This window comes from Homalodisca vitripennis, chromosome 2, assembly GCF_021130785.1.
Source record: "Homalodisca vitripennis isolate AUS2020 chromosome 2, UT_GWSS_2.1, whole genome shotgun sequence".
NCBI lineage: Eukaryota > Metazoa > Arthropoda > Insecta > Hemiptera > Cicadellidae > Homalodisca > Homalodisca vitripennis.
Genome location: NC_060208.1, coordinates 114063456 through 114135544, shown reverse-complemented (window position 1 = coordinate 114135544; position 72089 = coordinate 114063456). Strand labels below are relative to the sequence as shown.

General features: G+C 31.0%; 1 protein-coding gene across 2 annotated transcripts; it reads left to right on the top strand.

Moving 5' to 3' along the window:
• Positions 1 to 19018: 19018 nt before the first annotated feature.
• On the top strand, positions 19019 to 69933 carry LOC124354619 (neuroligin-4, Y-linked-like). 2 transcript variants are annotated; one of them, XM_046805221.1, is made up of 9 exons: positions 19019 to 19125; positions 23507 to 23577; positions 45411 to 46168; positions 53849 to 53998; positions 54571 to 54771; positions 63851 to 64560; positions 65891 to 66042; positions 66913 to 67031; positions 69116 to 69933. In XM_046805221.1, the coding sequence occupies exons 3-9, from the start codon at positions 45709 to 45711 to the stop codon at positions 69829 to 69831; spliced, it is 2508 nt and encodes an 835-aa protein (XP_046661177.1). In that variant the 5' UTR covers positions 19019 to 19125; positions 23507 to 23577; positions 45411 to 45708; the 3' UTR covers positions 69832 to 69933. The 2 variants fall into 2 exon arrangements, with proteins under 2 accessions (XP_046661177.1, XP_046661178.1); XM_046805222.1 differs by lacking the exon at positions 23507 to 23577.
• Positions 69934 to 72089: the final 2156 nt, after the last annotated feature.

The window sequence follows — 72089 nt, the reverse complement described above, 5'->3', positions numbered from 1 at the left end:
CTGAATAATTTATGTATTTTTCATCGGTGTTTGCGATCAAATCAACATTACCATACTGTTTTGCCAATTCTTTTATGTACAAATGAGCATCGTAATTTGACATATTGTGGCAGAAAACGGGAATATTTTGAGGAAATTTGAGATTCAAGTTACAAGATAAATGAGCAGCACCTCTAAATTTACCTGTTAAATGACAATGATCTCGTACTTTTTTTCTTGTTTGATTATCAAAACCCTCACATTCACAAATATGACAAAGACTGGAATTTTGGTACGCTAATTCTTCTTCTTCGGTCAATTTCATAGGTATTTTATTCTTAGAATTATACTTTTTTAGCTATGTATTTCGATAATTTATTAAGTTCTTCAAACAATTTTGCAGGAACATTTGGCAAATCTTCTTCATTTTTTGCTCTATAACATATAGGTTTGTACATGCGATTTGTCACATTTGACACTAAATATAGAGTAAAACCATAAGGAATGTGCTTCTGAATCTTGGTTGTAATCGATCTTTGTGGATTGTTCTTGCATGTCGGAATTTTTTCTAATATGCTTTCAAAATCCATATAAATAACGTAAGGATGAGAAAATTTCTTTTGATAATTAGTAAATGATGTTGTTTGACCTGGAAACGGCATAATTGGCTTACAAACTTCGTGTTGCTTGCAAATTTCTAAATGATCTGTTAAATCTCCAGATTTGTAGAAATGGCTTAAACATCTTCTGCATAGAAATTTTTTATTTTTACACTTAGATAACTGAGAAAATACAAGTTTGTTTAAATCTGTTATCAAAACATAATGAGATTTTTCATCTTGTTTAACATACAATAAATCGATTTCTAACTCGGCATCATAAATTTCTGAAATTTGTAACGGAACAATATTGAGTTTTTCATCAAAACTATAGACATTTACAGACATTTTCGGATAATTATACTTTGCTTTACTGCTTCGTTTTTCAAATAATTGTATATCTTTTAAGGACATTGGATACTCGAAACCTGAAAATATCTCGTCATTTACAAATTTCTCGTATTGCTTTGCTCTGTCAGCATTCTTTTCAGGTTTTTCAATAGCGCATCGGATAGAAATAAACAAAACAGAAATCATCTTTATTTTTGATATTTACACAAGCTTTCTTATCTTTGATTTTCTTTGGCAAATCGATATATGATCCTGCGTTCATTATTTCGTGTTTATTAAGGCTCAAAACTAGTTGTTTGCAGTTTTTAAATGTCCATCCAGAACCCTTATTTGGATGATTTGTCTGTTCTCGATGTGTTAATTTATTAAATTGCTTAGTAATTAAAGTCGTTTACATCAAAGATCTCGTCTGCTTTTTATAGTAAAGTACATTGGACAAGTTTGTGTTTCACCGTTCACTAAAGTTCGTTCGTATTCGCATTCTAAAGAGAGATATCCTTTACTATTTTTCACAGTTTCTTGAAATTTTTCGATTAAACTTTTAATTTCTGGGCGCAAAATAGAAAGATATTTGTAAATTGACATGAAATTGTCGTTCAAATTTGTTAAAAATGTATTGCTTAAAATAGACCATGTATTGAGGATAAAACTTCTACATCAATGATATTTTCAGGTTTCTCCATTAAGAGTTTTGTCAATTTCTTCGATCATTTCAGACTTAGTTTTATCGTTTGTTTCAATGGACAATTTCTCAGCGATTGATTGAATTTTTTCATCTTTAAATAGATTGAGATCTTTTTTTACTTTCCTTAAAATTTTTCTTTAGTTCACGCAATTTTTCTATATTGTACATCTTCTCGTGACCATCGATTTGATTCTCTTTAGCCCAAGTCCTCAAATAATTTAGTTCTTTATTATAAATTTCTTTGTTCTTCAAATGATTTTTCGACTTATAATGTCGGGTAAAATGATGTTCGAAAACATCTTTTTTGCAGTACGGGCAGGATACTTTTTCCTCTCCATTTAAATAGGGAAAATTTGAATCTGCCAAGTTTTACTTTTTAGTAAAATATCTTTTTATTAAGCTGAAAAATAGCAATAATTCAGTAGATTTCTAAGGATTTTTATCAAAATTTGATAAAAATCAGCACAATTTATGGTTGAACAGCCTTTGATTCTTCTATTTAAAGAAGAAAAATTTGTTTAAACTAACACTTTGAAAAGTACAGATTTTTACTAAAATTTGATACAAATCAGCACAATTTATGGTTAAACAGCCTTTGATTCTTCTATTTATATAGAAAATTTTTATTTAGAGATTTTTTAAATTTCAATTTTGTAGTGATTTTTCGAGAAATATCGTTCACATTATCAACTTTAAAGCTAAAAATTCGCAATAATTAGAGAAATTCAGTAGATTTTCAGGATTTTTCAAAAAAACTCTAGTATATATGCACCTTAAGAGCTGTGGTTTTGACCCTAAAAACACGTTTTTAGGGTCAAAACCCCGGTTTTTTGTGTATTTTGGAAGTATAGTGTTGATTTTTCACCTTAAAAGTGTAGAAGTATTAATTTTTTTCTATGTAAATGGCACTGTTACAAGAGTTGAATAAGGTTGGTGATTTAACATTCAAAGAATACAAGAAATTAATAGAATTAGAAGAAAATAAGAAATACAAAATTGTGAATTTGGAGAAAATGAAAGATAAATTCGGGTTTACAATAATTGCCGAGTTGGAAGATTGTAAAGTACACTTGCCAAACAGATTTTTTGACTGTTTTGGATGAAAAAAAGATTAAAGAATTGAACAAAAATGAAAAATTACACTTGGTTGTTACTGGAAAGAAGACTATTAAAGATAAAGACTGTGTTACAATTAACTTCGTGGAATAAAGATTTCGAAGATTTCTGGATTTTTTCATTAAAACAGCTTAAGAAATTAGAAGCCTACAATGAACAGTAAAACAGCTATAGATTCGGTTAATTTTTCATTCGTGAGTTACAGATTAGTTTATTGTCCTTTAAACAGTATTTTACGTTGATTTTCTGACTGTCCCAAAAGTGAGCTAGAACCCTCACATTCATATCTACTTATATATATATAAATATAATAATTATATATTATGTTATACTTTTCATCCAAATAGTGTTTACAGCCTTGTCTGCTCATTCATAATTACTTTTATCATTTGAAACAATTAAATGTTTTTACGATATGGATGATACATACTTTATTACCAATAATATTAAAATTGAAACATGGTAGAGGTAAATATATTAATGTTTAAGAAAGCTATGGAGAATATATATGTTCATAGAAGTATTGTAATATATAAATACGTATGAAGAGTATAAATTCATCAGTTTGTTTTAATAAGCATACATTCTAACAAATCACAGTACATATTTGTTATTAGTTTTAATTAAAATGTGCCAGTTTGTGGGAATAATACTGTACGTGTTTACAGTTCCTTCTTATATTATCCGGACATAATGTTCAGGATGGGTAAGGATAGAGGATTGGAGCCCTCCTTCGAGATCCCGTGGTACAGCCATCAAGAAGGGGGATAGTAATAATAATCTCAGCCCTTTCGCTTTGCATAAACAGAGACAGTCAACTATTCAAAACTGTATAGTTGTCTCTTTACCTAAATTAAGTCCAAATCGACGATCAGTGTTAATCCAGAGGCTATTGGGAGGTATAAACTAGACAGAAATGAATCTCCTTATGTATGTGATGTTCTATTTGGTATTCAGATTTTGTAGACAATAGAATAAGTTGTATTATATTAACCAGTACCATACAATAACATACTTTAAAATAATTTCTAATCTTAGTCATATTAGTCGTTTGACTATAACAAAAACTTGTCCTACAGAAGGAAATAATTTGAAGTGCAAATTTTCTTTCAACGGTTTGTGGAACTATCCATTATAATAAAAAATAATCCGACATATAAAAGCAAAATATTTCAAATAACATTCCCATTTAAATTTGTATTGTTAAGTTTCATAATTATTTGAATTGTCCTGACAAAAAGGCAGAAAAATTAATAAGGGCAGAAACTTTAGGGACACCTGGTATGAATAGTCATGATTAACAACTTATTAAGTCTAATGAGGTTTTTCTTTTTGTTATTATAAATCAAAATACGAGTAAAAATAGTGAAAAAGAAGTAGAAGTAATCGTAATTAAAATCAATTGTGAATCTAATATATATGTTAGTGTTTTAATAATTAGTTAATAAAGTGTTTATAAAAATGTTTATGAATGTAAAACTTTCATGAATAACAATAGTCTAGTCAATAATATCCACGATATAAACATACATACTAAAAATGTTTATTAACTTAAAAGAATAATGTAAAATATCATGTTTTATATATAGGTATTAAAAGCTAAATGTTATCTTACAAACAAAGTGTCACATTGATCTAATACAAAGTTTAATACAATTTGATGAAATATACTTTAATTTCATTTCCATAATATGTTCAGCGAACCGTTGACAAAGACGAATTACGAACCTTCACCGATCCAACTTCTCTGGAATTTTCACCTACGCATTTTCACAACTGTATGGTTGCTCTGGCAATCATCAACTGAGTTCCCAATGTGCGTATATTAATTTTATTATTTATTTGTAAAAAATAAAAAAAACATAAAATGTATATATAATTAAATGAAATTCATTTATCAACGTATCTGTTGGTGTTACAAAAACAAAAACAGGATTTACTTATAAAATAATAAAGTGGAATGAATGTGCCTATAGCATAAAAATCAATCTTATGACGTTTAACACTTATTTATTTAAATAGTAAAAAGCTTATTTCTGGATCGAAGATTAGCGCATTAAGTTCGAACGCTCTATTTTGATAAACGCTCTTCTTTGAATACGTACAATTTAGGGGAAGATATTTTAAAGTAACAAAGTATTTCTGGATATGTATTCTATTGAACTTTTATTGTAAAATAGTTCTTGTGTGAGTATAGTATGTTCTGAAAAAATCTTTTAACCCAATTGTAAACTTCCATTCTACAGTAGGCATTTCAGAAATGATTAAACCGTTTGTCTGATTATAATGGCGATTATATCAGTGACTATATATTCCCTTTCAACATGAAAAAAATTAAAATATTTCACCTTCTGAAAAATACCAAAATGTTTCATTATATTTTCATGAAAATCCCCATCTGCGTTGGCATGTATTTTTATGAAACAGTTAATGATGAGTTATGTAACGCTGAAAACACCGTTTCATAGAAATTGCATTAAACCTAGCACTAAACACAATAGGGCATAATAGAACATTATACGTATTATGGAAGCGTGACACTAATGCATATACAATATCGCACTTAGCGTTTAATGGGCAGGGAATTTTACTATGCAATACACACAGCCTCAATACGTCTGATGTTTACATCATCAGACCTTGGGGTAATGTGCTGTACCCTTTAGTACTTCTGGTGCCTCGTGACTAATAATAGGGCAATGTTGTGCACATTTTGTACTGATAAATATCACACTGAATAGATATTTGCTACGAATTACAAAAATCCATTACATTTGTTTTACATTTATTTATAGCTGGCTAAGAGAACCTATTTCTTATAATACCTGATTGAAAGTATTTTGTCTCCATCTTGTCTGAGTACGAGCTCTTTGACTTTTCAATAAAAAATTATGCAAATTCCGTTATTGAGAATTGTTATCTTGGTTCAATTTTTAAAAATTTAAAATTCAAAATATATATAATATTTATATTTGAGTTTTTTTTTCTTGCTAGAAACTTTGGAAAAAGGACGTCCCTATCTCAAGACACAAGTGGGCGATAGAGGCAATACCATTGCCATTCATCTTCACGATACATTTTACCTTCTAGTTCATAGTATTTACTATAATTACAGCATAATACATTTACGGTATTGGAAGTTTAGTTCTCATTCTTTAAATCAACCGAAGTTTTGTTATTCTGAGGGATATTAAAACTGGTATATTGTTGATAAGACTTACACAGTACGAAGTTAACTCTCTTCATCCAGTTCTTACATATATTGAATTCTAATTAAAAATGTTTAATAAACGAAGAACAATCAGAATTTATAGTTGGTCGAAAAGGAATAACAGGTCTTTGGATTTTTGTAAGGTTTGCGTGGATATAATGAGTAGAATTTTTTCTCACAAATGCTTCGATCGGTTTGAGGTTTATATAGTATATTATGTTTTTCAGAGTTCAAGTTTTTTTTAGTCTTCCCTTAATACATCATGTATTCAGTAAAAGAGTAAAGTTTCTTTTGTTGGAGGGTCAGATTTTGACTGTTTCATATAATTTATAAGAATTGGTACAGCCCTGAGTTTTCTTTTGTATGATTGGATATCGTGGAAAGAAATTTATTTAGTACGAGTCTGGTTTCATAGAGAAAGTTTTGTCTCAGATCACTGGAAACAGGAGAATTTAAGTTTTTTCTTAAACAAATGCCAACTTTAATTTAACATAGACAGACATATAAACTAGAGTAATAACAAAACTATCGTTTTCTTTTACATATTAAGAATATTATAATATTACAATAAAAGTTCATCCTCTTAATATACTAATTCTGTCTGTATATTAAAGACTTATAATCCCTACTTCCCTTGAGGGGTAAGGGAGTCTTGTAAATTCAACACTTATCTAAAACTGCCGTGGTTCCTATCGAATTATAGGAAAGTTGGTCGCATATTTAAATCAGAAGAAATTTACATAACGTAGATATTGGTATGGTAAGAAAAAATTCAAAACGTGTTATAAGTGCTAGGATAAGTCTATGATTCATATTTCCGTGCTTTGTTTGTTTGAATAATAAATAACACCAATCCCTATCGGTATAGTATTTCTATAGAATTATTTATATAAAAAAGTTTGAACGACAGTATATAAGCTTTTAAATTATGTATAAAAATCTTAAGAACAAAAAGATATAATTAAGTATAAATGAAGCTTTTATTATTTTTCAAGCAGCAGGCTCTACACAGGTTTTTCATTGAAAGGAATAAAACTCGTTAATACTCGTAACATTGATTAAACATTTAATATAATTTAGTATTAGGACATAATTCTACTTTTAATAGAACGTTCTATAAATTGAAAAATATCAGACAGAGAAATGGTAGGACAATTGTTTAAGGTAAAACGTACATCACGCAAGTTAACAAAAGCTATCAGAACACAAGAGTACAACAGTGACCTACTTATAGTGGCTGCCAACTATGTTTAGCGGTTGAAAACCAGACATTTTATAAAATCTCATACATATGGCCCTTCGTAGTTGTAACATGTTGGTGTCATGTCGGTGTTTTTTAACTCTCGAAAACATCCAGAAACTGTAACTTTAAATTATTCATGGTTTATACAATAATTTGATAAGTTTTATTAATCTTGAAATACTACAGAAAAGGGAATATACCTTAGTGTGTCCACTAGAGTTATTACAGAAATGGAAAATATTATTAAATGAATATGACTATAATACTTCTTATATACTTCGAAAATACGGCTAACCCTTGGCTCGTTGCTAGTTAATCTGTATGTTTAGGAACTGTTGTTGAGTGTTATCAAATAATTGCTAACTTTGGCTATTCTAGAGACAGAATTTCTCCTTTTTCATGTTAATTCCTTTATCTGTATTATAAAATTACATAATTACTATCAACTCATTTATATCAAGCATGTCTAAATAACTTTTGTCAAAGGAATGACGAACAATTAATTCACACTTCCGTTTAAACGAACTCGTTTACATCAGGTATTACTAAAAATATCTCAACAAAAAATTATTCTCAAATACACTATTTCAGGACTATATTATTTAAATCTAGAATGTATATATATATATATATATATAACAATATAATAAAATAATTTATATATTATATATATATATATTTCTGTTACACAGATATGAAACCTAAGTTTAGGTAATTACAAATAGTCATATACATATTTTAACTTGCAGTTTTATCAGTTATTCAAGTTTTGGACGAACATGATAGTGTTAAATATAAATATTTCACTAACCTAAATGAAATGCCCAAAAACTGACATCATACTATTTTTAATTTTGCAACACAAATTTAACGCATTTAGAACGTTTCATCGTGTTTTGGGTTGATTGGTTATACATTATACTTAACTTCAATGGGACTTTAGATTTAATTATTAAAAAAGTACTGAAATGTGGCCTAACAGAAAATGGTATTTATATGATCGTGTTGCGTTGTTTATTACGCGTACATTGAATTATGGAATCGTAATTAGCATGTAAACATTCCTCAGTTACACTTTTCATGGGTGTTATTTCTATAACCAAAGAATGACTGGGATAGAATAAAATTTGCAGGAAGTAATTAGTTTATTTTAAACTAAAGTTAAATCATTAGATCTGCTGGAAAGAACATCTCGTACATATTCTCAGAGATTAGAGTGAGGCACCTCTCTCTCCAAACATTTAATTTTACAATTTGTACAAAATGTCTATATAGTTAACATAAATTAGTTTGAGCAAGTAAATTTGTTCATAATACTAAAACTGGAATAAAATATATGCTATAATATATATAGCAAAATATAACTGAATAAATAAAAAAATAAATTTAATCCAACATATAATAATTCGATAGTTTCATGACGAGTACATTGTGTAAATATGTTTTAAACTCGCATGTTTGTTGTGATTCCTAAATCATGCGTGTCACAACGCTTTAGTCTATTATTTTATAATAAGGTAGACTTATGTTACATTATCTTATTTGCTTCAGTTTCTAAAAGTGAACAATTATATTTAAAATGTAATACATATAAAACCTTAAACTAAAACGTTAAATTACATCTCATATGAGACAAATGACGACAAACTTTGTCGCAGAACTTGTAACTGACTGTCCTACATGTTTTTGTTTAAACTAATACTTGATAGAAATCGGTAAGTTGTCCAAGAAAACGTAATAACATATTAGTAAGATATAGCTCTTAACGTATTACAGCAATTTTAAGCAGTTATTGAAATAATATGCAAAATACTACATTTTCAATTCACTTTTATGTTTACAAAAACCTATTAGAACTATTAGCTTATATTCAATATTAGTTGTTTGTCAGTTAAACCAATACTAATCTGTATATATATGAGTAATAATATGAGTAATGGTCGAGCATAATATTTCCAAACGCCATTTAAAAGTGAGATAGTAAATATACATATATTCCTGACAGACTTATAAACTATCGCAATATAACAGTGGTGGACAAGAACTTGGAGGTAAATAAACAGCAATGTTTTCAACAGCAAGATAAATATTTTCCTGAGGTATATTTGCAGTAAATATTTTCAAATGGTCAAGGCAATGATGGCAATAAGAGCGATCACTTTAGAGTTCCACAGGTGGTCTGACTTTATACCTTTTATATTGTAAAAAGCCAGGTTCATGATGATTTTGAATATTTTATCTCTCCAAGCACTCTCTAAATCACCCTTACCACCACTTTTTACTAATTCTTTACAATTAAAATAGTACGGGTTTATTATAATTTTACAGTGTTTAAAACTGTGTATTGGTATGTTTACAGTTGATATTGTGACTAAAATACTGATAACAAAATTCTTATTACTTCAAGGACAACACCTCTGTATCAGTACATTAGGAGGGGTTTCACCTCTGCCCGTTTTTAATCAATCTTAAATACATTATAAATTTATATATATATATATATATATATATATATATATATATATATATAGAATGAGTTACTTGGAGAGGTTCCCCCTTTATTGATAAATTCCTAATCTTGTATATAATGTTTTCCTGGCATTGCCTTATACCTAAAATAAATAGAAGATTTCTGTGTGGAATTTGAGGTACTTTTGAGTAAATCGACATTAATTATCACTCTGCAGCCTTCTTTTAAAAATTTTACTATACAGTCACCATCAGGATATTTGTAGATGTCACAAAAACATGTTACGGAATCAGTCCGGCCATGTTGCGATCATAATTAGGGCTCACAATACTAATAGATTGGAAACTACAATATGACAAAAAAATAAGGAAAATATTGTTTCTTCTTTGAATTCATTTCATTACTTTTTAATTAAAAAAAAGATCACGAGATACAATAGCATAAAATTACTTTTACTAACAATAATATAATTATACCAATTTAGGCCTTTGTAAAAATGCAATGCTTATAAAAGAAATGATTTTTATAACCCGCTAGTAATATGATAATACGTGGAATGATAGGTGAAATTAAGAACAAAACAGTTGGTATAGTAGACTGTTCCAAATTCGTCCTATTAGTGTACTACTAGTCCTTTTATTTTTTAGTGTGTTGTTACAATACAGTGTTTGTGTGAGGTTAATATACTACGATAGCTCCGTAAAAACATGTAACGTGTGTATTAAACACTGAGTTATGGCGGATATTGTTATTTACGCACATTATGCATTGATTGTATTATCCCGCTATAGACGATGGTGCTATGAGAGGTTAGTCTTTCAAAAAATAATTACTGCATATGTTAATATCGTTAGTTTGTGTTTCAAGATTGTAAAACAAATTTTATTGATCAGTTTATTTGTATTTCGTACATTTATGAACACTATTATGTTATGGAGAATCCATAGAGATGATGAAAGTGAACAAAATTATTAAAATGACTAAATACTTGATATTATTGTTATTATTTAACACTTTATTAGTGTTTAACAATTTAAAACTACATTATCCTCATATTGGTATCCTTATTCTTTTGTTGCAATATATATATATATATAATGGTAGTTCTACAAATAAATAACATGTTACCCAACAGTTTCTGAGATATGCCACATCGAACAAAACGGGGATGGAATCTCAGAATATTTGCGGCTGTTCACAAACGCTATTTCAAAACCTCCCGAAATATCCTCAGTGACTGTATATCAAAGGGTATATGCTGGAAAAGTAATTATGATTGTTACTAAATAAATAGTACATTCGAGTAAGAATGTACAAAGCATTAAAAGACTTTAAATTCTTGATATATATTACACTATGAGAATTATATATATATATTTAAAAAAATAATATCCATCCTAATAAAGAATAAGAAAAAGAGCATTCGATGTTTTAGACAAAGCGTTTGAAATTTGTATGGTTGTGATAATATACGTGATAACCTCTGTTTCTAAAAGAAACTTACTAGGCAATGAAGAAGTACGTATGTGCGGTGTCACTGACTATTTATGAGTCATATTTCCCATGATTATTCAATAACAAAATTTAAACCATCACAATTAGGTTAAAGTTCACCTTAATGCTTTTGTCAAACAGATGCAATCATTTTAGCTTTGAAATAGAGACAGATTAAGTATGTATACTACTGAATTTGACGTTCTGACTTTTGATATCCTCTTTACGATTATTGTGAAGTATTCTCACTACATATACCAACTATGAGCTGGGCATATGAACTTTCTGTAAATTTTCTTATAATTTAATTATGATATTACTTCATTATGTTTACTAAGTCCTAAGTATGTAAAAATCTGTAAAAAATTTATATTTTCAGATGAAAAAATGTTCATAAATTTAGATCAAGAAAAACACATGTACTGAAAAATTTCTCTCGAATATGATAAAGAAAGACTAGAATGTTAATATCTTCGAAAATGTTAAATTAATAATTCTAAACTAATATAAACTGTCCTTTCATTTTAAGAATTTTTAAACACGTAAATTTAAAAATGTAAAATGTAAAGTTTTTGACCTAGGAAAGCATATATGGTAAGTATACTTTTAATGGAATAAATATACTAAAAAATTTAAAGACTGGAGGATGGGAAAATATATTTTTAGTTACGTTAAATTTTTGAAACTTTTATATAGTTGTTTAAAATTTAAAAATAACATTAAATAAAAATATTTGTATCATAAAGAAGCTTGTGTAAAAAACAACCGTATTAAACGATTCAGAAATATTTTTGGAACAACAACAAAGGAATATACTTTTGAGTATTAAGTTTCCTGAGGAAAAGAATATCTGTGGTTGGTAGCGGGATTGTTAAAACGGACGATTCCTGTTCTAAGCGGATCTGTTGTCATACCAATGTTCTAACGAATCAGGAGAAAGTAAAAAGTATATGACAAATACGATTGAAAGGTATGGAAATTATGTAATATATGATTTCAAAGTGAATCTTTCTACACTCGCTTGAAAACATATATTTTCATTCTTTACAGATACTGAATTACTGCTTTGAATGTAATATCTTTTTACATTCTCTTTACATTACAAATAAAATATGTAAATCCCTATCTCATTACGAGTTGAGTTGTCTCGGACTAGACCGATTGAAACTTATTATCGTACCATATTTGACCTTAATTGATACCAAGCAAGAAGAAAGAAGAATAATTATATTTTCCTTTACTCTACAGTAGTACTAGAGATGGACATAATTAGCCATCACATATCAATTTGACTGTTAACGTTTTAGTCTCTCCTTCCTGCTATTTCGCTGATCATACGTGTTAGTATCAGTAAAATACAGTATGTTACACTTTCCACTACATTAACAAAAAACTTGGAACATTTCATGAAAAGTTACCTTGTCACAGGCTGAGTCAGTTTGGATCTCCCTTTCTTACATTTCGCTAATATCATTTTTTTTTTAAACAAAATGTGTAATTTTTTACGTGATAATAAAGTAAAACACAATGTAGTACGTCAAATGTCTATATGCCTCGGCACTGTTTGGAACTGTTTATATCTTTTTTCATGATATTTCACTGACTCTATGATCTATATCAAACTACAAGAAAAATTGTTATTTTAACTTTACACCACAATTACAAAAAAGTTGGTATAACACATATCAAGGTGACGTTTCACTCAAAGGACATTTTTGAGCCCCCCATCGTTACGTGTTACTAACCCTACGTTTTTTATATGAAACAAAATGATAAGTTATATTTATATTACAGTATTACAGAATGTGCTGAGTAATCCTTACAGCTTAAATCTTCTAACCTTATTTTTCACTGACCGTATATTTTTAGAGTAATTCTGGAACTTGTAGGGATATTTGTACAAAGAGAGTTCATGTGCAATCTGACAATGTATAAAAGTTATAGCATAGTGTCAATTATTGACTGAACTATATTGATATAATTGTAATTTTATAATTACTCATCTCATGTAACCACCCCTGACCTGGGTAGTACTAGGTGTAAGGGCAGGTATGTTGTTATATAAGAGTATTTAAGAATGTAATAACATAGTGGTGTTTACAGATTTTTAAACACGTTTTTATACTGTTGAATTATATTTTTGTAATAATATGTAAGTTTAGCTCATTAATTATACGTGATATAACTAAAGGATATAAGAAGTTTGTAGAAGAAAGTCTTATTTCAGTTTAGCATTTCTTTCTTTATATTTTGAGACAGTTTTATTGTTAATTATTCCATTGATAGATATAGAGGATCTTTATTGTAGCAGAGAGCTAAGACTGCGGCTGTCACGGAAGTCATAGAGAGGTCTATATAAATTTGATAATTGGTTTACTCTTAAAATGTTTAGTATAATTAAATAGAATTATATTGAAGTAGAACTAATCCCTCGAATAGAAAATTCCAGCATAAACATCGTATAGGAAGAATAATATTCCTATATTTTGTAACTTTATACAATAGGTACTTCTTCATAATCATGAGATCGTCTAATTATAAATATATTTACTAAACAGATATGTGTATTCTAGACATAATTTCGCTTAATATATTTAACTCACGTTAAATGCAAAATTTAAAGTCTATTAATTCTCGAAATGACCTGCAGATGGAAAGTAATTTTCACAGCCCTCAAGCAGACAGGAGAGAAATATTGCCATATTATTAAGTGATAGCCTTCAACGATGCTCAATAAAATCCTAATGATATACATGCACTATTATTTAACTCTTTCTTGCCACGTCAAAAATATTCGTGGTAAATTTATAGTCTGCAGATGAAATTGTTCTCAAGATATAATGCGGATAATTAGGCTATGTAAATGCTATCTAATAGAGTAATTTATCATGCAAAAATATCATAAGAATGTACTTAAAAAACATTGGTTTATTCTGCGATCTCTGTAGTTACCCTTAAGACGTATGTAAATATATTATTCACTGTCGTTTAGCTAAAACTCATAGAGTAACATGCACCATCTTCAAACTCGACGTTGCCTATATAAAAATGAAGCTTAATTCAAATTTTCAAGTTTATATGCCAGTTAGAATTCAAGACAGCATGCGGTAGACAGACAGAAATGATTTATTCAAGTTCCTCGAGAGGTAACCTTTGGGTAACACTCAGTGAAGAACTGCATTATTACAAAAAGAAATATTAGTAGCATTTTACTTAGTTAATTCGGGTTTTAAAAGGGACTAAACAAATATTGCAAACTATGAAAAAAACATTAAAGTTAACAATTGCTATATTGGTGACCATCTTTATATCATTCTAATAAGAGCAATGATTAATACTTAAGCACATTTTTTCGGACCTTAATTAGTTAGTCTAATACGCGGGGAATTTTCATTTTAAGATCATGTAACTAATAAGCATCCAAACGCATTTTGGTTTTTTCTACCCCTTTATTAGTTTAGAAAAACATGTAATCTTTTGTGTACTCAATAATTAAAGAAACGTATACTGGCTAAATGAATAAATAAAATATGTACGTTTGTACATCCTTGTTGAAGAGGAATGAAGTAATTTAACTACAATATGACCGGACAGTGATAAATATGGTTTTCTTTAGTAAATGTTGCTAACATTTTGATTAGTTTGACTGATTACTTAGCGTGGAGTGACTTATGTAACATTGATGTCATTTAAAATTCCTAGAAACGATAAGATTCATGTCTGGAAGTTCTTATAGGATATTTGAATGGAGTTTTATCTGCTTGAATGGTTGCAATCACTTGTCAGACATAAAACCGAGTCACTGCTCAACCACTTCATATCTTCTTGTATTCTCTTAAGATTTCAGCTAAAGTTCAATCTTTCTGAATTATAAAAAAACAACAACATAGGTTTACTGAAAACCTCAACGTCGTTTTATGTATTTAAACTGTTTATCTATATTTGGACATATTAGTATACATATTATATTAGAAACATTTATAATTATTATTGATATTTAAATAAAATTATCTACTGATGTATTCTATACCCTATCTTTTTTCCTGGCCCCAGAAAGAGTTTCATGTAATTGTACGAGTGTTTAACTTGACTTATTACCTCTCATTACTGCATTAATCATAAGCATTAGTGATTAAGGTGAGCAAACCCTGTGATAGCGTATGATAGCCGTATGATTGCAATAATCAGGGTTGATCGACGGGATCGTCAAAATGGAACATGAATTATATTATATGACACGCTCTCTCTCGTATATTAAAAACACTCGTATTTATAAACATGATTCATTATGGCGACAAGCTAAAGGAATTTGTAGACTTATAATACTAAATCAAAATAATCAGTTTCCCAGTAAAAAACTAAGGGAGATGGATTTTTGTGCAATTTTGAGTTAAGATCATTTCCATTTTAGCTATATCCATTTTAGTTTATTTCGAAGTACAACCGTCAACTGAGTCATTTACGAAAATGTTTTTCTACTATTTAGGGAAACGTCTTGACCTTTAAATGCATAAAGTTTAACATAATACTCTACATTGCTACAATTATTATTTATTTCATTCGTGGATTTGACTTGCCTCATCCAGTGGTCTAGTAACGACTTAATGAGGCATTTTATTTCCTCCTTGTTGTCATCATACCCATCGGCCAAAACTGCGGACAGACGTGATCTAGATCCGTTGCCTACTAAAGGAATAAGGAACTACGCTGTTCTACGCCGACTTTACTGGTGGGTGGGGGGGGGGGGGGGGGGGGGGGGGGGTTGGTGGGGGGGGGGGGGGGTGGGGGGGGGGGGGGGTGGGGGGGGGGGGGGGTGGGGGGGGGGGGGGGAAAAAATACAAAACAACAGCTGTAAATTTCTTTATAAAATGATACGAGTTATATTTATAACTATATGCTTTATTCCCTCTTTTTGAAAAGTTATTTTTTTTCATGGTGGTTTTTTTTTAAATTGCTCTTATTATCGTACTAGCCCATTGCTCGACATATCACACGTGATTGTCTTCCAAATAATTAGGTTATAGGCATATAATCTTCATGACGGTCTAGAGATAAAGTAATGCAGACTAAAAAAAATATTCCAATCTTTATACCCACAAAACAACTAAGTTTGTAGATCAGTGAGTTGGGGCTCTGAATTGTCAGAGTTAAATAAATTGTATAAATATCCACATACCAAAGACTAAAATTGAATTTCTCTGCACTCCAACGACTTCAGTAATACTTGATCAATTTTGAAAAAATGTAAAGGAACATTAGAATCCAAATTTGTAGTTTTATTGGTGAATCCATTTATAATGTAATACAATGGAGTCCTATGACATTGAAGTAAGTATTAGTCAAATTTGTTTACAACACGTTACCATTTGTTAAATATAATGATAATGTCCGAAATCCTGTTATTAGTATAATTAAAAAAATACGTTTTTCACGTTGAAGCAATGATCGGATTGATTTTTAGTTCATCACATCGTTTTAGAAGAAAAGTGTTTTAAGATTACCGTGAGCTATTTCAAACCAGTGATTAGTTATTCTTAATCTTAAAAGTGTGATTGCCTTTTCTACATAATTATGGGAACTATTAACTTTGGAATAATTTACGTGTTACTTCACGTAATATTCTTATTAAACGGCCAAATACAAAATAATTGTATCGTAAATAGTAAGGGTTCTGTGGTGTAGTGGTACCGCAGTTACCCGCAAAGTGAGAGATCCGGGGTCGAATCCCGGTGGAGCAATAACTTTTTGTGATTCAGCGTTTTGTTCAAATTATATATATACACACTTTGGACTGATAAGCCTACTGCAGTCAATCATCTACTTCCACACTTCCATTATACAACGTGTTTTAAAGGAGAATAAAAAATCATAACTTCGGGTGTCTCACAATTTAATACACCTATATGTGTGTGTGTATATATATATAAACTTATATATATATATATATATAATATATATAATTATAACTTTATTATAACTATATATATATATATATATATTATAAATTTATATATATATATATATATATATATATATATATATATAACTATAAACATTATATATGTATATAATGTTTTTAGACAAACATACATACCCTACTCAACTGTTTTGATATTCAAGGTTTAGTAATAATATTTATGATTACTTCATTTCCCTAAATGTAAATATATCTCTATTTTGCAATATAAACACTCTACTCGCTGTCTTTTTTTTATACCCTCCGCAATCGTTTATCGAAGATATGAATATTTGTAAAAATTGTACAGTACATCACATGATCTCGCTTCCCAATTCCTGTTTGCTATATAATCCTGATTTCTTGGTTTGGTCTAGGCAATATATCTCTATTTATACATATTATGAGTATCGTATGGCTTATAAATTAGAAACGGTTGCGATGGACGGATAAAAGAATTTCCTTCTTAAACAGTAGCATTTAGTATTAGGTATATTGCTATGTGATTTCATTTGCTACGGTCACGGATGTGCCCGTTAGTTTAATAAATTGTACTCTCAGAGAGATTGGTTTATTGAAATATGTTGTGACAACCTCATTCCCTCCCGCGTTTTCTTTGGTGTTAATTGAATTGTAGATTGAAACCAGTCTCTAGAGCCTCATTCCCAATTTTTTACAATTATAAAAGTCCTAAATGTATTAATTGCTTTAAATTCATCAAATATCCCATATATTTGATAATAGATATATAATACTATCTGAAATAATAATAAGTGTCACAACATTTCATCTTATATTTCTTGTCAAATTAGTGCACTATTGATAAACACAGAGTTCAGTTTTTTACTTTCAAACCACACGCAAAATTATATAAGAGACAACATTAAAATTATAAATATTAAGTAATCTACAAACATTCAAGTAAATTGTTTTGAGCAATAGCATATTAACTGTATCATACAATTATAATTTCACTAAACTTACAGATAAAACGACAATGTTAAGTTCTTCCCAAAAATGGGCTATATTACATAATTTTATCCTACCAATTAAATCGTTCTCTTAAATCGTATTTAGATGAAATTTGTTAAATTGACTCCTGCTTTTTGGACCTTATGTAACCCCTAAAACCTTTCAAGGGCACAACATATAGTGTGTTTAGCTTACATCCACAATTATCCTCATTCTCAAAGCTTTATTTAATGACAAAATTAGGAATAACTACAGGAGACATAACGTTAATACTCTTTGTAAATTGAAAACACTTACTGAGAGATAATTTTTAATTTTATTTATAATTATTATGAAATAGCTTTAAAACTAAACTTATGAAAGAGTTAACGCAATATAACAGAGATTAAACTTCAATTGCTGCTTTACAATGATGTTTTTCTCACCAAGAACTTCTAAACGAATTTAGCATAAACATTCTAATAAATAAAGTAAATTGTATATAACTGTTGTGTTAAATTAATCATAATCAGTTATGGATTGATTTAAATGAAAGATACATATCTATTTAAGAATTGTTTTCATGACGTGAAAGATGACTTCCATACAAGGTGTTGCAATAATAATAGGAGAAAAGTTGTTTGCCATGTATTAAAAAGAACAAAAGTTTCACATATAAATTTGTATAGAAAAACACCAAAATGTTTCTTTTGCTGCTCGCAACGAGCTCAGAACGCTGGAGTACAAATAATTGATTAACTTTAAATTGACAATGAACTATCCCAGAAGTAAACTATAAAACACGGCTGTAGAGAAGTTTCTCAGGACACTAGTCAGAGTGTAGCAGGAGCCTGCACGTGGAGTTATGTTGATTAATTCTAAATTACATTCTGTTTGTGGACAAGGGGAGGTGGTGCCATGCGCGAGAAGTACCGGGTGAGGGAGCCGTCAGTGTAGCGCGAGCTACCGCGGCGACGACAGCTGGGTTCTGCGGTGTGTAGTGAGAGGCAAGTAGCTCGCCACCCTGTGCTGAGTTCTGGATAGTATCCGGCCCACTACTAGTGTATCCTGTAAGTACGACATAGTCTAGAGTACGTTATCGATGGCATTAGCAGAGTGAGAAGGGTCAATAACGCGTCGAGCTCCGCAATTCCGGCCGACACCCCGCTGTGTTGAGATTGATGGTTTCTCTTATTCGATAGCCGCTTTATTATAATAAATACTGCAGTTTCAAACATTGCTATGCCATATTTTGCAAGACTACTGGTAATAATAACGTATATTACTCGAAGTTTAATGGAAATTTAATTTGTGTTAGATTTAAACACAATGTTTTATTACACAAAATGTTCATGTTGTTTTATTAATTTATACTAATTGTTAACGTCATTTACTCGTATATTATAATAACGTACTTTATCCATAAAAATAAAATAAAACTACGCATTAGTGCAAAATTACTGTTACTTTATTTATAAAAGAGAAACTATTGAGTATTGAATATACTTAAATATAATTAAAGCAAACAGTTTTCAAAGCTATACTTTACACATAGATTTTTAATTAATTAAAAATTATATTGTTTAATACTTGTCTATTTGGTCTTAAATAAATTAATTAAATAGGCTATAATGGAAAGCAACGTTTAAATAAAATAAATGTGTTTTCTGCTTTTATTCTTGTAATATATTCCATATAAAATTGCTGAAAAAAACCTTTCTTAAGTTTCAATTCTAATTGTTACTTAATATCAAAGAAAATTATTTAAGTATCATATATCTATTTCTAGAATATAACAAAGCTATTTCTGTTTGTGTCATTTTATTTAATACTGAAATATGTTTTCTGGTACATGACCTGGTTCAATGAAGTCATGTATGACAGAAAATATCTGAATTCAAAATATATGTAAGATCTGTATCATGGTGTAATATCAGAATGCAAGCATAACAAAAATTTGGGTTGTAATCTGGGAAAAGCATGAGTTTTAGGTAGTGAATATTGAAGTAAAGAGCTTAATGTTACATTTGATAAAACCCAACAAATGGAATCTATGATAAAATGTATTAAATGTACCACAAAAGTTATTAAACTGTAAAATGTATACATTGTTTAGTGACTACTTTTAAAGAATATGCGTAATCTAAACAATTAATATCTTCCATTGTGTAAACAACATGAACTATTTTTATTTATAACGATAGCAACTTATTGTAGCTTAAAAGTAAGAAAACAACTGTATAGTAGAACAGTACCTTTTAGCATAACACAGTGTCAAATGTGTATTATCTTTTATAGTAAATTATTTATAGATCATATCGGTATATTATCTAACCGGTGTTAGATATTGAAACGTGTTTCATGTGGTGTGTAGAACAAAGCCGAACATTCTTAATAACGGAGAGAGTATTAAGCTTTAGCATTGAAAGTCAAATCCTTTACCCTCGGTACCAACACTAAAAGTGAGTTCCCTTGTTCCTCCCTCACTCTTCATCTCTCTCTGCCCCTCTTGATCTCTCTCGTTCTATCTCTTTCTTTTACGTCCCTCATTTATAATGTATTTTTGTTTACTAGTTTATGGGTAACAGCAAAAGAAAGTTAGATGTCCACACTTAGAATTATGTTATTACGTATAAATATTTTCGTTCAATAAAATATAAAATGTTAAATTTAATGGGGCAAAAATTACATATTATTTGTAATGTAGGTAATTATATGGTACAAAAGTGAATATCATTAATTGTATGATTTATAAAGAATGATAATAGAATTTGCAAAGTTAAGAACAGCTTCCTGGACTTGTAAGTGATGAGTGTCTTATAACGGGAAAGATATATTGTTTAATAAGGAAACAATATTTTTCTTCTGCAACGAAAATAATTTCACCTATTTCAATAATATTAGAAATAAAAATTGTTACAAAACAGTATTTATTTTTTATTTCAATAATAAATTATTTAGTTTACTTTATTGTACTAATTTAATTACTTTTTTAGATTACACATAGTTGTAACAAAATAAATAAACTGACATTTGTAAATTTTGTTACAGGATTCTAACAGAAATTTTAATAGTATTTGCTAAAATACTGATAAATCTGCAAGAATTCTGAATTCAGAACAATAGAACGAATTCTCAAATATCTATTGACACTTTAAAAGTAGGAATCCTCTCCCTTCCTTGAGGTTAAATACAGACTTTTTGCAGTTTTTAGTAAGGTTTTTGCCCTAATAAACTAAACACTAAATTCCATCCTGATCTACTCACTATTTAAAATTTGTATTGTGGATTAGTTTTTAAACAACAACTCTATAGACGAAAAATACTGCTCAAATTCACATAAAATATAAATCCATGCTAAATCTAAAAACACAAGAGGAAAAAACATACAGGTTTTTATAGATAACTCTAAAAACGTAGATTCTTCTTAATGGTGACCTTGATATCTGTGAATGTCACTATATGGCTGACCTTGATATCAGTGATTGTCACTATAAGCCATCTTTATTTCATCAACCATTCACGCTCCCCAGCAACAATACTCATCAGGCCTTAGATTGGGTGACTTATTAGAACGACCGTATCTTTCACGAATTGATAACCCTTAATATTTTGATAATATTTTCGTTGACATCTTTCAGTCTCAAAACAAATTCTGAAACATAAGGTTGTTGTGGAACTTCGCCTTAGTCTTGAAACTTCTTACGAAACGATGATCATTGCTTAAGAGTATTAAATGTCATTTTGCAGATACAAGATTCCGTTTCATTTATGATACTTGATGCTTGTAATTATGTTAAATTTTCATCCTGAAATTCCTAGGTTTATCCTAACATTAGGACCATAGATATGTAGGTTCTGAAAATTAAATTTATATTGGCGTGGCACTCATCAAGAACATTTGATTACTAAAAGTAAATCGTGTAGCACATGAAAACATATTTAAGGAATATTTCTGCCACTTAACAACAAAAATTTAAACAATGATCCATCCTTTATTGATCAAAGCAGGCTATTTTGTATTAAAAAGTGAGAATTTAAATTTTTAGTTTGAATAACTATAATAGGGGAATGGAGTGATATTAGAGGCACTGAGGTTCGAATTGTTCTACTTACATGGGGATGAATCCAGTAATCCATGTGTTTAAGAAACTTCCAAATCGTACCGAACCTGTAATATTTTCTAAACTTGTATCTTTGCCTGAAATTTTAAACCTGATATACTATCTTCCTAGACAAGCATAATATCCTGAAACAAGAAAGAAACAGAATTTGTTTTTGTAATACCATTGTTAATGTTTCGTATTGATTAACAATACTATACCTATATTTATAGTAATTTATAACAATATTTGAGGACTGTGCTATTTATATTACCATATGTGTTCATTAGTATGGCTAAATAGTTTAAGAATGTTTTGACGAAATTTATAAATGAAATTAAACCACATTGGCCCACGACAATGACGACAATACACCATATAAATAATGAAAAAACTCCAACATATAAAAGAAATTAAATGAATATTCGAAAACAAATAATACGTTATTGTACATTTAAAATTATGAAAAATATTAAAAGCATTCTAAAAAGTTATTTGGTGCAAGAACTATTGCTAGGGACAAGCGATTGCACCATAAACAATCGAGGGTGTAAGCGAAGCAGACGCTATCCTTGTATCGTTATTGTCAGGGCGTTTCAAACATTCATTCTCTGACACTCCGATTGTTAAAAGAGTGGAGGTTTGTTTGCAAGAACACAATTACACTGACTTCACTCAGTAATTGTACTTTGGACAAATGATGGTCCGTAAAACATCAAGGGTGTAAGGGAAGTAGACTCTCTCCTCGTACAGCGTGACCTGTGCTCTATTGTCAGGGCGTGTCAGACTCCCATTAGTTGTCACCTGATATTTTAAGAGTAGAATTTTGTTTCCCGGAGCACAATTCCACTTACTACCCTAGTCAGCTGGTACAGATTTATACTTATTGACTTATTTGGAAAAATAATCTTTTACCAGTTTATAAATGCTTTTATGATACTTGGAGTTTGGTATATATTATATTATGGTACACGTTAACTAGATATGTAGCTATGTTTTCCTTAAAAATTGTAATCCTATTTAAGTTAACATGTATATATACATGTCTTTTATTGTAAATATAATAAGTATTATTTTAAATAATCGATTAATAAATGTTGGTCTAAGAATGTCTACGCATTTTATAGAGAATTAAACACTTTATAGTAATATTTCTAATTCAAATCACCGAAATTAGATTACTATCTCAGTGACTGTATCAGGGCTGTTGAAAGAGAAAATGTCGCTGAAAACATTACTTTTACATGCCACTTAATTACAGTAATTAAGCTGACTATGTAACTTACTAAGCCTGTTTGACTTTCATTCCATTGCCATTACCACTCTAATTTCAACCTTTTATTTACAGGAATGAATAGAATGATAGTAATTGTTATTGAATATGGGGCATTAGCACTAGATTTTCCACACATTGACAAGGTAAGAAGTTTTTTATACTATTGTGAACATAACTATCATGAAATACAAAAGATAATATTAGAATGTAAGTTAGTTGGAATGTGCCATTAGCGGATTAATGAACCTCCAAATTAGCACCAGTAAAAATATAATAATGTCTCTCTCTCTCTCTCTCTCTCTCTCTCTCTCTCTCTCTCTCTCTCTCTCTCTCTCTCTCTCTCTCTTTTTCTCTCTCTCAATATAAGTTAAAATAAAATGTTAATATGATATTGGTAATAACATTTCTTAAAGAAATTAACGTAAATGAATAATCCATATCAAATCGTATCGCATGAGTGTACCTACAGACTGAGAATTTATCCACAGTGAAGCTGTTGAATAATAATAATAATTTTACCCACAGTTGTAGAAGACAAACTAAATCTAAATTGTTTTTCGATATCACTAATAAAATATGGTTGCCAGTAAATGTGACCCTTTTATACATTGACCATTTTGCTACTACGACGTACAAAGTTGCAAGTTTATATTCTACTAGAGTGTTGCCTGAATTTTTAAATATTATGCCGTATGTAACTTCGCTTTCAATTTATTGCTTCAGATATAACTTAGTGTCAAGTGTGTAATGTAAAATTTGAATAATAATGAGTAGCTCTGTAAAGTTTGTATTGTGTAATAAATATATTTCATAAAGTGAAGCAAAGTGCATATAAGTAGTAAAATACAATTGCATGTGGTAACCGTTACGGCTGACAAACAGGTCGTCTGTGGGATGGTCACATGGTATTTTACTAGCTGATATTTTGCATGTTATATTATTGATAGCATTTGTTCTGTAAAACAAAATATATTTTACTTTTTGTAGTATACGAGTATAATCAAGATTGTTATGGAAACTTTTTAACATTTGAAAGGGTTTATATTACTTAAAGAAGATTCTTCATACAGGTGCTAAAGGTACTGAAGAGCCTGTACTGATGTCAGGGCTACTAATGAGGCCATGCTAATGCAAACTGGTTTTTATTGAATACTGGTGGGTCCAAAACCATGACCTTGAGTGCGATAAACTATACTGATCGTATACTTCAAAGTAATGTATGTCTCAAACGAACCTCAAAATTATTTAAAACTGGGGCCATGATTGTTAATTGTTTACCTTATAGTGTACTTATTTATATAAATTACATTAACTGTTAAAGCATTTTATACCATATTTTTACAAGTCATTCAAAGGACCTGATCTACACGAAAAAATAATTTAATGTAGCTCCCAATAAATATTCACCAGGATGAGAATCCTGAAGAACATTAGTCGACTTACTGCAAAGATATAGGTACACGTATTCAAAAATTTTAATGTTCTCATATCATATCCATGAAAGGTTAAAGTTCTTTATGTAGTATACGTGTTATTTCCAGCTACGAGATACTTAGCGTCATACGATAATCAGCCTGAAGATTTTGATAAAAGGAGCTTCAAAGAAAACCACGGAATTGTAGTGAGCGAGAATTAATTTCAAGCCCGGAAACAGGGACCTGATCTCTCAAAATCTCGCCACTATGGTCAACATTATGATTATCTAATATTCATAAAGCAGTTATTATCACGTTTCCTAACTGTTTTCACTTTAACGCTAAACATACATTTTGCGGGTCCCAAATATTACTAATATTAAAACACATTAAAAAAACGTTTAATTTGGATAATAAATTACTTCTTTCTGGTTATCTATTCCTCATATTATAGTAGCAATAACATTGTGTGTATATAAATGCCGTTTTTATATACTCTTTACACTAATCTGAGCCCAAAAGTTTAATGGTCTGGAAGTATCTTAGTTTAATGGTAATGAAAACATAATTAAGGAGACTAGGAAATTAAGACAGTGAAATGTGCAGGAGATTTAGGATAATAGCTATGTTTGGATGTTATAGTTTGTCAAAAGCGACCTAATTTACATTTGTATAAAACGCTTAGTTTTCTTTCAACGTGTGAATATTAACTTGCTTCAAACTACTATGACTGGTTAGATTTATTTTAGTGTTAATTTCTTTTATCAATCATTATTAGTAACATAACGTTTCTTGTTACATAGAAACAAATATTACTTCAACAGAACATTTTGTAATAAACAAATAAAACAATGAAGAAAATAACCAATTAATTATGTGGTAAAATAAATATAAAAAATTTGAATAATTAAGGAATAGTGAATAATTAAAATGATGGCTCCTTAATAAGTTTGAAATTTTTCGTAAACGGTGCCAATGCATTATTTTTGTTTATTGCTTTTGATTAAAGTAAATAAAAAAAGCTAAGGAGCCTAGGATAATTTAATTACCTCTAAATAGTGTTTAACCAAATGTAATTCTATATAACCGAAACAAACTAATTACTGAAAAAGCTAAGAGTGTTTTACTGCCCTCCCTATCGATAAAATTTAAACTAAGGATATCATTTCAGGCATTTTTAAATATCTCCGTAGTTGATAGAGTGATATAACCAGGATATGCAAGGCAACTGATATTCTAATATGGTATGGACCGTATTAACGCAAAGTTAGAAAACCTTAATAGCTTTCCCGTATTATATAATTAAAATTCATTACAATGTAAAAATGGTTTATTTTAAAATTTAACTATATAGTTATAACTATGTATAAATACTACGTAAAATATACATTATCTACCGTAAATACGTGTATTAATTAAAATAATTAAACTTTATGTCGATTTGGATCTTATATTATTCAACAGTTAACTAATTGTCTGAGTTTCAGAATAATTACAGAATAAGAATCAGAATCCATTTATTAAGGAACCAAAATGTGATATGAAATAAGTCGCATACTGAAATAAACAATAACAATAAAATCAGGTCGCTTAATATCAATTTCATTTTCGTATGATTTGACAGGAATTCCTGTACAGTACATGGACATTATTCCAGTAAAATGTGTTAAACTTTTTGTAGAAAATGGGTAAAACTGGATAGGTTTTTCAGGTGCTAAGGCTGTGCGTTTTAGAGTCGAAGACATGCTCTTTTTAACAATTGTCAACCTATGAACCGGGTAGACCATGTTACACTTGTGGGTATTTTACTGATGGTTAAAGTTATTTTCCGCCAAAAATGGAGATAATTTTTGAACAAAAATAAAACTTCAAATATGAAGGAACATGGAAGAGTAAGAAGATCGAGTAGCTGGACAAAGATGTACAGTGAGCACGATAACCAGATCCTGACATAATTCAACGAATCCTCTTTTGGAGTCTAAATCCTCTTTAAATTTCACTAGCTGAATACAATAGCATATTTTAACCTACTGTACAAAATTGTAGTACATTTAAAGGATAGTTTCTTTAACAACTACAGGTATTAACATTCGAAAGGCAAAAATAATTTTAAGACAGTTGTGTATAGGGTATCAATATGTTTAGACCGTTTGAGTTTATCATCCAAAATAACACCAAGGAAAGGAGCAGATATTGATGGGCTGACGCCATTTACGCTGAGTCTCTCTAAATCACGGAAATATTATGATAAAATCATTATCTCAGTTTTATCGTCATTTAATTATAGAACATTGGTCTTGAACCATCTATTGTGAAATTACCGACAAGAAGACATAGCAACTGAGTTATATGCATAGCAAAAAAAATTTTAATTTATGTTGGAATGAAGGTTATTTATATAGAAGCAGATAAAAAACAAACACTTACACTTTTCATTAAGCGTGGTATCATATAAAAGAAGGTGATCTGGAATATATTGAAGAAATGAATGATAAAGTGTGCACGTATCCTTAATCCTAGACCCTGTATGATCCACCAAACACACAAATGTGACAACTTATCGCAATGCTATTTCAGCAGATCTGGCAAATATTTTAGTATACTAACTGAATTTTACATGCATAGTTAATTATTCCCGTAGATTACTGAGACGTTTTTGAACCTTCATACTCAAGAGTCACGACATTCCTAGCCAAATGATACTTCAGTACAAAGGATCATACAGTGGCTTTGACATGTTTAATTAGTGGAAATTTAACTGAAGGGTTTTAATCCTTATGCTGGATGTTTTATGCAGTATACAAGTAGTTTTAGTTGTTTTATAGAGGCTTGACGCTAAATAGACGCCAAGATCTTTCTTTAAGGGTTAAGTTGACGTAAGGAAGGTAAAATATTTGGTGACACACAAAGACCATATTTTATGCAAAAGCTGAAGTTAGAGTTTGCTAATTGAATGACATTGCTGAATGCGAATTAGGAGTCTGGAGAAAGGAAGCTGCAGCGCTAAAGGACGGATTGAAACTGATGTTGCTGTTTGTCGCGTTGTGACTTTTGCTAGATGTGCTAGTAAATATGTAGTTAGTCTGTAACCATTATTAGTATTTTGTTATGATCATCTTAGCACCATTACTCGTTTTTAGATATCCCCCTAGATCTCATTACCATACTTAAATGAAGCCAAGGCCTCCTTATTTGCACGTAGGCCGAGCATTGTTGAACAGACTTTTACTCCGATTCATCGCAATCACATTCTTATTCCGCTTACTATTATTCTGATTATCCTTGGCTATCCATTCTGTAACTATTTTTGGTCAGTTCAGTTATATACTTACAATTGCGTCTCCTGTGTTTTACATGTGCATTAGTCTTGTGCATATAGGAATCAATGATTATCCTAAATTAAAATGTTTCTCTTTAAGTTATAACTAAAAACTCACCATTATGATTAAAAACGTTCTAATTTGTACTAAATTTTCAAGCTTTATGTTAGTTAGCTATATAACGCTAAGGTTAACCAGCTTATAAACCAGCTGCAGCATAAAAAATTACATCTTACAAAAGTACCTCTAAAACGTAACTCACTGACCTTATAAAAAAATTCTAGTTCCATCCTAAAAAGCTTTTTCTTCTTTAAAATAGCCACAGCATTTATATTTGTAACTATGGTCACTTGATCTTCAACTCAGTAACTATAGCAAATACATCCTAATGCATCCTAGTGGGTACTGCATACATCCTTATGAATTGAACTATGGTGATAAATAATTACCGAATTCGTATATAAATTTTATGAATACCTCATACTTATCACAATTCGACACTACAACCCACGCTCTGATGCTCAGTTATAATACATGTTATATACTATATTTTTTATGGATTTATTACTATCTAAACAATATGTATGAACTGCTAGTGTAGAACAGCACAATCAGTAGTCGATAAATGCACATCCTTTATGTCACATACTTCATATGTGATTTCCAAGTCTTCAGTATTGTTCACATGATTGTTACATATAAAAAAGCTCAGAACCCGGCATTAAAATGTGACCTTCTTTTTCTAATGGATACCTTTAGTGGGATACATTTAATGTAATCACTAAAAAAGAGAATACAGTTTCATGTCGATTTAAAATCTAAATGGAACAAAAATGCGCTAATCTAATTTTCTAAGAGTTCACCTCCAAATATTTAATATGTAACTCCATGAATTTGTGTATAATTTATTAGCAACACATCTAAAAATCTGTTCTATTAAATACAAAATTGTTCTGTTTAAATAAATAGTCGCGGATTATATTATAACAGAATGTTACAAGGTATAAAACTCATAGTAACGAAGACTATGAGTGTACTCATTTAGATGTACACTGAAACAGCGGTAACAGATTATTATAAAACAGTTTGCCTCCATAAGCTGTATTCACAGCTATGCATAACGGAATAAAAATAATAATTCAACTATAATATTATCATGAAAAGGAGCATTTAGAAACATATATTGTATAATACGACTTTGAGAATCATCTATAAAGGTATCAATGTAAAGATATATTTAAAAAATGTATATAATGATAAACTAACATATGGTGATAATGTTTGTATTCGTAACAATATTACTAACGTATAATAACGAATACTTTAAATAAATGGAGTGAGAGAACTATCATATTTAAGTAATGAATGTGATACTGTTACGATAGATGCTGGATCGGCTGTAATTTTATAATTAGTAATCTGAAATGGCCAGTCACCAGACAACGACAAATATTGTTCCTTCAATACAATTATCTGTACAAATTAATTAAGTTTTTTAATCTATGAAGAGATATGCAATACTTTTAAATGATCACTATGGTATTGTTTGCCGACAGGAACAAGGCAGGATGATTACACAACCCAGTTCTATGATTACCTATCTGTTAGATACTGGTTAGTATTGTTGACATAATACTACTTCAAACATATGAGGCATGTATAGTATGGTGTAACACACGGGCTAAGAGTATGAGATCAATGTAAAACTGTTTGCCAAAAGGAGCTGGAAAGATTGTAAATGTATATCCCTCTCCGATGACTGGCCCCTTGCCAAACACCAGCCAGTATTGCTGTTCCAACTTTACTACGTTACCAGCAAATAATATTAGAAGACGTTTCCAATAATTATAAATTTAATGTTTAACTGTTGATAAATGTGAAAATGTTTTCAACGAGAACTGGATGGGCTTTAATAATCCACAATCTGAAACAAATTTCCATGTTACAAGATCGTTAACTTATGTTAAAGAAATAAATGGAGGAAAGTTTCATAAAGAATAAATTGATCATTAGCCATGCTAGTTCTGGTGGTAGTTAAATTAGTGGGTATCAAAATGTTTACTAACATGAAAAGATATTTCATGTGAAAGATAATAATTTTCCTAGTTCAAAAAATTTAAATCCAACTGTAATACACGTAAATAAATGTTTAATTAGAGTTAGAAAACTCTACACATAAATTGAAATAGCAAAATTCAGTCTCTTTGTCAAGTTGTCTAAATTTAACTTAACTATTATTTATATGTCAGAGGGGCAGTTTTAAGTGTTTCTAATTATAAAACATCTTATCTGGAGGGAAAAATTATTGTTTCATATTTATTCAATCTTTTTATTTATTTCCATTTTTACCTCTAAAAAAATACCGAGGATGATGATACGTTAATTTTTTAGGAAAAACTCCTCATTGGTTAAATTAAACTGGTTTCATGTTTATTCAATTAAAATTCAGCTCCTGGAGTATTACAGTGTAACCACGTATGATATTAGTCACCAGTATCAGCGATCCAATAACATTGCAGACTTACAGTAATGTACCCGTACTGATATATTCTGAACGGCCAGATATACAAATCAGCTAAATCTATATAATGACATTCACCATAATATTAATCGATGTTGGCATAGAGAAATGAAACGTCATGCAAAATGACATGGTCAACTCGTTCTTGATATCATGCAGACAGAAATGAGAGAGGGACAAAAATGAATCACTATAAAAACAAAATACAACTTATAACTCAGATAACTATTCTATGTGTAACAATTAAATAAGTCACTATATGTTTATGTAAACCTCCATCAGATGATTAATTTTAAAATACTTTCTTGCAATAGATGTTCGAACAGTGACTGTACATAGCTGACAACACTTAGTCGTATAACACTGGTTACGTGTCTGACACTGGACAACTTTTTTAATCAGAAACCCATTTCTAAAAGGCAGCTACGGTCATCTTACAGTTTATTCCGAACTGGACCGCTACAAAGCGAAACATGTACAACTATAAGCTGAAAGGATTCTTTTGTGCTGTAACTGTCCACCACAGGGAAAGTCTTCATGAAAAACAAAGTTAATAATATAGCTAACGGATATGACAGTAATCATTGATATTTTGTGTAAGTATGACTACCAGGAATTGATTAATAAAAATGTATGCTTACAAACAATAGCCTGTGCTCTTAGTAGTATGTTCCATTCGAATCACTACTGCTACTTGCCAGGAATTGATAAACGACAGTGTTTAAATACCATTAAAAACAAAGAATATTACAGATGTCTATAATATGTTCTAAACGACACAGCCAAAAATTAAATATTGTAAAATTTTTACTAAAGAACGCGGGTGTGAGGTATGTTCTATTCCAGTGAGTGCGTGCTTACCAGTTTTTGGATAACGGTAGAGTATCAATGTCGATATGGATACATACAAATAAAGTCGTATATAATGTGTTGTAAACGGAACCACCAAGAATTAATAAATGTCAAGATGTTTGCTAAGAAACGTTTGAGTGTGAGTGTATGTTCCGTTCCAATGACTGGCTGTCTGCCAGGACTGCCTAGCCAATGGGCCATCGTTAGTTTCACAACACTAATACTGACATAGACAAAGTATAAAGACGTATATAATTTGTTTTAAGCGAGAACATTAGGCACTGATTAATATAACAATGTTTGAGAGCAAACGCCATTCCGATGACTGGTTGTTTGCTGGGTATTGTCCTTCATCAGTGTAACAGCACCAATAACGACATAGACAAAATATGTTGACAAATATATGTTTTAAACTGACCCATTAGGAGTTGAGTTATATAATATAACACTGTTTTCTAACAAACGCCATTCTGAATACTAGCTGCTTGCCAAGCATTATCCATCGTTAGTGTACCAACTTCAATAACGACATAGACCAAATATGTTGACAAATATATGTTTTAAACTGACCCATTATGAGTTGAGTTATATAATATAACACTGTTTTCTAACAAACGCCATTCTGAATACTAGCTGCTTGCCAAGCATTATCCATCATTAGTGTACCAACTTCAATAACGACATAGACCAAATATGTTGACAAATATATGTTTTAAACTTACCCATTAGGAGTTGAGATATACTGTATAATATAAAACTGTTTTCTAACAAACGCCATTCTGAATACTAGCTGCTTGCCAAGCATTATCCATCGTTAGTGTACCAACTTCAATAACGACATAGACAAAATATGTTGACGAATATATGTTTTAAACTGACCCATTAGAAGTTGAGTTATATAATATAACACTGTTTTCTAACAAACGCCATTCTGAATACTAGCTGCTTGCCTAGCATTATCCATCGTTAGTGTACCAACTTCAATAACGACATAGACAAAATATGTTGACGAATATATGTTTTAAACTTATCCATTAGGAGTTGAGATATATAATATAAAACTGTTTTCTAACAAACGCCATTCTGAATACTAGCTGCTTGCCAAGCATTATCCATCGTTAGTGTACCAACTTCAATAATGACATAGACAAATTTTAAAGATATATATAATCGGTTATAAACTGGACCATTAGAAAGTTATGAATATCGTGTTGCTTAAACATTGTCTATATAATTGGTTCAGAATATAGAATACTTTGTAAAATGCATTGCTCCAATATCGTTAAATCGTAACATAAATGAAGCATCAAATGCTTGGTTTAAACTGGGCCACCACAAGTGATCAATATGGAACTGTTTGCAGACAGGAGATGCACAAGCTTTGACTATGTTACACGATTCTGTGACTGTTAGATACCGATTGCCATTGCGTTTTTCTTACACGATTTCAAATAAATACTTTACCGTTGATTTTCTTACTATAATTATGGACGAAGTTAGTATAATCTTTAATATTACACTGTTTAAAAACCGCCGTAGATTGTTAATTCTTTATTAGTTAGGAACATATACTAACTGTTTATTATTAAATGTTTTTTCCCTTATCATAAGGTTTTTTGCATTAGGGTTATTCCAAATCAACCAATACAAAAAATTATTTTTGAACTTAATCTAAACCTATGGGTTTACCAAATTACCGAATGGGACGTAAATGTGTGCTTTTTAAACAAATATTTTGCTAATGGAATATACATCCGTTTGGTGTGAGCAGCCATTGCTGTTTACATTAAGTAATGTACAACATTCCTTAATCTGTTAGGTGTGAAGTTACATCTCTTACTCATTCAATGTAGTTGGTTAAGACTTTTAAATCTACACATGGAAACATATTTATGTATCTTAATAATAAATGCTTTAAGACATTATCAACGCCTTTCTATAATGTAAAAGAATAGATTTAACTGAAAAATCCTTTACATAAAATAAAGAGTATTTCAAGACACCTCTAATATATCTCTTGGTATAGAACTTTAGCGGGTAAAATCTAGATAAGTAAATGCTAGAGACGTTAAAATTTTCCCTATAATGTGCATTAAACAATGAAGGGATGTAGGGTAGCTTCGCTAGTTGTCCAGTGAAAGGACTGTCTCATCTTCTATTGTAAAGGAATAATTCTGGGCTAAATTTCAATTAATTTCTTCTGGCCTTCAGTAAAAAGTTTCTTTATTTCATTTTAGTTTTTTAGCTAAAAAAAAGAAAAGAAAATTACACACGTAAATGTATGTATTTTAAAACCTCCAATGAGTTTTGAAAACATCCTCAATAATCACTTGTGCTTTTACTACAGATTACAATGAACACCCATCTACAAGAATCCAAGATTAGTAAGTAACTTTATCAAATAATTTTACTATTACATTTTTTAAGCAATATGTCGTAATTTATTACAACTTAGGCTTTATTTACAAACATCTAAATAACAGTGCTGAGAAGGTGGACAGTACATTACCTTGGCCAGTCAAGAATGATAAGATTGTTAAACATGTTTTATCATCTTAGACAAAATATTATATTTTTGCTCCATCTATCATTAATGTTATGTAGTGCAATGCGCACAAACAAACACTTTGTGATCTAATTATTCGACCAATGAGTTCTTGGGCGTAAGCTCAAAAATCCATTGAAAAATTAATTTGGAAAATTTTTAAAAGCAGGTGATGGTTTCCCTTTAAATTAGCTAAAACTAATCTCTTTTGTACCAGTACCTTTTTATATTTATTTATAATAGTTGGTACGATCTTTTTGACTTGATAGAATTTTACTAATGTCATCAGAATTGTAAAAATCATTCACCAAATTCGACACTTTCTCATTTAAAGTTCTTCAAGTCACTTTCTACTTTTCAGAATCCAGTGCCTGTGCAATTGAATATACTTATTTCATGAATTACAAAAGGAAATGTTGAAAACATTAACCTAAAATGCTTTATTAAAACATAAACTGGATAAATAGTTTAAAATATATTAACAACGGTTTTATCTATAAATCAATCTAAAAGTTTTAAATATTTTAATACAAATGGTTAAACGTATTCATATGTAAATTGACAAGGATTGAGCAAATTAAAGGTAAAACATTTAAGGGTTAAAGGAAATAATCTGAGAACATATTGCGGAACAAATTACCTTACTTAACTAAAAAAGCAATGGCTTCTCACACCAAAACAGTGTGTACTCCGGTACCGAAATGTGTTTTAAATAAGAACCCATTTAGTCCTATTCTGAATTTTTTCACATATAGATAGTAAATTATTGTGTAGTTAATATTCTTTTTCAAAATGATTTAAAGAGATTCACTTTGGAATTTTTCAAAACTATTTTTGGGAGGATTGAAAATGAATTCAAAATATACAAAGCATAGTGGATGGATCAAATTCATAGGGAAATGAATGCCTATAATTCGCCCTTTGGCTTTAAAATTTTTTACATATATTATTGAGAAAATATTCAAACATAACCTAAAATTGCCTTTTTGTGTATGAACACCCTGTCACTTAAAGACTAAAATGCAGGATAATGAAAAATGTTACATTTTAACTAGTGTTGGTATTTAAAACTTACATACAAAAAAATCTTTAAATCTGATACTTAAAGGTCCGGACCATTAGTTAATTCGACACCGAAGTCCCATATGCATTTAAACAAACCCTTTTTAATAACTTTGGTCATTTTTATATTAAGTAATATGATTTGTATTAAAGGTGCTTTAATACTATATTATATTTTTATCCTCACATTCAGTGCATTATTACACTAAAAAACCATCTAATTTTCAATCATCAATATCTACGAGCAAGGCATAACCAAACCTGTTAGTAAAGGAAAAGTAAAAAACATATAAAAACTTAATATTTAGCCAATTTTATCTGTTGTAAACAAGGGTATATCGTGTAAAATATCAGCCTCTTGGATTTGTTTGAGGGACGGCATCGAGTGCGTCATATCTAAATAATAATTACGATTTCCATGTAAATTTCTTAGGCTATTGTCAAAACCTGCACTGACGCTAATATTATTAAAGGGGAAGGGTGCTTCAATCTGTCACATTTTCATGGATGAAATCGGGATGCTGCTCCCATTGTGTAAACTATTAAGATAGTAATTGTTCTGGAAAATGAATACTATTTTAGATTACTTTATTGTTTAACGGTAGAATATAAGTGTCCAGTAATGTCATTATTGAAAATAGGTATGTGATATCGTGTCAGCATTTCTTATATTATGTTCATATCTCTAGTGATAAAGAACTGACTGGATTCCCATACATGACATCTACTGTAAATTTAATAACTTAATGTAAAGTTCTTATGACAAACAAAGGCAATATTTTATACGATATATTTTACTATTTTTAAAATTCTGCGATGTTATGAATTAATTAAAATAGTTTTTAAACGTGCCTTAATAGACTAGTGTTGTTAAAATTGACTATTGGAATGAACGTAACTAAGTAATTACAATAACATTTATAGGTTCTAAAGACTAATGAAAGACCACAGCCGTAATTAGAGACTACAGAAACGTTTACTAGGGTCCGATGTCTTAGGTCCTTTAATTATACAAGCAATGTTTAGTATTTAGAGTAGGAAATAAACCACGTAAACCTTTCTGAACAGTTTAGAACTAAATTGAATGTCTCGCTTTCTATTGAAGTAATCAATAATCGTAGAACCCTCACAAGTTCATTTATATCTGAAAACCTATTTTAAAAAGTGTCCCTAACTGTAAAACAATTTTATTTCATAGACTTTTATAAGGTTTTGTAGGTTCAACACATGGGCTTTATAGAAGTGATTATAATTTATTTGTTGAAATAATTTTCTTCCACAGCCTTTCTATTACTTTGTTATTATTTAAGACTGATTAGCTTTTCCTTTCGCAGTTTACCTAGTAATAAAAATGTAAATATGCGTAGGATTTATTGCTGTGGTTGTAGTACCCCATATATACTATTTATAAAAAAGAACAAATTAAAGTATCTCAGTTAATAATTATTTTATATTTAAATATGTTGTAATTAAAATAAGAGCTCCGTTTATCCATTTGTATGAATACGGAATGATAGGTAAATATATAATCGTTTTTGGAGGGCAAAGATGTTTATTGGAATTACTTGCTCAACTCTTGGTAACTTTCCACAGCAGATTGCTGTCCTGCGGGTAAACGATCTGAAAAGTATTTAATGAGTTTCTGGTTTCCCCACTTACCGGAGACAGGGCCGCCAACCTGACAGCGTTAACGAGCAAAAACCTGTCGCAAGTAGAGTGGTATCCCTACTCACAGATCACATCCCCCCACTTGCGAAATTTTGATTCACATACCATTTTATATTACAGGAAAGTCAACAACTTTTTCATGAGAAACACTTCTCTCTTGAGTGATCATTAGCAAGTACTCGGTTCAAGCAGAAAATATAAAATATCTGTAGTTTGTTCACATTATACGGATGGGAAAAAGTTTATCTTATTAATAGTATAAAAAATAGTTTTTGGTTGAGCTTTAATCTTGGATTTATATTTACATATGACATTTAAGGAAAGTTCCTAAAAGTATTCAGTTGGATATTTTACATGCACTTCATATACGGATACTTCAAACTATCGAAGCGCCCAAAATTACTAAAGAAAAGAATTATTGCAGAATCGAAAGGACTGCCCTTTTATCTTTTGAACAAAATGTACAAACTCCCTCTCTGGACAAATAAGAGGTGAATTAATTGTCAAGTTTTACGTCTCTAAGTTACTATCAAGAATTATAGCGTACAAACGGTCAAACGGGTGGTATACCCTTTGGTCTCTTAACTCATAATCAGTATAGATCTTGTTTAGACCAAGGATAGCCTCTGAGCAAAGTTTCAAGTCTCCTGGACAGACGGCCAGACAGACAGATGAATCTCCGTCGTCTTTTAACCAATGGCCTGAGAATCAATATGGATTTCATTTGAACCAAGATGAAAAAACTGTGTCAAATCCTACGTATACGATAGACAGACAGATCGATTGATTGCCCTTTGAATAATAGGCCCCGAAATCAAAAGACTTCTTCGTTTGATCAAAAAGTACCGGTTTTCAAGCCTCAGACATTTGTATCAATTATTATTGAACAGACGTTCGGACTGACAATTAATTTGTAGGAAATTTGAAAATTTTTCTAATACTAAAATAGATAACAAAGAGGGATCTCCACACATGTTACTGTTGAGAGGTATAAGTTTTTTGTTGCTTTTGGCTTGACCAAGCTTATCTTTAAAGTGGCCGTGCTAGCGTATGAATTGACAATTCTCGTTGGAAAAAAGTAGCGTTTTAATTATAATAAAATTGTCTAAATATTTGTTATCTTTTAACTTTTTATAATTGATTTGATACAGCTGATGCTTATCAAAACACAATTTTTTTGTTCCTATCGGATTGAGCAAGCCTACTTTTAAAGTGGTCGTACTTTATTATATGACATATCGTTGAAACAAGTACCATTGATATAGTAATGAATTTTTTTAAGTAGTAGGTATCCATGACACAAAAAAGATTTAAATAAAAAAAATATTATATTTATTTTTTAAATTTTCGACAGGCCCCATTATGTTAACGACTTACAGTAGACCGCTCGGCCATCGGCACTCCCAAAAGTATATGTATATATATATATATATATTATATATATATAATATTTATTATTACAGGATATTATGTAATAATAATTCGCAAGTTGATTATTATTGATACGTGAAGTATATATATATATATATATATATATATATATATATATATATATATATATATACATACATAAAATTCACCAATACAACACACTCCCAAAGGAACACGCACATTATTAATCGATGCGTTGATAACACGACGCCAATATTACGATAACACCAACTGAATATTTTATCCCGTAAATCCGCGGGTGATTTACTGTCGCATCCGCTGTGATCATTAATATGCTGTGTCAAAACTTACAGCTTCATATTGTTTGTGGATTTCTAATACCTAATTCCTGATAAAAGCATTAGAACTGCTTAATAACGGCAGCAATAGTTCATATGTTTCCTTATTTAAAATATTTTATTTACATAAGTAACTTATTTTTTCCTGTTTGTAATATGTATCTGATATTAAAAGGTTTGTACTTTTTGTTGAGTGAGAAAAGCTTTAAGAGAGAAAGAGGATGTCTTAGCAAATAATATTGGAGTGTTGCTTAAAAATATAAAGAAAGGTCCATACAGATCCTTAATCATTGTGTATATGTAAAATATTCAGTACCAATAACGTAAGCACTCTTTTCTACATAAAACAATTACAAAAGGTCAAAGAATTATTAATGTGGAATTATTAGTGTAGTTTCTATATCCTATAGCATTGAATTGAATTACCAGTATAAATTCTACCGTTATTAATACATGCATATCACGTACTGTGCTGACCCACAACACACACTGGTTTCCAATAAAACTTGCTCATTTTGTCATAACGCTTGAGGCATATTCAATATTGCAAATAACACCAAGTGCTCATATACTAGTTACTACCTAAGATTTTTATAATGTTTTAATTATACATTTTGTTTATAATTATTCATTTTGTTCAAGTTTTTCATAATGACTGTAACGAACTCCGTAGTTAGATTCAGATCTGAAGAAAATTTTCCGAACTCCAGCAACCTCCATTCCCCCACTAGTCCCGGAATAATTGGCTATACAAATCAAATCAAATCAAATCAAAATCAAATCAAATCAAATATAAGTTTATTTTCCAAAATTCAACAATAAGTTTGTACACATATAAGTATGAAAATAGACAGCACATAGAACGTGTCTGTGCGTGCTGCCCAGCCCAATCTAGACGTGTACAAAAAAAAAAATGATAAAAAAAAACAAATACTGTATATAAAATGAAATAATAAAAGCATCTTGACATTACAGACACATACATATATACACACACATATATACACACATATACACAAATATATATACATACATACACATACATATTTGCATATACAAATATTAAAATTTAAAAAAAGGAAAAAAAAAAAAAGAGTAAAGAATAGAATTAAAGTACGACTTATGTTTGTACAAGAAAAATAAACTACTATATTAACCATAAATTGAATAAAACACTTATCAATAAATATAGCAAGCGTTTTAAATAAAACATCTTAATTTTTTTAAAACATAATTAATAAATTATAAAGTTTCGAGAAACAGGTGTAGCGTAGACGTTTGTTATGATTGGAAGTAGTTAACTATAGTTGTAGTGTTTAGAAGCGGTAATGATTAGTAACGGTAAGTGGGTGAGGAGAAATTCAGCATTATCTGGGCCGATCATCCGAAGCCAGGCAGTAACCAGCCGCTTGAAGCCACTGACAGGCTCGTCCTGCAGGTCCCTTATCACAGAGGGCAATTGTCTGTAGAGCGTGTTGGCGACGTAGTAGGCATTCGTAAGGTTAATAGACAGTTTAATGACAGGGACCTGCAACCCCACACTCACAGCGTTCCTGGTCGGGTAACCGTGAGCAATAGGGGTGAGGACGACATCTTTATGAGAGTAGGTGTAGACCAGTACATTCCTAATAAATAATTGCCTAATTGTAAAAATATCATTTTCCCTAAATAACAAGGTTGATGAATAAATGCCTTTGTTTATTAAGCGCTGCCTTAATTATAGATTTTTGAATAACGTTTAGTGGTTCCAATATGGTCCTGTAAGCCCCTCCCCAAGCGATAATACATACTGTTAAAAACTGATTGTACATACGAGTAATAAACTGTTTTTATCTCATTATAATTTAGAATTTGGCCTAATTGATAAAATATGTAAATAAATTTTCTTAATTTAGACTTTATACTATTAATGTGAGGCTCCCATCTGAGTTTTGAATCAATTATTACACCTAGATACTTATACTGGTCCACCCTCTCAATCAGCTGGCAATTGCAGGTAGTATTATACAAGTCTCCGCATGAGTGCAATAACCAGCCGTAATCAGCAGGTGGCTCGCTCGCGGTGTGCGTAATGCAATAGGCAAGCATTTAGTTTTACCAACATTCATCGATAAAATATTATCACAAAACCATGTATATAATAAATTTAATTCTCGAGAAGCGGGGTGTCGTATACATCATGCCAAGTTTTACCATTGAAAATTACAACCGTATCATCAGCGAACAAGAGAAGCTTTCCCGTAATATTCAATTTATCTAAGTTATTTATATAGATTAGGAATAACAACGGACCCAGCGTACTTCCTTGAACCACGCCGTACTTTACTTCCAGTGGTTCACTATTAATATATCAATATTAACAATTTGATTTCGACCACTCAAATAACTTTTAAACCAATTTAAGGTCACTCCCCGGACTCCAATACATTCCAATTTATTAAACAACAAATTTCTATCTATGGAATCAAAAAGCTTTGGCTAAATCAATAAAAACAAGTAATGATTTATAATTTTCCTTTAAATATTCGGTTATAATTTTATTAATATCAAAGAGTGCGTCAGAAGTATTTTTACCTGGCCTAAATCCAAACTGCGATATCGACAAAAGATTATGTTTTTCAAGATAAATTCTGAAACTGATATTTTACGCACTTCTCCAGTAATTTACCAAGCACACTAAGTAACGAGATCGGTCTGTAATTATTCATATCTGATTTGTCATTAGATTTATACAAGGGAATTACTTTGGCTGTTTTCAATTTTTCTGGAAAAACTCCGAAGCAATGCTAAGAATTAATCAAATGTTTTAGTGGTGAAAGAAGGTACTTTAAATTATTTTTTAAAAATCGGATGTTGGTAAACCATCGAACCCGGGAGCCGAGCCACCGCGCATCTCGGCAACGTATCTTCTCCACCTGGCTGTCGGTGACCGGGTTCAGCTGGAAGACATGACCGGCCTTGTATGAGGCATCATCCACCAGGGGCGGGCCGACCGACTGCGGCAACTCCTTTGCAAGACATGAACCTACGTTTGAAAAGAAAACATTAAATGAGTTTGCCCACAGTCTTAATGTCACCACCCCCCTGATCCAAAGCCTGAAGAAAGTTTCGTATAGGGAATGTACTTTTAGATCCTGATCCACCGCTTATTTCATTAATAACTTTCCAAATCGTTTTGGATTGTTTGACGAATTTATAATTTGATCTCTATAGTAAGCTGTTTTTGTGTTTTTATATCTTTTTTGCCAATTTGTTTCTAAAAGTTTTAAAATAATTTTTAAGAGTATCATTAAACGGTTGTCTTTTTAAAATTTTACTAATTTTGTCTCGTTTTCTAATTGATTGGATTAAATCTACAGTTATCCATGGTTTTAAGCTTCTTATTTCGAGAGTACTAGACTTTTTCGGTTTAAGTGATAAATTTTTAAGATTTTCGAGTGACTGTATAAATAGGTCACAGCAAACGTTCACATCTTCCTGCCGCAGAACATGGTCCCATGACTGCTCCCCCAACAGTTCCTGTAGTAGTGTCTGGTCCAGATAAGTGTCTGTGTCACTGTTAATACGGGAGCGGGGGGGTTTACACTCCACCCCGGCCAGCACCGCGTAGTGGTCAGTCAAGTCAGTAGTTAAAACGCCTGCAGTTACAGCCGTACAGTCAGAGTGTTTTATAAAAATATGATCAATACAAGTTATAGATTGTCCTGTTACTCTTGTGGGTTTATTTATGCATTCTATGAAAACCTGCTCCGCATAGAATATTTAAATATAAGTCTTTCTCGTTTATATTGTTACATGATATTAAAGTATCTATATTGGTATCGCCTGTTAAAAAATGTAGGTTGTGTTTTCGTTAGTTTTAGAATAGTACTGTTGTAAGTCATCTAGAAACAAGTTGCAGTTCATCGAAGGGCTGCGGTACACCGCTAGCATACTGTAAGGTAGACCGTCAGTTTCAAAGTTCAGTTGCAGTCCTGTCGCCTCTCCCAAAGTAATCTGTTGTACAACCCCGCGTAGTTCAGTATTCACATAAATAACCACTCCGTCATTTCTATTCCAATTCTTCGATGTACTGTAAATATCATAACCCTCTAAGGGAACTAAACGTTTTTCATTGTCAATCCACGCTTCAGTAAGAGTAATAATATCAAATTTAAATACACAAACTTTCAATAAATATTAATAAACTGTCAATGTTTTTGTAATAGCTACGTATGTTAAAATGAATCATCTTTAAAATGTCCCTGTCGGTATCGATTATTGTCAAAAAAGTGTTTAATGTCATCGTGTGTGTCAAATTGTTCGCAATAAATGTGTCTGTAATTGTCAAGTGCATCAAGTGTCTGTGTGTCACCGTCCATCAACCCAAACGTCCACCGCATCGCCAACCATCCCGAGTAACATTTGTAAGATAATATAATAATAATAATAAATAAGTAAATAAATAGTAAAATTTTATTTTTACATTCACATTCGTATTTAAAAATGCCTACGCTGTTTCTGTGTGCGCAAGCTCACATACATGTTTCACTGTGATTGTAAGTCTTTTGCACTGACAAAATTTAGAAAAATCCTCAACATCTAGAACCTCGCCTGTAGTCACGCTTGTAGCTGTGACAACTCCATTCAAGAACGAGTATCCGCGACGGTTTAACATCGTAGTTGTCTTTGAAAATAATTATAATTACGTGTCTGAAGCTGAAAAATGTACATTATCTCTGTGGAGGCTTCCTCTAGACATCTACAATCTGATTATCCATATAATAGAATCCGGACGTTAGGGTCTCTGCCATAGAATAATTATAGAAGTGGATTTTGTCCTGAAGTTTAAGCTATTGATTGCCTATGTCGTAAAAAATGTTGTAGCTATCCTATTTTTCCATATAAATATCAGTATCGTAGTATCTCAATATCAGTTATAATTTTTTATACCTAACAATACAAAGTATTGGTTCAAAGTAATAAACGCAAACATATTGTCAGTAGAGCCCTGCAGAAACTTACAGGTCAACACTTGGTTAAAGGTTTTGAGCGACTGCGTCATTATTTAGTCAGTATTGTGTCCATAAAATTTTGAAATAATTCAATGAACCTTTAATATGTTTAGAATGTAAATATAGACAGCTGTTTTGGAAATGTGAATTTGCCTTCTTTACTCCTAAGGAAATCATAGAATACTATCAGGATAATCAATACTAGTTTTACTTTAAATTAAACTTTTGTAAGTCTTACAATATAGTTGTAGTGAAAACAATTGTAGCTTTGTATATTATGTCACATTTGAAATTTATAAATTGGTTTTAGCCGTGGGCATCCTTCATTTAGTTCCAAAGAAATTCACAAAATATCTTTGGTTAATAATTCTCCATAGAATATTTTTTACAATTTATGTTAAAATCCGTATAAATGCACGGTCTCTTCAGTAGATTTGTGTTACGTCATTTGACTCTAGAGTCCTGTCTCTTTCGGCCCATTTTGCCCTAGTAACAATAAGCATTGACTTTTGTAACCTTCATTAGAATTTTCATAAAGATTGCTTGAAAATAGCTTGTAACATAGTAATAATAGTGTTATGCTAGTAACATTTTATGTTTAATATTTATACTTATCAGATGTAAAAACCTTAAAACCTACACGCTGTGATAGCACGTTGCATTAAACTCTAACATATAAGTGACAAAACGGCTCTCTTCATTATCACAAGTTATAATTAATTTGTTCACAATTAAATCTGGTCCACACAAAGAATATGAATGATGTATACATGAATGTCAGATAAATTATATTTCATCGCCAGGTGAACCTGTATGTGATACGCGTTACAGATAAAAATACAAGGTCTTCTTGACTTTTAAGGAAGTTATTATATTTAAAGAAATTGCTTCATCTTGCACATTTTTCCTTGTCACAAATATATTTTTAATATTACTATCTTTACTTCATTTGATAAACATTACAAACAAAGAACTATAAATTTATGGGGTTTAATTATATAAACTCCTAAATAAATAAAGCATTAAAGCAGTCAAACTGGACAATTTACTTATTTTCAAGACGTTTAAAACTGCAAAAATTAAATGATCTAAGCGATTAAGATATTCAAATTTCTAAAGTCTGTGAGGAGAATTCAGCACGAAAGGTAACATTGATTATCTAATTAAATCTAATTGACTTAGAAACAAACCTCTACCAAGACGTAGTTGTCTTTTTATTGTAAAGAGAAACATGGCATAAATTTCTTTATAAAAATCAGAAACGTTTGTCAGCTTTTCCAAATAAACACAATTCAAACGATCTTCAGGGTACATAAATGTACTTTTTTTATATTTAGGCTACATATTTTGTGTTTTTTCGGTTATGCCACTAAGTATACTTAACGGTATTTACCAAGGTATTTGAATATTCAAAAGAAGTGCTGCCAAAAAAATATGTTTGAAATTCATGAAAATGTTTTGTCTTAAACTCTTTTCTAGTCATTTTAAACACAACAAATAACAATGGAAGATAACTTCACAAGTAGTGATATCGAGAGTTAAGTTTACTAACAGGTAGCGAAATTATATTAAAAATCGTCTCATGATAAATTAATAAGATTATTGAGAAAAAGTAGTAATGATTAACGTTTAAAGTAAACCCCTATAACCTTCAGTATTATGTTTATAAACTCGATTATACCTAGGTTGTGTTTCTTTCTTAATCAAATTATACAAGTTGAGTTATGTTATATTCAACTACAGGAGAATTCTTGTTTTAATCTGTAAGGTAATATACTCATAGGAATGTGTATTCAGTATCACTAATAACAAGTGACAATAAAATGTCAAGTTTATTGATTTAAGATTTGTTAATTATATTTGTTTCAGAGTGCGAGAATACAGTGAATATCTTCGGTCCAAAACTGTTGTGAGATGTATGAACAAGGATCATCATATAAGGCATAAATAGAGGTTGAAATTACTTTTTGTTTATTCAAATGCTCAAACACCGAATACACCACCCAAAGATTGGGCAAGAACCGCTAATATTTACACATATCTCCAACCGGCGCCCCCAAAAATGAACTTCGAGCATAGAAATTCGCCTTTATATCTGAAGTGGTTCTTGCTGTGAGGGATATGACCGGAGGGAGCCCGACCTGACCGGATGTAGAGGGTAGCCGGCATGGGCAGACGATGCCACCAGAGCAACTGGTCTGTTAGGAACCTCTGCCATGTCTTCTACAACAACACTCTACTGCTGCTTTACTTCTTCAGTTTGAGTCACTTGAGTGGCGGGAAGACGCTGACGAGGATAGTCCATACCAAATATGGTCGACTGCAAGGCTTCCTCCGGCCTTTGCCACCACCCTTGAAGCCCTTAGAAGTATTCTTAGGTGTGCCGTACGCCACGCCACCCGTGGGGGTCAACAGGTTCAGTCCTACAAGAACCCCGAGCCCCTGGGCGGGCGTGAGGCTGGCCGACAACTTCAGCCCCGTCTGTCCTCAGCATCTTCCTCGTCTCGACAACGAAACCCTGGAGAACATGCCACGCCAACGACTTGAGATGATCCGTAGACTCTTTCCTCTACTGAAGAACTACAGCGAGGACTGTCTGTACCTCAACATCTACTCTCCCTTACAAGGTAATGGTAAACTTGATTGATATAAGTTACATCTTATTTATTAATATCGTACATTTGTAATAATTAATGCATTTTATTTTTAATATTTCAATATCTGAGTTTTATCAAACCATAATAATTAAAATTCAAGATGATTGACTTTGTCATTGCAAAATTTCCTTTATCAAAGGTTTAATGGAAAATAGTTAAACGAATCACTAAATTATATCCAACGTGATTTTTAATTGTTTAAATACTGTATAGTGAATATCTTATTATTTATTTAATGATTATGCAGTAAATATTTTTCGCTGTGAATAAAATTTTATTGTTTTCTATAAAAGTTAAAAAGTAATACCTGAATAAGGTTAGGTTTAGGAGAATATTCAAACGTGTACAATTTACGCCAGTATATTTTCCCTCATCGCCACGTGGAGATCCCTGCAGACACAGTTTTGTGTATTGTTATTCCGTTTTTAACAAAGATGCTTTGTTCTGAAAAGAATGCTTTCTGTAAGGTGGCGTAATATAGGCTTCACGTCATATAATGCTTCACTCTCGGAATTCATACCAAATTACAGATCACCTTCATTTAGTCCTTAAATTGAAGTAGGTCTATACGGTACTGTTGCAATAAAAAACTATTTTCTTGTAACTCTTAAATTTGATATCGCTACATTACGCGATAGCTTGGAGATACTGTTATTTCCACAAAGAAGTCCAAAGGCTGGATGGATAGTGATGTGATTTTGAAACTCAGATTCCTGTAGTAAGTATCTTGTCGAGATGGAGATTAGATGTTTGAAAAAAACTGCACATATATGTACGCCACTGCTTTATGTTATACTTACGTTAATGTTTCCCAGAGAAAACATTCAACGTAACCACAAATTTTCCGGTATACCGCCGTGTATATTGTCCCGAGTTAGCGAAAATAGACAGGAGGTCTCGGAAGCGCGCCCCTCCCAAACTCGGAGCAAAGCAAAAAAAAAAAAAAAAAATCACATACCACTAGTGGGAAGAGACAAAAAGCGAGACAAAATTTCGAGTACATGATATAATTAGTAGGTGGCAAACATTTCCATGCAAAATACAATTATGCAGCACCACGGTGCACCGCGTAACTTACAAACTAAATAACAATAGATAAAATTCCAATATAGACAATAACATAATAAATAGAAATAATAACATAATAAATAAATAATATAATATAAGATTTGATATATAAATAAACAATTTCAGGTACGGCATGTAGGAAAAATTATCTTTAACTGGTAAGTGTTATGAAACTGAGGGGAGGGAAAAGGTCGTAGAATTTCTAGGCCCCACTATTTTTAGAAAGTAATTTGGTTTCAGGTTTGTAGCCAAAAAGTAAAAAAATATTTAAAGCCGATTTTCGAAGGAGGCGGGGGCTTAGTTGCCTCCACGAATCCGAATTAAAGATGAAATCCTCCCTTCAGTTCATGTAACTAAACTAAATACACACTAGTCTTAACACTGGCCCTCCTCCAGATCTAATATCTGGCAGCGCTCCCTGCACCCCAATCCTCGCAAGTTCAGTACAAGAAAAGTAAAAAAAACATTTTGGATCCAACCTAGTTCCAGATGAAATGAATATGAGCACATACACTCCGGTTGGATGCCGGTACAGGAGCGCTGGCGGGGCACGGGGCATTCAGTTTTGGTTTCAGTGGTTTCATTGGACAGATTCGCCGCACCAGTCCCGCTGACGGCACTCACGGGGACCCTAATGAATCCCAACATAACCAGTAGATATTTAGAAAAATGTTATTGTAACCTGAGAAATAATAAAAACTTAATTATGTTTGCCACAAAGTATATATAAAATATTTAAATTTAACAATTAAAAATAACGATCTGTAACTAACAGTACCTTTTAAGTATTGAAAAAACTGTTTCCTAAAAATAACTCAAGACACCAAGTATTTTAAGATACACTACTTGGTGACAATATTAAATATTACATAGGCTAGAACAGCCATACTAAATGATTAAGCGTGATAACATTTACTGGTAACTATAATTCGCTGGATTTTAATCATTCTATTATAATATTATAATAGTTTACATTTTATTATTAAATATTAATTGTAAGGTAGGCCTAATAATAACTATATAATTTACAAATAATAACAGAATATTATTTCCCAGATAACAATAATTAAATTATAATCCGTTCACGCTACTATAAAGGGCAATTAATTAATTAAAACAATAAAATGAAAATCATGAATGTTGCCACCCAATTTTGCACGCAACACAAAACACGAGGTCACAAAATTTGCAAAGTCTGTACCGTCTCGCTTACACTAAATAAAAACAAGGTGATACTAAATAAATAATTTCCGTTCGCCGACCGGATCGATTAGAAAGCACGGCGCAAAAATATAAAAACTTAACTGGCATAGTTAAAAAAAATTAACAAATTTTAGAACGTACGATAGACAGGAAAGAACACTTTGCGACACGAACAACGTACACGAGGAACACAAGTTACAAAATAATATATAAACTACTTATAACTAAACTACGATAATATATGTCTGCGTGGGAGAGAAAAACCGCCAACAAAATAAAGTTAAGAGGGTGAGAGAGACAATTACCTGCCGAAAGTAGAGGAGCTAGCCAGCCATGGGGAAAATGGGAGAAGAGCAGAGAACAGCCAGAAACACAGTAGCTTCTCCGAACGTGTCTGACCCAACGAACTATACTACTGGAACGCGCACTGCCATAAGCCACATGTTGTGTTTTCCGGTCGCACACAGCTGTGCATTACTGGTGTATCCATGGACTTGCAGGCGCTTAAAGTGGGCAACAACTCACCGAGTTGTGCGGCGATTAACGGAAACGATACGGCATCACGCCTTTTCATGCCGAAAAACACAAATCATTGTTGTGATTTTTCATTGTTGGCAACTCTTCCTGTTTATTCCGTCAAGACGTCTGATCTGAGCAACTCAACTAGTTTGTTTTTCTTGTATTTGTCAATGTTATTATTAAAGTTTGTTATTTCGTGACATGGTGAAGAGTTGCTGTGCATACAACTGCACGTCCAGATGGACTAAAGACAGCCACATTTCTTTTCACAAGTAAGTTCTTACTATATCAAACATGTCAATATTTATTTGCAACTTCCAAAATAGTAATTTTTACCAATATTATTTTCTGTATTGCCAAATTATTAACTGGGTTACCCAAATAATTAAATTACGGTAAGACTGTTAGTGAGTACATTAATAAGCTATCGTTTTTTAATCATGAACAATAATTATATAGTTGAGTAAAACATGCTTATTACTCAATTATTTCATTCGCATTGATCCAAGATATCAATGTTGGTCGTTATAGCACTTATAAACGCATAAACTTATAAATCATTGCTAAAAACAATATCTACTGACCTAATCTACTTTATAATTATTGGATCTTTGGATGTGGATCTTGGCTACTGGTATTTTATTATTTGTTAATTTGTTTGTTTTAGCTTTCCATTGAAAGATGACAATTTACTAAAAAAGTGGATTAATGCGACAAATAGAAAAAATTTTTAAGCCAACAAAACATACTGTTTTATGCAGTAAACATTTTACAGAAAATGATTACCATTTGATTTTGCCTGGCACACTAAGAAAATGTCTCAAAAGTGAAGCAGTTCCAAAAAATTTTTCCATCTAATATGCAACAGCCATTGGAGAAACGAAGGAGGATTATTGTCAGAAAGAAGGCATCCATTGAGCTACCTAATGCTGAACTGCAATGTAAAGCTGGCACGTCTACTTCATCATCATCGGTAAGTGTAACGTTATCAATTGAGCTACTGTGAATAGACTATCGTCAGAGTTTAATTATGTTTGTAATTCCGTAAACTTCAAACAAATATATCAATTACATTTTAAAGTTCGACGTGGAATTTTGTGTAGTAAAAGGAATTTCAACTTCATTTAACACGACTGTTGCTCTTAATATGGTTTAATTACAAAATAGTAGTGCCAGATTATAATTATATTTTTTGTGAAATTTCAATTATTGATTTTATTATTAAACTAGATAGTTCCCGAGGCAAAATTATTATTGGCCCTCGGTCCTACTTAAATTATTGTGCTGAGGTCGCAGATTTTATTGCTACGGGACGATTGTTATTTGTAAATTTTATTCACTGTAGAGACTATTAAGTGTATTGTTTTGCAGATTGCGCTGCCGGTTGAACAAGACAATTCGCAATCACCATCGAATCCGGCTACTCAGGAATTAACAGCTCAACAAACGCCGGTAAGTTGATAAAAATAGACATTTATTGGATATTTCTCCAAACACAAAAACAACTCTAGTGTAATTTAATTGAATAACTTTTTTCATTTTAGGTCAAACGGATTCGATCCAGATTGCCATCTCCCAGCAAAGTGTCACCTGCGTCGGAAAGTTAAAGTTTTGCAGCAAAGATTAAATAGAAGAGACTGTAAAAATAAAGTCAATGAAAGGTTTAATTTCAGTTTTGCGAAATAAATTAAATGCCCCAGATTCATTAATTTATATTTTGGAAAACAATTTTGCAGGGTGTCCCCTCGAGTTACTGGTAAATAATCTTAAAAACAAAAGATAAAAGTAAAAATAAACATTGTTTTTCAGACAAGGTTAAAGAGTTTGCTCTGACAATCTACTTTTATTCACCAAAAGCTTATAGATATCTCAGGGCTTCACACTTAATATTACCAAAACCCTGCGACACTAAGGAAATGGATCTCAAAATTTAATTGTAGCCCAGGGTTTTTGGAAGAAGTATTTATATATTTGAATCGTAATGCAAAAGAACATAATCACTTAAGAAATGTAAGTTTAATATTCGATGCGATGAGTATTAGGAAGCAGATATTATATGACGAGCAAGTTGGGAAAAAAACGTAGGATATGTAGATCTTGGAGGATTTAAAGTAGATAATGAAGAGGAAGTTGCAACAGAAGCTTTAGTTTTTCAAATTGTTTCATTGAGGGGCCATTTTAAATGTGTTATAGGATACTTTTTTGTAAATAAAAATTCATCAATTTTACTGTCGCAGCTAATTAAAGTGGCTATACTAAAACTGAGTGAAGTGGGCGTGAATGTTCAAAGTGTGACCTTTGACGGCACAAGCACCAATCTCAGTGCTTTAAAACATTTAGGTTGTAAATTCCCTGAAACACCATTTTTTAAACTTGATACCATTAATTATTATATTTGTGCTATTTTGGATCCTCCACACATGTTAAAACTTGCACGAAATGCTCTAGCAGATATGAAAATTATAGAATCTGAGTCAGGCAGGATTTGCTTTTAAATATATAGAAGAAACTTAACAACTTACAGAAAAAAACTGGGTTTAAATATATGTAACAAATTATCAGACAAACATATTTTCTACAAAAACCGAAAAAAATGAATGTGAAGGTTGCAGCACAGACTCTAAGCTCCAGTGTAGCGGATGCTTTAGAATATTTGTATGTAAAACAACATCCACAGTTCATAAACTGTTTACCAACCGTTGAATTCATAAGAATAATTGATAATCTTTTTGATTATTTGAACAGTAGAGATCCATTCGGAAGCGGCTTTAAGGGTCCCATAAAAATTAGAAAACAAGGAAAAAAGATGACGAAATGTTAAAAAGAGCAGAAAATTATTTGTCCAAACTTAAAATTGGAGAACTATCGGTGTTGGACCATGCAAGGAAAACGTTTTGCTTTAGGTTTTTTAAGTAATATCAAGAGTTTTTGTATTTTAACGAGACAGATTGTTAGTTTTAGATGATTTTAAGTATTTGTTAGCTTATAAGTTTAGTCAAGACCATTTAGAATTATTTTTCTCCTGTGTCAGAAGTAGGGGTGGAAACAATAATAATCCAAATACTAAACAGTTTACTTGGGCAGTAAGACAACTGATGTTCCGAAATAGTGTCAGAGCTTCTGAGAATGCCAACTGCCCTTGAATTTGACCCTAATTTCACAACTCGGCCTTCTTGGGTTAGGTCATGATAAGTGTGATTTGGATTTGTCTTTGGATAATGAAATTGAGAGTGCCATGTATATTATGGAAAATTATGATAATTCTAGTTTTAAGGATGAAATTTTATACTATATTTGTGGGCGTCATTGTAAGACGTATTGAAAAATGTATTAAATGTAACGATTGTAGTTCTGTACTCCATGCCAATGATTCTGATCTTAGAACACATTCACTTATGATTTTAAGTCTAAGGGCAACTTAATTAGATCAAGCGATGATGTATTAAAAATTGTTAAATATTGTTTTATTTTCTCAAGTTTATCTGAAAACAAATGCGACCACTTCTGTACTGACATCGAGAGTTTGTAACCAGTTTACTGGTAGTGTTTTCAAGGGGCATTTATCTAATGATGAATTCAATGGAAGCCACGAGTTATTTTTTAATTAAAACTGTGACTAAACTATTTTTTTAAAATAATATCTCATCACATAGCAAAACAGAAAACTTTTGACATTACAAAAACATCCAACTTAGGAATAAGGCAAAAATTGGTCAAAATAATTTTATTTTCTAACAACGTAGATTAAGTGTGTCATGTTTGTAAATTTTATCTAGTTTACTTTGAAATAAAATACTGTAAATAAAAAAGTTGTTTTTTCATTTTGCGAAATATTTTAATGTCTTTAATATTCGTTTCCGACTTTGTAAGAAAAATAAAAGTAAAAAATCTCAGTTATTTTGATATTGTACAAAAATCAGTTTTTTTAACTAAAAATAAAAATCCACTGTAAAAAGCAGCTACTAACATTTGTAATAATAAATCAATTGTAGCATCTAACAATAATATTAAGTCTAGAAGGCGTTTTAAAGTGATGTTAGATCACTACTATAATGCCTGCCGTATGGGCTGAGTGAGTTCTTGCCCATTTCCAGCGCCTGCAAAACTCGGAACGCAGCACAGGATTTCGGCTCGGTTTCTCCGGCCCAGAGCGCGTTTCCATTATTATAATTCGTTGGTCTGACCGCTCCGAACAGTAGCCGGTGCCGGTGAACAGCTGGTCGGTAAACTAGTCAAGGTCAACCAGCTGACCTCAACTAAACAGTCCAACCAGGCAGAAAATCAATACTTGACGGAGTGACTCCCCCACCGACTGATAAGAGTGGCCGAGGTGGGAAAGGTAAGACAAAAACGTTTCAAACTGAGCCCCGGCTCAATATATACACGTAATTTTTGAGATTAGTGAAATGACAGTTTACCCTGTATTTTCGACATAAATATATTGAAACTCTAAACATGTATCATTATATATTCGCCATACAGTTATATAATACTCGTCATGACACGAACTATACGTGTCATTTCAAAGATACATCAGTAACAGCCCATAGTATACGATATGTCATTCCTATATTAGTATAATAACACTATACTCCACATCCACGTCTTATACCATCAGTACATCAACTTCGTATCACATATAACGGTAGTTTTATATTATGAAAATAATAATGTAATGTATATAGATTTAATTATCAGACTTCATAATTTAGATATTGATATTAATCAGTAATTTATGATTATTTTTTTACTTAAACTAACGTTATCATTACTAAATATTCATACAACGAAACGTGTGTGTTATGATAAACATAACATATATTATGTGTGTGATAACATATATATATTCCTTGTGTCTAGAGGGTGAGATCCAGGCAAAGTTTCCGGTCATGGTTTTTATACACGGAGGATCGTACTTGTGGAACAGTGGCAACATATACGATGCTGGGGTTCTCGCAAGCTACTCTCAACTGGTCGTCGTTACCTTGAACTACCGATTGGGCGTACTAGGTAAGTGTAAAGGATGATCAATCCTACAGTTAATATCACAAAGGAACCCACCATGGAACATTGGCAATATATAAGATGCTGATATTCTCATACATGTAAGCATCTCTCAACTAAACGGTGTTATACTGAACTACCGACTAGGTGTACTGGTTATGCTGTGTAACAGTGGCAACATATGCGGCGGAAGGGTTCTCACAAGCTACTCTCAACTAGACGTCGTTACCTTTAACAACCGGTTGGTCGTACTAGTTAAGTGTAACAGATCATCGGTTCTAGACTTATTTAGCAATGGAGGAATATAACTCAAAAGCCAATAGATTTATACTCAGTTCGCTATGTATTAGTGGAACACTTATTGTAGATTAGTGTATATTATGTGTATGTAAAACCAATCAGATGTGTTAGTTTCTTGGATTTTAATTAAGTAAGTTAAAGGTGCATGCATTATTTATTAGCATTATTTTATCTTTCGGTCACTGTCACTACTACGGATAGCTACATTCAGGTTGATAGATCAGATCGTAAGCCTACGCCAGATGCAGTAGAACATCATTATATAATCGTGTTTACAGGGTTCCTGAATGCTAACATAGCGCCATACTCATCTGCACGGGTGGCTAACTACGGGCTGATGGATCAGGTCGCGGCTTTACACTGGATACAGCAGAACATCGCGCTATTCGGTGGTGACCCGGACAACGTGACTCTCCTCGGACATGGAACTGGTGCCGCCTGCATTCAATTTCTTATCATGTCTCCCACTGTAATGCCAGGTAATATTAAGTCGTACTAAATTAAATTGATAGTAATGTAAATAACGTTCTGTTTCTGATTAGTAAGAGTGTAATGAAATGAAAATGTTGTACGTACGTATTAGTATTAAATGAGTTATAATTTCACTTTTATAAAGTATTCTTATAAAAATCAAACGAGAATGCTCATTCCACTCTTACTACAAAATTTTCCACAAAATAATAATGCCTGGTTTGCTAATATTATTACAACCCTTTGAAGCTGTTTCACGATTCACTGTCATCCCTGTAAAAAGATTAACACAAAGGCATGTAATATCAACAAGGAATGTGTATTACAGTGTCGCTATGAGGAATAACGACAGGCATGCATACATATTTTTCGCAAACATCTAGAACAAAATCATTCTCAACAATTTCACAATACTGCAATACTTATAAGCGTGTAGGTAGTTTATTACAACGTAGTTTATTACACCGATTTAAATTTATTTATAAATGCATTGTTATAAGTATTGACTGTTCAGGTAGATAGTATAATTACCGTACTGTTCTCTTAGAACTAAACATAAATTTAAAATCCGTGTGTGTGTTCTGAATGAATGTCCAACTATCCAAAGAGGTTTAAAACTATTTCCTTTGGATTATATAGCAAAGAAATATGTAATGACATATGTTTTGTTCTATGTAATATTTAATTACAGATTTCTCTTCTTCAATAATTTCCTAACCCTAGCCATCCGATAAATAATAAAAATACATTTATACTTAATACATATTTTAGAAAGGTGCATGTTTAATAACTTATAGAAATTGAAAATACGGGAATAATAATACATTTTAAATACATACAATTTATTTAGGATATTAAAATGTGTTTTATGTCAACGCCATATTATTTTATCGATAAAATATATGAGTATTGCTTAGTCTCAAAATTTCTTGGTTTTGTTGGTGATATTTTTTATACAGTGTTTCTCAGTTAATGAAAACATCTTTATATGTGCACAGTATATAATCTTCAATTCGTTAGCAACATAATTTTATTTCTTGTTTTATTTACAACCAGTAATACACAACTCTACATAAGACCTATGAACTTATTTTACAATTTATAAATATTACAGGATAGTGTGCCTTTTTAAATTCAGAACATCCTATGTCTAAAGAATAAAACTATAAAAACCTTAAATAATTATCTTTTTAAATTAATTAATCATTAAAATTGGTACACATTCATTGACCGTAACATTATACAGAACCCCTAGGCAAATACAGCCATCAAGCCAACCACAGCAAGCAAGGCGATGACTGAAATGGAAGCATAAACGTTTACTGCCTGGCCATCTCATATCGGAGGCCAAAGCCGATATCCCGCCCACATCAAATATTCTGTCTTTGTTCAACTTCATATTAGTTTCTATTGGTTTCAATATACCATCGATATTAATTTTTGTACGGGGCTTTTTTCTCATGTTTACCAAATATTGTTTTGTTGATCTTTGTTCAACATTTATGTTTACTTACATTAAAGCCACCAAAAAACGATAAATGAAATAAAATAACAAACTAGAACATAGTTAATTCATAAATAGGCCTCAGTTAAACTATATAGTTTTCTTAAACCATATTTGTACTAATGTAAGATTAAAATATACAATTAATTTATTAAAGAAATAAAAATACATGAAATATTTTTAATCCTTTCACAATTTAGCTATAACATAATTTTATTAAATAACATATATATATATATATATATATATATATATATGTATATTATTGATTTTAAAAACTTTCAACATGTGATATATATATATATATATACATATATATATTATATATATATATATATATATATTATATATATATAATTCGAATAGTAAACATATGTTTATTTTTAAGTTTTATTATTAAATAGTAATTTTACAATTTGTTAGTGTCATAAAAATGCTATAATTTGTTATAAAATTATATTCTATATTAATGGTTATAAACTTCAAGTGGAACTACTTGTGTTTGAAGTAAAAAAGGCCTTAACGATCTCACTGAATGTCCAGTACAAAAACCATTCTTCCTACGCTATACAATCGTTTGCACTTTTTGGCACCTTAATATCTTGTTACGTGAATCTTATTATTTTATTGTTATAATCAATCAATAACGTACGTCCTAGTTAACTGATGTAGGCGAATGTTCTGAAGCATTACAATTTTCATTCATAACAAATCTAGACTAAAAGTCCACTGCGTAAACTTTGCTTCTATTTACATGTTAAGGTTTAAGATAATTTACTCTACAGGATACTGCCATATACCTTTCAAAATTTTCCTACTTCGAAAGTGTAAAATGCAAATGCAGATATTTCTATGACCAGAGTTAATGGATCCATTTCCGGAATTGTTCTGGAATTCATTTATAGCAAAACAACAGTCAGATCTCACTTTGATATAAATTCTATGGTTTTTCGGAGTAAATAAATAAACGAGAATCAAACTGTCTAGTTCTAAATAACCTTTGTTTATCTGAAGTGATCATAAACACAAAATAATCTTAAACTGGATATTAAGGCTCTTCTCATATCTAGGCATAGTATGAGTATAAAAATATTTTAGTAAATTAAAACTATACATTTTAATCAATTCCAAATTTATAGTTACACGTGTTTGATATCTTTCCTCCTATCATTTAATGCACCAGCAAACTCAGGGTGGTTGTAAACGAATCCTAGGGTAACAGCTCGCTATTGCTACGATTGGCGCCACATATTTTTATAAGTATATTTGTAATACTGCATTTTCTAATGAAAAACTGTATTGTTAAGATTGGTTTTTATTTAACTCTCAGACAAGATTATTCAATGAAACAGAGTTATACTATTTCCGATTCAAAATTAGGCTTTTTAATCAAACAATATAAGAATATAACTATTGTACATACATGTGCTGATGGTTTTGGCTCATTTTATACATCGATTTAAATAAAAAAAACTCTAGAGCACACGAAAACGTTATACTTTCTAGTGTGATATATAATTACGCTCAATATAATCTTGAGCGTTCCCAATCTATTCTATACATGTCTAGTCAGAATATTCTTATATAAAAAATAATATGGTAATATTATTTAATATTTACTCCTTTTTTTCTAAGATAGTATATATGGTTAACTGGTTATGTATAGCAATTTTAAGTGTTCACGTTTCAGGATCCATATCTACTACTAGTTTTAGAATTTTCTTGGTAAATTATATTAAAAGATTCATTTCTTTCGCGTTCACAACACAAGCCTCCCAAACGAGAAGAAATCAGAAAGAAAACCAGGGGGCTAAAGGGGTCCACACTGACGGAAGGTCTACGTTCGCGGTAGAACATACATTTTAGCACACACAACAGGACACATAATGGATGAACTAGGGATCACAAAATAGGTAAAATAATAAAGGGGAATGGTGATCTAGAGAGGGTGAGATGGGATAATTAACATACAAATGAATATATGCAAAAGACACATAAACACATGAGGAAGGTAGATCGTGATGAGAGTGACAGGTGCCATATCGGTACAAGAGATGCAGGCCCACTGCCAGCTAGCGGCGCAGACACAGCGTAGTTTCACCATGTTAATTTAGAATTGGTATTTAAAGGACAACAGCTAATATCTGTAGCTAGCGCATTAATTAAGATTAATATAATCAGTATGACAAAATTATTACTAAATGTAATTAAAACTTAACACGCGACATTAGATGGAGAATTATAAATTTGAGCTAGTTTTTATCTGTTTAAACAAGCTTCTGAGTTGTATGTTGAATATTATCACACCATAATATAATAATAAAAATGCATCATTTATGCAATGAGGTTCCGAACTTATATTTTATTTAACCCCAGAGTGAAAGGGAGTGGAATTTTCAATTCATATAAAATATTGACAAAACACAATAAAAAAAAATATATATGTGCAGCCTTGTCTTGTGTAGAACAACACATTCCTTTTAATTTTGCAAGGACTGATAAATTATTCTGTGGTTTTATATATGATTTAATGCTTACAATTAATGCTTTCATCAAAGAGGCTACTCACATAATTTAATTATCTACCTTGGTAATTAATACAACTCATGAATTTAGATATCATTTTAGATTATTGTTTTTCCTAACATAAATGTTAGTATCAGGAGGTATAAATACTGGGTTATATTCTGCATTAAACATGTTGGAAACCGTTATTGATATACATCAGAATAAGGTTTTAAAATGTTAATCGACCCAAGTGATTAAAACTTAAAACTCATAACTTTAAGGTTTCACTTTGGTCGAAACTTTGTAACCGTTTTCAAACACTGAACATACAATACATCCAATGAAAAACATTTAGTATTTTGAGTTTAAAGTTATTTTTTATCCAAAAAACTTTTTGTAATGATATCCTTATTTAGTATCATTTTAAGTTAAAAAATGGTTAGTTTTATATGGATTTATTAACAAATTGTAGGTTTACTTATTTGTTAAATCTTTATTTGTTTCTTTTTATTCAGTATTTATACTATTCCTATAGAATTTAATCCATTTTTGTATCAGGTGCGTAAACGGCTTTATTTCGGATATTATGTCTAAGTGGATAACAAATACTTAATTCATTATTGTAATCTCTTCAGAGATTAGTAACGTATCACACATGATGCTATCGTAACGTTTATTTATGCATGTAAGTCTAAACCTTAACTGATACTATACCGTTAGTACGTTTTTAATACGTACATGTTAAAATAATAATGTGATATTAATATTTATAAAATTAATATTATATATTGAATAATATGTTTTTAAATACTGTATACAAATGCTCAAATATAAGGATTAACATTTTACAATAGACGGTTTTTCACATAAAGTGGAAGTTTATAAAGCTGCAGCACAGTTAAATTTGTCAAGTAACGATAAAGTATTTAATAAAATATATATATATATATATATATATATATATATATATATATATTATAAATTGTTTTACAATTTATGCATAGAAAACATTTAAATTCAAAGTTTTGTATTAATATCTAAAACAATTATCTTTTATATGAACAATGTGTATATAAGTTCTTTTAACATGTATCGGTGTAAGAGTTTAAACATTTTAATTATTGTTGCTGCAGCGATGTAACATTTACTGCAATTGGATGAATGCCTGATTGTATATATAAGATCGTACTCACTTGATCCGTATCAAGAGGTTATTGGTAGACAGGAACCAGTATCTTCAAAAGTTTTTTTCGTAAAAGAGGGATGAAATATGTCACGACACTAAAGTAAAGTTCAAAACGTTGTTGATTTTGCGTACCCAGATCCTCAGAGCCTGTGTGGTTCTGACATAATTCCTTTCTTCTTATACCTCAGATTTATTTTTTGTGTACTCTGATTCAACATACTCGTGTTATTCGTATAGCAAATGAATTCAGACCACGTTATCTCTCCTAAAATATATTGACACGCTAATCTTCAAATTGTCTCAACTGAACAATGAAAACCAAAGTACAAAGCAACGTTGAGTTTAGCTCAAGCAGTAATGAAATATTAGAATTTTTACTTAAAAGAATAAAAATTCTACTAGTACTACGTAGTTTAAATTATAATGATACCTTAGTATAATCAAAGTTATACGAGTACATTATCATTAAATCACATAATAAAACAGAGGAAACAATAAACTAAAGACTTAAACAATAAACTAAAAAATGTGTCAGGATTAATTAATAATTTTATATTTTACATTATTTTCTTCTGTTTTTAATCAGTATACATTTTTCATATCGCACATCAAAATAATGAATTGTGGGTTTAGGTCAGTGAACTTTCAAAAAGGTAATTAAGTCCGTAATGTAAGTAATGGGTTTTCATGCATTGGATATGCTTCAAGAGAAAATAATTATTTGTATGGTGGTCATAAATTTATGGTAATCGAATAAAACATAAATACATTTAAAGTGTACTTAAAGTTCTTCGAACATTTTAATGAGTTGATTTTTCATGAAACCTATCCAATTTTCTACTTTAAAAGTTGGCAGTAAAATTAAAAAAGACAAACTTTTATAATTGATCAAACTTCTTAATTCAGTAATCAACACCACTTTATATAAGGTATCGTATACAATTGAGTGTTTGAAAATAAACTTATATTTTTTCCATTTGTAATTTAACTTTTAAAGATATTATGTCTGTAGTTTTTGAGGGTTTAATAATTTTGTTTCACTTAAATGACTCTCCGGCTGGTCATTTACAGATATCTAATTTGCACATTTAAGTTATGAATTATAGACGAATAAGATATATTTGTTTCTACATTTTATTTTACATTATATGCGGGAACAATCATTTTGATCAAATAATATTAAATTCGGGTTTGTGGGAAATGGCACGAATAAAACATCAGGGATGCATTGAAGGTTTAATAGCACAGCAATGTTTCTGGAAATTGAATTCCGTTTTAAAATCCTAGCTAAAATAGGCTACATTATATTCTTGTATTTTGAATGAAAAAAATAGATGGTGGAGATTACAAATATATAATTAACTTAGAGTCTTGCTAAAACACTTTTAGGCGATGTTTTGAATTTAATATAGTTTATATCCTAATGTAATTTTCTGGATTTTACTAAATTATATACGCTAAGTGCTTTTAATGTACTATGCAATAAAGCATTTGTTTTAAATTCAGTTACACTTATTACTATTAATACATCAATTTAAAAATATTAAGTATTTTTATAATAAATTGGAATATATAGAGTTGAAATTTATATTTTATAATATTGTACATATTTATTACACTCCTGGTATTATACTGAAATAATTACATTGTTGGTAAAGAAATTATAATGAAATAGTAGGGAAATGAATGAAAATGTGTATACTTAATAACTTTAAGACCAACATAATATAAATACTTAACAATATCAGAGAAACTTTCACAAATAAGCCCTTAATTCATTTATATTATTTACGGTTAATTAATACTTTACATCTTTATATATTGTCACGATAAAGTACATTTTTATATTGAAATATAAAGCTATAAATTAGGTTAATACATTATCCTGACTAATTGCACGTTATATATGGGGTAAGAGACACTATCATCGTATAGCGCTCCAAAGTGGATACGTGTAGAAGACCCGGTTCCAGATAAGCCACTTGACAGGATTAGAAGTTCACTTAAGTGCAGTACAAGCTCTTTGATTCAGGTCACTTCTGCATCTCAAAATCCCCTTCCATTAAATTCAAGACACTAAAATATTGCAATCCTACCGTATAGTTACGTGTAATACATCAAGCTATGTAGTATAAGCGAATTTAAGCGATTATGAATATGTCTAATTTGACAAAAATACAATTATTTTTGCTTCTGATTTATCTTAAAGCGCACCCAATGAGTTGATGCAGTGGTTAACGCAATTATATCATTGTGCTACTAACAAGATATTAGTAGTATATTCAATTGTAAATAAACCTAAGCACCGGATTAAAAGCCTATCACTTTATTGTAGTATAAGCCCTCCGCTTCGTCTTAGTTCAAAATACAACTAATTGAACTCCTTGTTGTGAAATAGATCAGATTGGACCCCTGAAAAATAGTATTAATTAAACAATATGATTTACTTTCAAAGTGCTGCCTTTAAATTAACGCCTGTCCTTAGAACACTGTGATATTCAAGTGCCTCCATGTGGATACATATTTTAATCTGATATACAGTAGATAAGCAAATGAGTGAGAGCCTAATATTTCCGTGCATAATAAGTAAAGAATTTGCTTTCAGTTAAGGAATAAATGACTGGCGCTAATTCTCAAATCCCACAACAGATTATTACGTTTCCTGAAACAGTCTTGTATGGCTTCTATATAACGCTGTAAATATGTTAGTGACGAGATTATAGGCATATCAATTCAAAATACTATTTTAGGTCTTCCTTTCCTGTCACCAAATAGCAACTTCTGCATTTACCCGTATAATCTAGGTATTAGGCATACTACACTCATATATAATTTCAACATGTTATGCTTTATTTATAAAATTCAAAATTCATAACCATTTTAAATATATTCTTAAAAGAAAGAAAAGTAAAACAATCCTTTAATAAAAATATACAACAATTATAATTTAGGCAATTTTACGGAGGCCAATATAAATAGAATATATCAAGAATATTATTTAATGGGTTTCTGGTTAATTGAAAAAGAATTTTGGTAATGGGGTAACATTGATGAAAATTGTATTTTGCGATCATAAATTTAATAAAATAATCATTTAAACGAAGAATGAATACTTCTTATTCAGTATGAAAACATTAATTTATACTTATATCTTCAACTGCTCTTCCTTGCGCCTGATTATATATTGCCCTATATTATACTTTTTAATAACTGTTTTATCCTAACATAACTTAATTTCGACACTAGATTATTAATTTTTATTATAATACATCGTGGAATGAATAACAACTTTTATTTTTATTTTGTTAAAAATGATATGATTAGAAATGTTTTTAAGAATAAGAATTACCCCAATTAAGTATATGTTACTTCATCTCAAAATACGTTGCAGTACTATTGTATTAATACATTCAAATATACCAGACTATAGATGATGCAATTCCCGGGATTATCAGCGTATCTTTAATGTTGTCACAAAAATCTTACTACTTAAACGCAATGGCCTTTTCATTTAATTCAATTTTTACGTAGTAACTTTTTAAAAGTAGTATTCTATTTTAAAGGTTGCCGTATTCATTTTGACCAGACTATCCCTTAAACCAGACTATGTATAAGCCACCTTGATATGTAGCTTATCTAATAACTGGACGTAAAATCTGCTTAGGATATCAACAAGTTGAAATGTTTTTAAAAAGGGTTTGGCTATGTTGAGGTTTAACCTACTAGTAATTTTACAGACAAAATTATACCAGTAGGGACTGGTATTTATACAGAAAAATGTTTTTAAACTTAAATGATGATATATGTTTTGGCTTGGTAGCTGTTATAAAACATAAAATCTATTATATATATATATATATTTTTTTTTAAATCTGATACTCTTTTTTAGGTCTCTTCCACCGAGCTGTCCTTCTGTCAGGGTCGGCACTGAGCAGCTGGTCGCTAGTAGAAGATCCTGTCTACTGGGCGGTGCGACTGGCGCGCCAGTTCGGCTGTCCAGTGCCAGATGACTTACTCTCTCACCACGAGAACATCGTGGACTGTTTGAGGGAGGTTCCGCTGGCAGCACTCATGAAAGCGGATATTCAGCCCCCGGCCCACCTAAGTTCCTTCGGGCCCAGCGTGGACGGGGTCGTCATCAAACATAACTTCCGAAAAGACATTCTTACCCACGGTGATCTGACAAGTGGTAGGCGTTCAGGTGATACCCCCTTCAATAGCTATGACTTACTGTTCGGGCTCGTCTCAAATGAAGTGCTCTCCCGATTCTCTCTCCGCGATCTCCAAGCCGGCTTTGACACCCAAAGACGTGACAAAATCCTGAGGACGTTTATACGTAACTCGTACACTTATCACTTGTCCGAAATATTTTACGCTGTGGTGAACGAGTATACGGACTGGGACCGGAGTGTAAACCCTCTCGCTGTTTTAGAATCCACAGTGGCAGCCCTCAGTGATGCTCTGTATAACGCGCCTCTCCTGCAGACCGGGGATATGCTCAGCACCCCTCCCCTTCCTTCCGGCCTGCTTTCTCCTTCCAGGACTAAGACCTACTTCTTCGTCTTTGACTATCAAGGGAAAAGCGACGAGTTTCCACAGGTAAACAATGATGTGTGACTTACATACAGAGTTTTGCCATATTAATCATTACTGAGCTCTTTGAGAAATATTCTATATAAAATATGTATTTAAAAATGAATTTGCTGTTATAGGCTAAACATCGCCAGCCAGATCCTACGATTAGTTGTTTATTAAACTGTAATTTATTTTCATGCTGTTTAGTTTAAATATAAGTAGGATATATGTCTTTTATTAAGCTTAAATTAAAGTTAAGAAATTATGTATTCTTCTTTTAAGTTAAGTTTTTAAATGGACATTTCCAGCAGCCAGTATTTTAGTATTAAGGGTTTTCCGTCTGTAAGAATTCACCAGGATATTGAAAAGAGAAGATAGTTCATAAATTGCGATAGAAATCATAAAATTAAAAAAATATATAACTACATAATCGTTACTACTATATTTACAAGACCCTATACACATATGTGATAGCAGCTTTTTATGAGAACACCTGCAGTCTCCCAAACGTGATAAAAAGATTTGGTAAAATACATTTTGACTTGTTACTTTTGCTCAAGTTGATATGAGTAGAAAACGTGGTGGGTGGCGATGATTCCTTGAAAAATAAATTGTCGTAATTCACACTTGCCTATTTAGCTATCGGATCAAATACAGATAATGTTTGTTTTAAATATGTCTAAAGTATAGGCATTTTATTGAGTCAATTTAAACTTTAGTTAAAATCTGATTGTAACGATGGTCTGTTGGCACAATTAATTGATTAGATTAAGTTACAGCATTTGCACTAAATCTAGAAATATAGTCATAAAATAAATATAATAAGAAATATAAATATGCCAATGCCTAAGTACTTTAACATAAATATTAAATACGCATACTAAACGGTCCAGGTAGGCATATAGAAGATTATGAACTCAGCCAATACAACCAAAGTTGTATATACTTTAGGGATGCCACATTAAATTTAATAACAAAGTAAATTCAATTCTAGGACAATATCAAATTGTTAATGACGCGAATGTATTTGTTTAAAAACTTTTAATCTTGTATAGGTAAATTTGTTAAATAATTTCGCTTGCCACTGATTGTTTCCATGAAGCTTATTCCTTCTAATTAAATACACATCATCTGCAACCTCGTAATCTCTAATTAAATATTTACATCTGAAAATTCTTGTTAGATGTTGTAATACGTAAATGCTAATAGCAGCCTGCTGTTTAAAACAGTTAGATTTTAAATACACTAGTTACCAGACTTTTAAAAAGGCTGTTCTTTCTCTCAGTATAGAACAGAGCAGTATCTAATATAAATAATATTATTTTACTTCATTATGAATTATATGTATGTCCAGATAGGTGGAGTGATGCACGGTGAGGAGTTACCCTACATTTTTGGGGCACCCTTGGTTAGCACTGTGAGACCGTTTCGTTCTAACTACACAAGCTACCAGGTGGCGCTCTCAGAGTCATTGATGTTATTTTTCGGTAATTTCGTCAGATCTGGGTAAGTCAGCAAGAATATTACTTTTAAACTCAAGTCAAGATGTCACTTAGTTCATTTTTGATTTGCCAACACCTTTAAAATCTATTTCAATAATTTATGAAAATTAAATATACCATTTGTAAAAATTTTACCGGCGATATGAACGTAAATATACTTAAAGTATTTTAAATTTACATCCTGTATCCAAATCTTAGTGAGGTACTTTGACATACAAATTGTTTGTTCTTGATGCATTTTATTTATTAGCTATATTATTGCTTTCATACCTACGTTACAGATAAATTCTTTTTATTCAATTCCTTAAGAATGCTACGAAAGTATAGGTTTTAGGTAAAACATTTATATTTTATACAAAGCCAATTTACATTAGATTCTTTTGTGTTCGATAAGATATGATATTTTCTATTAGAAAATTACACAGTGATAGGAAGCTATAACTTGTTTTTAATATCTATAAGAACTTAACACTGTAAGAAAGTAATGGACTAGTTCAACAAAAAACGTGGAATATAATCTTTTAAAAACTGTTTCATGTAACTTTCGTTTTGCATCAAACTTGCCTGAATATAATTTTTGTCTTTATGTCAGGTCTTGTCTACCTGGAGTTTCGTAGATATAATCTTATTTCTTCGATCAGTGAAAATAAATAATTCCAATAGCGTAAAAAAATTACTGCGGTTATAGTTTAATACGTAGGAAATTTTAAAATGACACAGTTATTTCACAGTTGCATATCTTTTCCATAGTGTTCCCTTAAACTAGTGCACAGTAAAAGATTCCAATTACAGAAATAGAGTAAGGATAGAGTGAATACTCAGATATAACAATACATGGGTTCAACCAGTTGATTTCACAAATTTCCTGTAACAGGGACCCAAACGAATATGAGAGTGAGAATCACTTCTTGTCTGTGACTAAGGAGAGGAACCGCTACAGAGCTCTGACCTGGGAGGAATACGATATTTCACACCAACGTTACCTAGAGATAGGTAAGTCTGCAACATACTTTTCTTCTTTGTTCTCTTTTTCTCTCCTTCTTCACTTGTCCCTTACTTTGTTAAACAATTAAAATGCAAACACAATCATTATCTTACGGCTATATTTAGGTATGCTTTTAATTGTTCACAAAGCGTAAATTGTAAAAAAGGTCTATTCTCTTGCATCTGTTGTTAACAAAATAGGGAAGTGTATTTATTATGAATGAAAATAAAAATGTTATAATATTTTCCGTATAAATAAATTTATAATATTTTAGTGTTTATACCCATTCCTTCACACACAATGACAATTTTAAAACAGAGCCAACAGTAACATATTAATTTTAAATCCATTCCAAACCATCCGGAGATAAGCGATACTCACTGAAATATTTTTAAATCCCTTCTTCCATCTAAAAATCCATGTAAAATTTCAATACAATTTTACAAATTTCGGTACAGTATTTTTAGGTGTTGAGTAACACAAATATACACACATAGATATAACTCAAGAATAAAATATGTATACAAGTCTTAACAAGTAATGAATTTCTTTATATTCTTCTTGACTTTATAATAGGATTATAATATATTAAAGGTAAAAGTGCCTTTATTGCTTTCAATGATTGTACTGAAATTGTACATGGATATTCTTCTGGTCCTGGGATAAATATAGGCCTATTATAATTTAACAATTCTTACAGTCTACGACCCACAGGTCTCTAAAGCAGCCAATATCTCACTTTGGACTGTACAGGTTCCAAATATTAATTGAAATAGCATGGTAAATGTAATTAACTGTTCCGTGTAAACAATGTATTATGTTATCACAACCATACGTTTCATTAACTTAACCACTACTTTCAATGTGTTTACATTTATAGAGTGAAAACACTAACAAAAGAAACAACAATTCTTATTTCAACATCGTGGCAACAATGCGACATTGGGCATGCGTATGTGTCAGGTATTGAATTTTGTTCGTTTAGACATTGTGCGACGGCATATTTACAGTAGCTGATGGAAGAAATACGGAGGGACTGAGCATTAGCACGATTCACCAAACTACTTGCTCCAATACACGAAACAATAAATTCAATTTATATTATATAATTTCTAGCAGTGCAACTATAAAACACTAAATAGTCTAACTTTTACTATATAGTTAAATATTGTTATCAAAGCTATCTTAGTTGTCGTTTGACATAAGTAGGCTTCTCAGAGCTATTTATATAAATATCACAACACCCAATCGTTTGTAGACGTACGATTGATTCATATAACAGTATTTTTACAGAATTATTCTATCAATATTAGGCATTAAAATAATTTTATTTCAAAATGAAGGCAAAAATATTTAGTTTTGATCTTATAAGTTATTACTTTAGCTTCTTATTTGTTTCAAGTAAATAAGATATATAAAGTGTTAGCATCGGTATTATTACATAAATTGCATACACAAACCGTATTTAAATGAATTTCTTAAATGAATATATATATAGTAATTGCTTAAAAAATATTTAAGGCAGGTGCCGATATTTACAAAATAAAATAAAATATACCTTTGCTGTAAAATTATATATATATATATATATATATATATATATATATATATATATATATATATTTGTCTGCTCTAATATCAACTTGGATGTAACCAATAAAAGACAGCTGTAGTTCTAGAAGAGAAGCTTTACTTACTCGCAAATATGTAGGCTATATATTGATATAAATTTTTCATTACATTTTACTGTCTGTACAAAATCCATTTCAGTATCATTGATAAACTGGTAATAAAACGCAGAAAAACTTAAGCGAGTGATTTATTTAACGAAACTCCGTACCAGGAGTCAGTATGTCAGTTTGAATAACTAAATGTTAAGAATATGAAACTAAAATATATATTTTAGAACCTCGTTACAATATATTTATTATTAAAAATTTATTAATTAATTATATGTAATATGTCTGATAGATTGGAATATAATTATAAGAAAACTTATTATCTTCACCGTTGCGTAAAACCAATATATGAAAAAGAGGATCTTCAGACCAGACTATAATATATTAATGATAATATATCTGTTTGTGTACAGGTGTGAGACCTAGGGTGAAGAACCACTACAGAGCTCACCAACTCTCGCTGTGGTTGAGGCTGATCCCAGAGTTACACAGAGCGGGGGCCACGAGCTCCACGTCACGGCACAATCAGTTCCCGCAGCACGACAGTCCGGAGTTGTACGAGGGAGTGGTGCGGCCCGATCCCCTTCGAACCGCAGACAACCAATCCCCGGGGACCACAGTGGCCCTGGAGCCCCCCACCACGCTGGAGCCCCCGACAACCACGTGTGTCAGTGCGGACCCCTTGCAGACGCTCCCACACAACGGGACGGAGCCTCTGGCCAACTACGAGATCGTCGGGTACGGTGCGTACTCCACCGCGCTCACCGTCACCATCGCTATAGGCTGCTCCCTGCTGGTGCTCAACGTTCTCATATTCGCCAAAGTGTACCACAAGAAGGACAGGAGTAAAGTGGAAAAGAAAGCGCCTTTCGAGGAGAATAAACTATTACCGTCTGCCAGTGTCATCGTGGACATGGAGCGCGAGTCGATGCTGCTCTCGGGGTCTTCTCAGCACTCTCTGTGTCATCATCTTACCAACAATATCCACAAGAGTGCTGAGAACCCGCCCAACGGCTCGGTCCACCAGTACATGGCCTTGACTCGAGCACAGCCTGACACCCCCCACCCACTCCCATCAACAGGGTCGTTTAAAGTTCCTTCGGCCGCCATCAATGAAATGAGGGTATGATGTTTTACCAACGTTCGGTCATATTTTAATACTAGTTATTTTTTTGTGAAATTATGACATTGTTAATTATAATTAAAAGTTTTATAAACTATTCCGTTTTTGGAACAAGTTGCGCTTGCCTCATTGTCCTCTCTGCCTACTTTGCTCTTTTTCTTGTGTATATTTTTTTTTGCTATAGGGTGAGCAATGATCGTTCAGCTTTTGTCTTCATTTAATTAATCCGCAAGGGAGTGATAAAGCTACTAGCTAGAGACTATAGCATTTAAATAAGCACCTTGCGTATTTATGTCAAATTGAACAGTTTTAAGCAAAAATGAAAGGCAAGTTTCATCTAATACTTCATCAAATTTATGAGTGTGAACAGAAAGATTACAAACTAAGATTTATTTTAATGCGCAGAAGAGAATAATATAGTAACACATAGTTTTGTAACATAGTTGTTGCCAAATTTCACAGTAATTATTTTCTTCCTTCGTCAATAGTATTCTATAATAGAATTTATATTTTCATATATATTAAAACTATTAACCTAGTAACTTTGACTTTAATAAGTTATTCAAAATATTAAAAATGTTAAAATAAATAATTAAACTACTTGTCTTCTAAATCTATTAATAATAAATATATTCTCTACTACTTTCCAGAAGAAATGAGTTCTGTATAACGAGAGATGGATAAACAAACAGGTACACCGAGTGGAGCATGGATGAGGACAGGAATGTTTCCTTTTTTCTTCCAATCTATTTGATTTCTGTCATTACACATCCTGTTTTTGAAGGTGCAGATCTGAATGTATTTATAGCATATCACTTATATCAGACTACACAGATGAGCCAGTTACTAAATATAGAAGCAAATTCATTATTGTCCTGATACAACTTTGGAAAACGTATGAGACTAAGGAAAAGGTATCATTGAACTACTTGGTATGGATTTAAAACTATCCCATCTATAGTTAAAATTTTCTAAAATGTATAAATTGGGAAAAAAATTGTTTATATAAAATCTCACAAGAAAAATATTAGTTCTAATATTTATTATTAATTAGGTAGAAACATTTGTGGTTAAGATGAAGGTTTGAATAAATATAAAACAAGATCATAGTTATCTTACCAACTCCACATTAATTTCGTGATCTAATGAATCAATATGCAGCAAATATTTCAATTTGGAATTCACTTACGTGGAACAAATTTTGGTGTGGGTGTTTTGATTATTTAAAAAAACGTATCTATGAATTTTTCCATGAAATAACGCCTGTGTAAGCTATTTGTCGAATAAATGATGTCATATTTAACCAACTTTAACCAGTTCTGAATGGCAGAAATAAGTTGTTTATAAATTTTGCTATAACTTACGCGTTTGGTGTAACCTATGCTGTAACTAACCATATCAAAGTTTTCCTGCTTATACTTCGTTTAGGAATTTGGTCAACACTGTTATCCTTCACCCAATATTTTTGCCCCATTGGAGAGATAATTCTTCAAAGAGGTGACTAATTGGATCTGAAGGTTTGTTTTAGGCTGTTAGAAATAGTAGCGTCAAATTAACTAGCGCAAATCAGCACGAAGAAAGCTCAAAATCATTTAAAAAAATCCGAATCGAATGCCGTTTGAGATTCAACTAAGATATTTTGATTTAACACTGTGAGAGTATTAGCTAGCCACTTTCATTAACTACATTATGGTAAACTTACGTCCCGATTTTGAAAATAGAAAATTAACGAAAACAACTGAAGATATCTATCCCATTGACTGAACTAGTATAATTAAGAACAGGTTTTTTTTGTCCGAAAAATACTAACCAGCTTATATTTTATTGACTCGTGAAGTCTTTGCAAATATTTAAATGGTGGACTGCAATTAAATACATTTTATTTTGGATATCTTTTATTCTACATTGAAATTGGAACAGAAGCTAAATAAATTGATAATCGTTTCAATTGTATGTTTATAATTCAACTTAATTATATAATCTTCTAACATTTTGGGGTTATATCTATAGATTTCATATGTACCACCCTATATAATTACTTTTTTCTGTAAAATCATGTACACTGTTATCTGATTGTTAAATTAAAACTGTGGTTTTTGGTCCCAAATATGTTATGCTAATTGGTAACAAATGAAAAATGGTTAGTATTATTCCTTTAATGTCATCTAACAGAAGGATATTAATTTAAAAGGCATGGACTAATAGCATAAATTAGATAAAGAGGAGCGTCACTGAAAGCACATGATATTATTTAACGACGGTTA

Excerpts from the sequence above, each read along its gene's own strand:
- LOC124354619 (XM_046805222.1), top strand. The coding sequence starts at position 45,709 with ATGGGCAGACGATGCCACCAGAGCAACTGGTCTGTTAGGAACCTCTGC. Across the intron at positions 46,169-53,848 it reads CATCTACTCTCCCTTACAAG|AGGGTGAGATCCAGGCAAAG; the intron begins GTAATGGTAAAC and ends CCTTGTGTCTAG. Across the intron at positions 67,032-69,115 it reads CCAACGTTACCTAGAGATAG|GTGTGAGACCTAGGGTGAAG; the intron begins GTAAGTCTGCAA and ends GTTTGTGTACAG.